This window comes from Triticum urartu, chromosome 2A, assembly GCF_056163025.1.
Source record: "Triticum urartu cultivar PI428250 chromosome 2A, HENAU_Tu73, whole genome shotgun sequence".
In the NCBI taxonomy this organism is placed as follows: Eukaryota; Viridiplantae; Streptophyta; class Magnoliopsida; order Poales; family Poaceae; genus Triticum; species Triticum urartu.
The window spans coordinates 3,300,737-3,372,825 of NC_141874.1; the positions used below are offsets into that span (position 1 = coordinate 3,300,737).

The 72,089-nt window shown below is 44.4% G+C and overlaps 2 protein-coding genes, 1 long non-coding RNA gene and 3 pseudogenes across 6 annotated transcripts; all 6 read left to right on the forward strand.

The window, feature by feature from the left end:
• The first annotated feature begins 5,745 nt into the window (after window positions 1-5,745).
• Window positions 5,746-7,990, forward strand: LOC125541521 (cytochrome P450 CYP94D108 pseudogene; annotated as a pseudogene).
• An 8,820-nt stretch (window positions 7,991-16,810) lies between these two features.
• On the forward strand, window positions 16,811-19,881 carry LOC147982682 (uncharacterized). Of its 4 annotated transcripts, XR_015614890.1 has the most exons (5): window positions 16,811-17,206; window positions 17,286-17,641; window positions 17,897-18,358; window positions 18,443-19,038; window positions 19,502-19,881. It is a non-coding gene; the product is annotated as an uncharacterized LOC147982682 (long non-coding RNA). The 4 variants fall into 4 exon arrangements; XR_015614887.1 differs by having other exon boundaries at window positions 16,811-17,641; XR_015614888.1 differs by having other exon boundaries at window positions 16,811-17,641; window positions 18,443-19,012.
• Window positions 19,882-23,046: 3,165 nt separating this feature from the next.
• Window positions 23,047-24,600, forward strand: LOC125541509 (uncharacterized). Its single transcript, XM_087539937.1, has 4 exons — window positions 23,047-23,307; window positions 23,424-23,513; window positions 24,030-24,113; window positions 24,493-24,600. Exons 1-4 carry the CDS (start codon window positions 23,047-23,049, stop codon window positions 24,598-24,600), a joined length of 543 nt encoding a protein of 180 aa, XP_087396063.1.
• Window positions 24,601-26,377: 1,777 nt separating this feature from the next.
• Window positions 26,378-26,875, forward strand: LOC125541501 (beta-1,2-xylosyltransferease XAX1 pseudogene; annotated as a pseudogene).
• Window positions 26,876-31,801: 4,926 nt separating this feature from the next.
• Window positions 31,802-43,826, forward strand: LOC125541493 (acyl transferase 15-like; annotated as a pseudogene).
• A 2,173-nt stretch (window positions 43,827-45,999) lies between these two features.
• On the forward strand, window positions 46,000-48,419 carry LOC125540547 (cytochrome P450 709B2-like). Its single transcript, XM_048704164.2, has 4 exons — window positions 46,000-46,280; window positions 46,605-46,828; window positions 47,098-47,351; window positions 47,466-48,419. The coding sequence occupies exons 1-4, from the start codon at window positions 46,004-46,006 to the stop codon at window positions 48,064-48,066; spliced, it is 1,356 nt and encodes a 451-aa protein (XP_048560121.2). The 5' UTR covers window positions 46,000-46,003; the 3' UTR covers window positions 48,067-48,419.
• The last annotated feature ends 23,670 nt before the right edge of the window (window positions 48,420-72,089 follow it).

The window sequence follows — 72,089 nt, forward strand, 5'->3', positions numbered from 1 at the left end:
GCAAATTTCAGGCGCTCGAATGTCATTTTTAGCAAAGGTCATGCCGGATTTTTCCGTGAATTCTGGCATGACTTGTGCTAGAATATGTACAAGTTTAATCTTTGAATTATGAACGTAGGAAATGTCGTACTCGGACGACGACAGTCTCCCGAGGGAGTGCAGCTGGTGCCACGATGATCGAGGTATGTGCGACAGGTTCGTTGAGCTGGATGAAGATCGGCGCTTCAGCATTAAGCTCGAGGAGACCTTCGATGTTGAAACGGTACGCAACAATGACAAGTGTTTTTTTTCGTAATTAAGCATGAATTCAACTATTTCAACGTCTAATTTTCATCTTTTACAATTCGACTAGCTTATCCCATGCCATGCAAGACGCTATGTCTTGGAGAGGATGGGTTTTGAAGACCATGAAAATTATGAAACAAAGAAAATACACCTAAGGACCCATCATGATATCGATTTTGAAGTAAATCTGTACAATTCTCAGAGCGTAACCCATTTTGGTTGCCAAAATTGGGAAGCACTTTGCAAAATGTATGGTTTTTATGAGGGTATGATTGTCACCATGGATCTTGGTAATCCTGACATCGAGCAAGACAATATGGACATTTGGGTCCTTGTTGATACGCTTCCGATTCTACCGCAATGTGAGTTTCTCAAACATAGTTATTAACTAATTTATATTGTTTATTTCAAAATAGTTGACAGCTTATTTCCATTGACAGCTTATTTTGAATCTTCAAAGAATGTGCAGAAGATGGTAGACAAAACCCACTACACTGATGGCTCCGAATTAACTTATAAGGAGAAAAGTCATCTGATTGCTTATTGTACTTTTCTTGAGAATTACAATACCTATTATCGAACTCCTCCAAATTATGGTGAATACGTGCCACTAGTGCACGTGTTGAACCGCGGTAACTTCAATGGAGATACCCTGGTAAGATTTTTTACTATTACGACATCCGTGCATCTTTTGCATACTTCTAAAACTAGTACGTCATTGCTAACTATGAAGTTATTACTATGCTTTTCAACAGAAAATCCCGATGGATTGTGTGCCTCATCTGATGTATCAGAATGGTCGCCTTGCAGTTATGAACCTACAGCCAGGTCATTCTAAGGAGCTCACCTGTGCATATCGGATTTCTAAAAGCGGTGAACACATGCTAATCAAAGAATGGAAAAAATGTTTGGACATTCGCAAGGAGGTTCTTGGAAGTAACATTAAGCGAAAGGCAAGAATTGGAGACAGGATAATCTCCATTCTCCATAATGGAGAGTCAGGGGCTATCTTGTTTTTTGCTATTTTACCTTAGAGAATATAGTAGGTCCTAAGAGAATGGAGTAGGTCCTATGAGGTACAATATGTTTATTATGTGATACAGTGTGTTAGAGTTGAAGATGTGAGGAGTACTTGTGATTACGACTAGTGACCAATGATATGATGATGATGATGATAAGTTGTTAATGATATGATGATGATAATATTTATTATATCATTGGGTGAAAGAACCGCAGATTAGTTTCAAGTGGATGGATGTCCATCCACTTGAAACTAGTCCACACGGTTCTTTCACCCCATGATGTAATAACTCATTATGATGTAAAAAACAATTTCTAAATTCCTGTTGTATGAAAACTTGTGTAAAGGTGTACGAATACAATATGAAATAAAAAAGAAATAAAATACGAAATAATAGTAGCAGCGCGGGCAGGGAGAAGCGCTACTACTAATTACTAGTAGCGCTCCTCCTAGAACTCGCTACTACTAAGTCGATTTAGCAGTAGCGTGGGTGGAGGCACGCTACTGCTATTCGTTAGCTGTAGCGCCTTATAAGTAGCGCATAACCCCGCGCTACTGATAGGTCTAAAACCCGCGCTGCTGCTAGGCTTTTCCCTAGTAGTGCATCCACATAGCATGTGCAAGAAAGTTGAGAGGGTTACGGCAAGAACTGGATGCACTTCGTGTACAAAATGGACAATCTCTTTCGAAGTATCAGGATTTTATACGGAAACTCGTCTGTTAAAAAGGGATTTCAGTTTTTAAAACTTATTTGAACTCCTAACTTTTTGTGTGTTTAAAATGCACCATTCAAAGCCACATCATCAATTTTCAACCCTTTCTGACTTCATTTGTTATTTTTCATGCATTTACTGATTATTTTGAGCTATAAGATCCTAAATGAAAACCATTTCAAATGAACTCCGAAAAGGTTGAAAGTTGGCATGGTATCATCATTTCATCCACATAGCATGTGCAAGAAAGTTAAGAGTGCTACGGCAAAAACTGGATGCAATTCGTGTACAAAACGGACAATCTCTTTCGAAGTATCAGGATTTCATACGAAAACTCATATGTTACAAAGGGATTTCATTTTTCAAAACTTATTTGAACTCGTGACTTTTTGTGTGTTCAAAATGCACCATTTAAAGCCACATCATCAATTTTCAACCCTTTCTGACTTCCTTTGTTATTTTTCATACATTTACTGATTATTTTGAGCAATAAGACCCTAAAATTGAAAAGCATTTCAAATGAACTCTAAAAAGGTTGAAAGTTGGCATGGTATCATCATTTCATCCACATAGCATGTGCAAGAAAGTTGAGAGGGTTACGGCAAAAACTGGATGCACTTCGTGTACAAAACAGACAATCTCTTTCAAATTGTCAGTATTTCATACGGAAAGTCGTCTGTTACAAAGGGATTTCACTTTTTAAAACTTATTTGAACTCCTGACTTTTTGTGTGTTAAAAGGCACCATTTAAAGCCACATCATCAATTTTCAACCCTTTCTGACTTCATTTGTTATTTTTCATGCATTTACTAATTATTTTGAGCTATCAGACCCTAAAATTGAAAATCATTTCAAATGAACTCTGGAAAGGTTGAAAGTTGGCATGGTATCATCATTTCATCCACATAGTATGTGCAAGAAAGTTGAGAGGGTTACGGCAGAAACTGGATGCACTTCGTGCACAAAACGGACAAATCTCTTTCGAAGTGTCAGGATTTCATACGGAAACTCGTCTATCACAAAGGGATTTCATTTTTTAAAACTATTTGAACTCCTGACTTTTTGTGTGTTCAAAATGCACCATTCAAAACCACATCATCAATTTTCAACCCTTTCTGACTTCATTTGTTATTTTTCATGCATTTACTGATTATTTTGAGCTATAAGACCCCAAAATTGAAAAGCATTTCAAATGAACTCTAAAAAGGTTGAAAGTTTGCATGGTATAATCATTTCATCCACATAGCATGTGCAAGAAAGTTGAGAGGGTTACAGCAAAAACTGGATGCACTTCGTGTACAAAACGGACAATCTCTTTCGTAGTGTCAGGATTTCATACGAAAACTCGTCTGTTACAAAGGGATTTCATTTTTTTAAACTTATTTGAACTCCTGACTTTTTGTGTGTTCAAAATGCACCATTCAAAGCCACATCATCAATTTTCAACCCTTTCTGACTTCATTTGTTATTTTTCATGCATTCACTGATTATTTTGAGCTATAAGACCCTAAAATTGAAAAGCATTTCAAATGAACTCTGAAAAGGTTGAAAGTTGGCATGGTATCATCATTTCATCCACATAGCATGTGCAAGAAAGTTGAGAGGGTTCGGCAAAAACTGGATGCACTTTGTGTACAAAACGGATAATCTCTTTCGAAGTATCAGGATTTCATACGGAAACTCGTCTGTTACAAAGGGATTTCAAATGAACTACGAAAAGATTGGAAGTTGGCATGGTATCATCATAATAGTTGTGGAGAGAAAGCCTTCAGTTTTTCTTCGCTTGTGTCCTTTCCTTATTGCGCCGTAACCATGGATAATCTTCATCATTTATCAGGATGATTGGGTCAGCCTTGACTTTGAAGAGAGAAATTTCATGAAACTTTTCGTAATCATCAGACATGTCTGACTTGCCCTCCACTCCCATGATGTCCCATTTTCCTGAAAGAACTATGTGGCGCTTTGGCTCATCATATGATGTATTCGCTTCCTTATCTTTTCTTTTTCTCGGTTTGGTAGACATGTCCTTCACATAGATAACCTGTGCCCCATCATTGGCTAGGACGAACGGTTCGTCAGTGTACCCAAGATTGTTCAGATCCACTGTTGTCATTCCGTACTGTGGGTCTACCTGTACCCCGCCTCCTCACAGATTGACCCATTTACACTTAAACAAAGGGACCTTAAAATCATGTTCGTAGTCAAGTTCCCATATGTCGACTATGTAACCATAATATGTGTCCTTTCCCCTCTCGGTTGCTGCATCAAAGCGGACACCGCTGTTTTGGTTGGTGCTCTTTTGATCTTGGGCGATCGTGTAAAATGTATTCCCATTTATTCATATCCTTTGTAAGTCAATACAGTCGAAGATGGTCCCCTAGACAACGAGTACAGCTCATCACAAACAGTGTTGTCACCTCTGAGACGTGTTTCCAACCAACTGCTGAAAGTCCTGATGTGTTCACATGTAATCCAGTCGTCGCACTGCTCCGGGTGTTTGGAGCGCAGACTACTCTTGCATTCATCGACATACGGGGTCACCAAGGTAGGGTTCTGTAGAACTGTGTAGTGTGCTTGAGACCAAGAATATCCGTCCCTGCATATTATTGAGTCCCCTCCAAGCGTGCCTTTTCCAGTCAGTCTCCCCTCATACCGCGATTTAGGGAGACATATCTTCTTAAGGCCAGGAATGAAGTCAACTCTTTGTGGTGGTTTGGATGGAAAACAGTCATGCGCCGTAAGAAGATATGCAGGGGAGGGAGCGTGAGCGAGCAGCTAAATTTGGGCGCGTGCATAGCCAACTTGCCACGGCTCCCTTCCTTATTTTTACCACCACCATCCCCTCGCTTTTACCACAGTGCAGGTGGCCAGCGTGTAGGTGGCAACTGGAGTGATATAAATACCGTCGGCGCTGTGTGCCGAGAGAGAGAGAGAGAGAGAGAGAGAGAGATGAGGCAATGGAGGGTGCTCCCTCTGGCGACGAGGTCGGGCATGGCGTGCTCCCGGAGGCGGAGTGGCAGCATGCACAGCCGCAGCCGCAGGAGGTACCCCTGTTCTCCTCCCTTCCTCCTCATTCAAGTCATGGCGGTGGTGATGATGTCGCCTCTGCTGAGAGCTATGTTACCACGCCTGCGCTAGATGGTTGGATGGATGGTTGGTTGTGCCTACGCCGATGTAGACTCCCTGATTAATCTCTGGATTTGCGGCACGAGATGGTACACCACGCTACCGCTGCCGCCACGGTGGGCGACCACTACCCTCCGGTGGAGGACGAGGAGGGAGGGCAGCTGGACGACGAGGTCGGCGGCGACCAGCATCAAGATGCCGAGGTCGCCATGGAGGGCGAGCAAGGCCTACTCCACGGCATTCTCCCAGACACGGAGGGGCGGCACGAGGGCGCCGGGTGCCCGCAGCCGCAGGTACCGCCACTACTCTTCTCCTCCCTTCCTCCTCGTTCAATTCAGGTGATGGCCCTGGTCGTGGTGATGCTACCACGCGTCCGTACGTGCTAGACGGAGGCTGATTGTGCTCTAGATTTGCAGGTTGACCCACTCGCCCTCGCGCCCCAGCAGAACCAGCCCCTCGGCGAAGGTCAAGGCGACAGCGACGACGAGGTCGACCTGCAGCCACTGCTGCCGCATCAGCCTGCCTTGGTAAGCATCTCGTCTCATCTCCGCTCCTGCTCCTTCCTGGTGCCCATCTCATCTCGTCGCATGGGCAGCTAACATGGCGGCCACATGGTTGATTTGCTCGAACACGAGAAGGTCAGTGGCGGCCGTGCCAAACATGTTGCTCGGAGCCACCGATTGCCACCTTCCTCAACACGGGCATTTGGGTGTGCTACGGGGCGGTGTTGGAAGGCAAGAACATTTCACAATTTTATACAATTTGCTAGACGTCATGAATATTGTTAAAATGTCACAATTTTATACAAAATATTTATACTTATTTATGTTAACATGTATAGCCTTACAAAATTATATGATTCTCTTAGTTTCATTTTCTTAGTTATAACTCTAAAGTTTAAATTATGATATATTTTACAAATACTTGAACACCAATATTTCGTACAAATGATACACTAATCATTTTCCACGTTTGCTCAAACTTTCTTTGTTGTGTGTGTCACGATGCAGATTTTATAGTAGAGATTTCAAACATGCGCTCAAAAAATATCGTGGTAACATGTTCTAGTTCATGATTAGCCAAGAATATTTATGAAAACTTCTCGACTATAAGTGGAACCGTTGACATTGATTTTTTTTACCGGTGTATTTTTGTCAAATATGTCTTGCAAGTTACAGTGTTTCACTAATAACTTGTCAAAATTAGCATGCCAAAATAATATAGATTAATTGCGTATTCTACAACGTCTGCACACATATGAATTTTTCATATGAGCCAGATTAATCAAACATAGAAATACGACATCCACATACATACATACATGTCATAGACATGACCTAGATATTCCCATGTACTTGCCAGAGTTGGCATAAAGAGAAGAAAAAGAGAAGAGCGGCAACCCATACTATCTCATGCGCCTACTGATTTTCTTGTTCGCTCCCTTCGCCAGGCTCTCTCACCCGCTCGCTCACTCTTGATTTTTTTTTTTTGAATAGTGCTACATGTCAGCCACTAGATCTTTTTAGAAGATCCGTCACATCGGCAGCTCTTAGATGTGGCGTAATCAGTGCGGCCCAGTCCCATCCTCACCATTGCAACAAAAATAGTGTTGCAGAACCCTTTGTAACATAGCTCAGGTTGGAGAAACATTTGCAACAAGGCTATGTTGCAGATTTTCTTAAATTTCTTCACCTTTTTCAAACAAATATGATTTTGTGGAATGAGTTTCGCAACAAGGATTTTTCGCAGTGAAAGATGATGTCGCGGCAGCAGCACCAATGTTGCCCTACCCGTTTATGACAAGAGTCTCGTTGCCAACCTTCAATGTCAGCAGCAACTCGTCATTGTCTTGCAGCAAGGACAATAGCCATCGCCTTGCAGCACCGAGACATCTGCAGTAGCGAAAACCAATGAGACCCTGGGAGCAGCATTTATCCACCATGGAGGAGAACGTTCTCTTCTTCACGCTTAGGGTGGGGAACGCGGGCCCGTAGGGCGGAGTTCATGGCGGCGCTCAACACGACGCACAGAACACGGTCGTGTCACGGATCATGTCGTCTACCAAGTGGCTGTGGCGCGTGAAGAGGCTGCTCGACATGGAGCCGAAGAGGTGCATGCGCTCCACGCTCGCAACGATCCACAGCAACGCCGACAAGATCGTCTGTGAGCGCAGGGTGAGAGAGACGGCTGGGTTGGCGCGCAGTGACGACGTTCTGTCGCGCTTGGCCGCCGCCGGCGAGCACAGTGACGAGAGCCTCCGCGACGTGGTCACCAACTTCATCCTCGCCGGCCGTGACACGACCTCGTCCGCGCTGACCTGGTTCTTCTGGTTACTGTCCACGAGACCCGACGTGGAAGACAAGATCATGTGCGAGGTCCACGCGTCTGGCCAAGGTGCGTCGACCTTCACCTTGGAGGAGCTGCGCGAAATGCACTACCTCCGTGCGGCCATCACCGAGTCCATGCAGCTGTACCCACCGGTGGCCGCCGACGTGCACAGCTGCAAGGAGGACGATTTCCTTCCGGACAGCACTTTCGTCGGGAAAGGGTGGCTGGTGACAACTGGGGGAAGAGGACTGCGAGGAGTTCCAGCCGGAGAGGTGGCTGGACGAGGAGGGCGTGTTCCGGCCGGTGGCTGGACGAAGAGGGCGTGTTCCACGCGGGGCCGAGGATGTGCCTCAGCAAGGACATGGCCTAGCCACAAATGAAGTCTGTGGCGGCGTGCGTGCTGCAGAGGTTCAGCCTTCGGTACGTCGGCGGTAACGGGCATCCACCGCTCATAATGTCGATGACGCTTCGGATGGGAGGCGGCTTGCCCATGCAGGTGACGAACAGGGGAGGCTAGCCTCTGCTTGGCTTGGAGAGTAGGCTTGTTCCATCGCAAATCACAATAGCGAGCTCACTAGTCTCCATCCCATTTCTTTCTGCTTGGCTTGGTTCCGGAAATAAATCTTCAGCTAGTGTAGTGTAAAAAAACGTTCTTATATTATGAGACGGAGGGAGTAGCTAGTAGTAGTGGGTACCCACGCCACGTATTGCAAGGTTAAATCGTGACTTGCAATTAATCCATGCATGTGCGTGGGAAGCATCTGTTCTTGTATCCATTTTTAGTTTTTTCAAGGATTCATGTATCCGTATATCCAGGGAAATAAGATTATATATGGTGCATCGATATTTACTGCTTTGTGCTATGTGGTTGAAATGTTATCTACATCTAGCTATTATATACGAATAAAGCACAGTACGGAAGAAAATAGAGATATTTATTCTATCTACCTATCTGTCTGTCTACCTATGTATCTATCTTCTAAGATTATTATATACTGAATGCAAAATACGAAAGAAAATAGAGAGATACTCGTGAGCAAACGTCTAATCCTAAATCCATTTTCTTCCGTATTTTATGAATATAGTGTGCTTCATGCTAGACAATTGTGTCAAGATGGAATACAAAGGTGAAAAAACAATCCCAAAATCCTATCAATATAATTTGTTTCATGCTAGACAATTGTGTCAAGAATGTTCCTATCCTAATTTAGGCGTGTCGGGCTGCGCCGATCCCAAGCTGCCCCATTGGCTACCTATGGCAATGTCTATTGTTCGTAAAATATCATGCTATTTGCTTAGAAATTATCTTGGGTGTGTTCTTCAACATCTTCTTTTTCTCGGGTCAAAGTTATCATGGTACTTAGGTTATCAAGTATGTGGTGGAATGTTACCATGCCATTTACACAAAAATTATTGGAGCTATGTTTAAAAAAAAACTAGTCAAAATTATAGTAATGTTTGTGCATGATGTGCGTATGTTATCATGTTATTTGCACATAAGTTACTGGGTATGGTTTTTAATAACTTTTATCCCGGGGGCCAAAAGTTACAGCGGTGTCTATATCTAAGTTATCAGGTCTGCGATGTATATATTACCATGCTATTTACATAGAACTTACCGGGGGTATATTTTCATCAACTTTTATCCGGAGACAAAAATTTACCGGGGTGTTTGTACGTCAGTTATCAGCTCTGTTGTATGTATATTATCATGCTATCTACACTAGTTATCGGGTGTGTATTTGAACAAGTTTTTCACCTGGTAAATGTTACCTTGGTGTCGATACATAAGTTATCAGGACTACGATGCATATATTATCATGCTGTTTACACAGAAGTTATCAGGATATGTTTTCAACAACTTTTATCTGGAGGAAAAAAGTTACTGCGGTGTTTGTACGTGAATTATCAGCTCCGTTGTATGTATATTATCGTGCTATATAGACAAAAGTTATTGGGGTGTGTAATTCAACAACTTTTTTCACCAGGTAAAAGTAACCATGGTCCCTATAGGAAAGTTATCAGGTCTGCGGTGCGTATATTGCTATACTATTTACAGAGAAGTTATCGGGTGTACGTTTTTCAACAACTTCTCTCTCCTAAGTCAAAAGTCATCATGGTGTTTGTACATAACTTATGAGATTTGTGATGCGTATATTACCATGGTATTTATACATTAATTATCGGAGGTATGTTTCTTCAATAACTTTTATCTCTATGTTAATTGTTAATTGTTGTTAGTTGGGCCAACTTGCTTACTAAGCGACCATGGTTCAAATCCCATGTTACACTTGTATTTTTGTCTCCCAAAAATATATTCATGTACGAGTCCCTCACCATCACAAATTTCTACTTTTCTAAGAAAATCGGTCTTTCCAAGATAACCGGACGTGAAACGTGACAAAAATCTGACAAAGGACCAACCAGTGGTCTTGCAGAGAAAAACGTGGAAACGAACAGAAAAATGCAGATGCCAACATTTGGACAATGCCATGGTGTGACCATGGTTTGATCAATGGAAAGTTTTGGTTGATACAACTACGATTATATATAGTTTAGATTTGTATGGATTCTTGTGCTAGCCTATTAGGCAGTGTAGCTAGAACTCACGATGCTAGTGCTGAGTTTGATTCTCAGCTTTGCATCATTTTTTGGCTGAAAAACAAGCTGTGCGCGACACACCTTTGGGCCCACCATGAAAACAGTGAACCCATGTTGATAGGAAATAATCTACGCCTACCCAGCGCAGTCCGCCACGATTTGCCCGCGCGCCCAGCTCAGTCCACTGCGCAAAACGCGCACGTCGTTCACAGCCGTCGGATCCATATCAGATGGTCCCTGGGCTGTTTGGATCTAAAACGAAATTGAGGTGGTTCTTAAAATAGCTTTCTCATGTACTAAATGCATAATATGAAAGAAAATAGAGAGATATGTTAGAAATTCCCAGAAAAATTAGAAATATCCTGCCATTAATTTGGTTGACCCGTATAATTAAGTAACTTTTGATGGTTCAGATTAAAAAGCTATTCTCGTGAGCCAACGTCTAATCCTAAATCCATTTAAGGCCCACCAAGAAACCTTCCTATGTGCAAGACTTGGTGGTAAAGTGTGGACGTGTAAACTATAAACCATTGATACCAGTTATCGAGTAGGACATCAACCATAAAACTACCAGCAAAGTGATCACGGCTCGTGGAGGCAATTTACTATCAAAAGTAAGTGATTTTATTGACCATGTTATGTGTCGTTGGGATGAAGAGTTGGTTTCGCAAACATTCTGGCAAGTTGATGTGGTGCGGATCCTTGCAATTTTGTTGCCTAGATTTGATATGTCGGAGTTCATAGCATGGAACTTGTGCAAAAATGGGAGATTCTCAGTGAGATCGGCATACATTGTCGAATGGCAGAACCAATATGGACACAAAATATCAGGAGCAAATATAGTCGGACCATCAAGGAATTCACCAATATGGGGGACGATCAGGAGCATAAGGTGTCCTGCCAAGGTTAAAATTTTCCTCTGGCGAACTTTGTTCGGATCGCTACCATGTTGGGTGACTTTGGCTAACAAATATATAAAACTCAGTGGGCCATGTCCTACATGTGGAATCAGAGTGGAGGATACCAAGCACATGATATTCACTTGTGCAAAAGCTAAAGAGGTATGACAGTTACTAGGTTTGGAATTTGCTATTGATAAAGCATGCAGTGTGGATCATGCGGGAGAAACCGTACTAGAATATTTATTGGTACAAGGAACTAAAGAATGTGTGTTCCTCGGTCTAGGAAATTCAATGGAAGAAACTGCCATTGGTTCCTTGTATTAATGGTGGGAGAGGAGAAAGTTAGTGCATATTGAAAAGGTCCAGGAACCTAACTTCGTAGCAATGGCAATCAGAGCTTTGGTTCCTAACTATACTTCGGGTGTAACCGCTTAGAGGTGATCTCCGACAACATCGAGGTGATAGAGACAATCAAGAATGCAGGTCGTTCTTTCGGTCTATTTGTGGCAGTATTTGACGAAATATATCACCTTGCATTTGATTTCCCGCATATTATTTTTGAGCATGCTCCTAGAGAGACTAATTGTGCTGCCAATGATTTAGCCAAACTAGTTAGAAGCAAGGTATGGGCGGGTGAATGGAAGATCCACCAGTAGAGATTGCTGATATTCTTGTAAAAAATAATAAGGTGATCACCTTGCGACAAAGAGTACTTTTATGTCCAAAAAAAAGATCAACCATAAAAGAACATCGAGTGGGACTTCCAAGTCTAGTAGTTTGAGTACCGTTTGTTTTCCTACACCCAGAAAAATGTCATACCTTTCCGACCTTCCCAAATAAAAAAGTTCGCCAACAAGCTAAGAATACGGTCCAGCTATTCCAAGTTCCAAGTTTTTTCTAGATTGACAAGGAATATTATCAAATGAATGCTACTCCTCAAAGAAAAATATTTATGAAATGAAAGCTACTTCGCTAATCCGTAAATCCGCGAGTTACTAAGTTCTTACTGAGTGCGATTTCTTGCTTCTGGGGTATTTTGAAAGAAAAATTCCTTAAATCTGATTTTGAAGCTTCAAAATATTATGAAAACAATACACATGTACATAGAGATGTAGAAATGTTCATGATACAATATTTTCTGGTGCGATTCCTTGCTCCTGGACTTTTTAAAATTATGGACTTCTACAATTAATAGTGCATGTGCCAGAAATACATAAATTTGTGTGTATCTAACACCATAACCTATTAGTTTCAAAAGAAAAACACCATAACCTATTTCATCATGAAAATTTATGTAAACGTAGTCATACATCACTATATATGTCATTATTGTTTTCATATTTATTTTAGAACATGAAAAATCTCAATTTGGCATTTCTCAAAAAATCTGGATCCAAAAGATATTTCTTCTTACTCCATTTTCGTTTTTGGGGATTGAACCAAAAGTAGCTAGCTTGAAAAGCTAAAATATAATCCAGGCTACAAATGACACAAAGCTAATCTGCAACATCAATAATATCCTGATTGTTGGATATATAATTAATAACTAGGATTTAGCAAGAGATGACAACTCATATATACAAACAATCTTGTTTGAAAGCTATCCATTGATGGGGTCCAAACAGAATACAAAGGTGAAAAGTAATCCCAAAATATTATCAATATAGTTTGTTCCATACTAGACAATTTTATCAAGAATGTTCCTATCATAACTTCACAAGGACGTGTTAGGAGAAAGACAACCTAGGCTGAATTGTACTTTGGGGGTAGTTGGAGCAAGTTCAGGGAAAATCGTAGAGGAGTATATAAATGAATTATTTTAATAATTGCTATATATATATATATATATATATATATATATAAATGATGGTTATATAGAAAGATCCTGATCAAACTAGTTTAACTTTGATAATTGCATACAATCAGAGCAATGAAAAATAACATTTGTAATTAATGTTAAAGAATAATTTCTTGTTAGAAATATTTTCTAATTTTGTTGGTGCCAGCTCTAAGAATAGTTAATATTATTTTAAAGGATCATACGCACAGATTTGGGGGGTCCTCATTATTTTAAAAGATCATAGTACGTCTCTTGTGGCTATTGCTTCGATGTAATATAATTATATTATTTCAACCATAGTTGACAGATTTTCATAACTATGTATAAACCCTTTTTGACTATTGCCCTAGCGGGCCTTAATTATTGTTTGAACCACAAAATATAGAGTTTAATAATTGTATAACTAATAAAACATGACCAGTAATTTGAATTTTAACCGCACGTGGTGACCTAACTTGACATGGAAACTACCAGAAAAGTTCACGTTGTAATATCACATGTGTAGGACACGAATTGTGTATGAATAGTTTAGTAGTGATGATATGTCTAGACATTCATAATAATGGTGGTTTGCACCAACATAGATTTGACATAAATATATAGACCACACAAGTGATATATCATTTGGCAAAATATTTGTGGTGCTTTTAGAATATTGGTACCTGACATGGTGTAAGCTTGTGGGAAACACAAAAATATATTTCTCGACCAGTTTCAACACATTAAAGATGAAGCCTTGTATTTGCGAGGGCCACTATGCTAGTTATATAATAGAAACACAATACTGAGTTGTTTTCTAAAAACTACATTAATCCACATCATCAAAAATATTTGACGTTAAATATATTTGTGCCCAAGATTTAGCACTAGAAGTTTATTTATTTTTAGAAAACGTAACTAGGAGTTGACCGACACTTTGCAAAAGAATTGACCAAAAAAGGTTGATGGTAGAAGTCCATGTCATGTAGTAAGGTGGAACAAACTTTTTTTTTCCAAAATACAGTTAGCCGTCTGTTGTGTGGACACAAAATTATTCTCTTATTGCATGACATGCTATGAAAAAATAGTGCAGCCGTTCGAATCTGCTATGGCGATGCTATATCACGCTGTAGAGAACGACTGTAGATTAAATTCATTTAGTAAGACATTACTTAGAATGCTATAGTGTGCTATTAGAGGTGCTATAGCGTGCTATTTCTCTCATTGACAAGTACTGCCAACACAGGACTTCAAAATACTACAGATTAAGGCTTAGTTCCATGGTTCTGTCCATCACTCTTTTCCTAAAATCCAAAATGATATGTTTTCCTACACAACTTCTTGCTGAGGGCCAATGGCAATGCAAAGGCTTGTTCAACTTAGGTACCAGAAAAATGCACATAGCATGCCAAGGGTTTGAAGCAATGTTGCTTTAAAGTTGTAGCCTAATTTTACAACTTCTGTACCTGGTTAGCAAAATGCTAAACAAGATCCACACTGCAGGTTGGTTAATTGCTGCAGAAAAGCACCCTACGCAAGATTTTGTGATAAACGTGTAGTCTCAAACAACTTAGATGGTGCAGAGAGTTGTGCGGATTGTAGTGTGGTAATCTCATTTTATTTATTATCTGTAGCACTACCACTTTGGTCGAAGATCAACTCAAGTTTACTCTCCAAAGACTTAGGCAACTCGTAAACTCTAATGCATTTTTTCAACAAACAAGAGGTGAAGGTTGTAGCAGCTTTTGGTATCAAATCGACAAATTGTTTACTTGAACATAAAATAATCCATTTTTAATCTTGTATGACAAACAGAGGAAAATGGATTTCAACTGCCATAGTAAATACCCATGATTATACTTTCAAGGATTCATCAGTATAACCTCCTACAGATACACAATTCATCTTCAAGCTCCCCCAGTAGGAGCATAGACGGTTGTAGTCAGCTGATTAACTCTAGTGGTCAAGGTCTACATCTATATGATTTCCACAAACAAAATATTGAGAACAATCCCAATAAGCTCAGCTCCACCCATCTTTAGTTTGGCTGATGCACTATTGTCCACCATCATATTTGCTTTGGTTTTATCCCACAACAAAGACCAATTACCGCAAGGTATCGTTTTGAAATGAATGTCTCTTTATGTTTACAATTTTTACAGCACAAACATATTCCTCCAGCACATACTGTTGGCGGGACTACTCGACGGCCGCCTATAGTTCCCGCGCAAACTGCACGTAGGGGCAGGGTTGGGCTTGGGCGCGAGGTTGGCGGCGCTGAGGGCTTCGTTGGTGTGGGTGCCTGGCTACTTAGGTTTTTTATTAGCCATGGCGAGACGAGGTGCGAGCAAGGGACTGAGGGCACCAATGTGACATCGTCGTCGGGTGGACGCAGCAAATGACCATCGTCGATGGGTCTGTAGCAGGTAGGTGAGGAGGCCAGCATGCTGGATGAAACCATGGCGGTGCGTGGAAGAAGACGACACGGAGAGGCATGCACACACGGTTATGATTGTCCACCCATGTGCCACAGTGCGAATATCATACGCCGTCGATTATGGTGAACTAGGTGCGCCACTTTGCACACGATAAACTCAGAGGAAATGTGAGTACTGTTTTCCTTCATCACACACAATTCATTTATTTAAGCTGTTTGCCTGAAGACGCATATGATTCCCTCCGTAAAAAGGAGTACGGTGGCACAAGTCATCACACATGTTTTGGACAATCAAAATATGCCCATGGTATCCCACACGGCTCTTTTTTTCTCTACTCCTAATGGAGCAGTTGGTAGTCTCGCTTCCAGGTTTTTTTTCGTCCCACCTCCCATGGTTTTTTTGATACCTCGTCCCACCTCACATTGAGCCGCCAAGAACCGAAAAAATCGCGTACCGAAGCCCCCACCCGCCCCCACGCACTCCAGGGCCTAACCTCCAATCGCACCCAAGACAATCCAGCGAAAAAGAACCTACGAAAATTAACCAGCGAAAAAAAACCTAATGGAGGAGTTGGTAGTCCGGTACGGTTTATTTTCAACACTTTCCTAATGACAAAAGATCACGGATCTAACTTTCCTACCTTAGCCAAATTAACGAATCTCTCTCATTAATGTAATTTGCTTTAGGAAACAAATAATAGATTCTTTCCTACCTTAGCCAAATCAACGGATCTCTCTCATTAATGCAATTTGCTTTAGCAAACAAATAATAGATTCTTTCCTACCTTAGCCAAATCAACGGATCTCTCTCATTAATGCAATTTGTTTAGGAAACAAATAATAGATTTTCAGGAAACAAATAATCTCTAATCTCTAATCTCTATCTCTAATCTCTAATTCTCTAACAATAATAATAATAATAATAATAATAATAATAATAATAATAATAATAATAATAATATAATCTCTACTCCTAATGGACGACTTGGTGAATAGTCTGCGCGGTTTATTTTCGCTGTTTTTTTTCATCATTCTCCCACCCCATCGAACGATACCTCCACCAGTCGATACCACCCCACCGATTTTTCCTCTCCCCTGCAAAACCGATGGACATAAAACCAAGGAGAAAAACAACACACACAAAAAAACCACGCTTTCCTAATCTACCCCTCACCACGCTTTCCTAATGTATCTATCTAATCTAATCAATCTATCAATTTATATTCAAAACAGATCTTTCCCTTGCACGCTTTCCTTCATTGTTTGGGTGAGGAGAGAAAAAAAAAATCAATCAATCTATATTCAAAACAGATCTTTCCTTGGCGTGTCAATCAATCAATCTAAACTGATCTTATATGATTACTACAAATCAATGTGTACTTGTAAAGAAGGAGTCCCTACGTCGTTTCCTTCGTTCGCTCACAACTCCCCTCGATCTCTCGTACGATCTTCCTCTCCTCACCTCCCACCGATTTTTTAATTCCTGTAAAAACCGGTGAAGAAAACCCCTAAAAAAATCATCTCTTTCATCATATCCCTTCGTTGGTCTTTGTCCACCCGTCCCGCAAGAAAAAAAAAACAAGCGATCAAACTTTCCCAATCTCACGCAAGACGAGATCCGCAACCGCAAGGCGATTAGGGTTCCTACCCGCCGCCGACCAATCCTCCCATCGATCGCCTCCGGCCAAGAGAACCCTCGGACGACATCTCCTGCTCGTGTACGTGCGATTCCCAAGCAATGCCGCCCTGTCCTGATTGTCCCTTCCGGTCTCTGTCTCGACGATCTCCACCACCACCATGACTCCGGATCCAAGCCGGCCCGTCGCCACCGGCATGCCTTACCGCAAGGTCATCGTGCGGATGATAGTATGATACCGAGGGGCAGTCAGAGTGCCAGATGCGGGCGTCCATCAAGGGTGTGGTAGACGAGGACCGAGGTTGCGACCTGACGTTATCTCCTACTCCGGATCCAGGGTGAGAATCTTGTGTCTTTCCTCTTCTTCTCTGGTGACTATGGTTTGAAGATTTGGGATCAGGCAGCTGGCCTTGGCAGGGGTGACATTGCAAGAACCGAAGCAGATGCAGTAGAGAGGCAAAGGCGACCGTTTCACTCCGTTATGAAATCTTGTTTCTGATTCTTGGATCCTGTGTAGTAGAGAAGCAGAACTCAGCGACGGGTATTCCTTTGGATACATTATGAGGTTGTTTCTTCTTTGTTTACTGACAACAAAAATACTGACAACAAGAATTGACAGCCTTTTTCTTTTGCACTTTGTCTGTCTTAATCACCTAGCTTACCTGGATTCAAGAGTATGATGGGTTTTTTTTAGAGAGGAATAGAGGATGACTGTTGGTTGTTGTACGCTGAAGGTCGTATATATTATTTGTTTGCCTCCAACGAAGCTGCAGGTCTGATCCAAGCAAGCAAGTTTGTTCTTATCTGATCCTAAAACAAATATCATGACAGAATAACGTATAAGAAATGCAGTGTACCAAACTACCAATATATACAAGTGCATAAGTTATTCTCCTAGCTTTTACATGCTGGGCCATTGTTAGAAACTATTCCTGTAAGCATACGCTTTTGTACAGTTTTGTTTGCTAATTCCTATGTATTAGCTTTGACTTTCTTCAGCTGACGTTAATTACTTTGATCCTTTTCAGTATGCTGAAGGTTGAAAATGAGGCTGTCACTGCTGAAGATTGGCACCAGCACGGGTGTCGTTCGGCTTCGCTGCTTGATTCGGCAAGGTCCTCGCGCTCTTCTTCAAGGAGGACTTTGCACTCAAGGTAGGGGCCATCTACAAAGCCGCCTGCCCGCTCTACGATGGCGCACTGCAAGAACGCCTCGGTCATCACCTGAATCTCATGGAGCGTGTTGCAGGCTGTGGAACGAGCTCCGCGAGGTTCGTATGTTGATGTTTGTGCTCAAAATTTTGACAATTCCACTCGAATATCACTTCTCCAGTGTATGTATATATGCAATCGACTGCAATCTGTAAGTACAAGCTCCGGGAGAGCACCGTGGCCTCTGCTATCCGTGACACGAGATAGGTCCCTTCCCTGACGTAGGCAATAGCCCCATCCCTTGCTGATACGGATAAAGACACAAGAATCCTTTTATTGGTATGTATTTTTAGATTGCTTACCCCAGTGGTTTCTTTTCTTCATGTGAACAAACGATGTATCTGACCAGATTCCCCTCTCAAGCATGTACCCGATTGGTTGGAACGTGGAAACATCACAAATTCACATGTGAGTACGCCGGAGAGAACAAGGTCAAGGCCATGTCCAGAAGCAAGCGTAGCAAGGCATCCGGCGAGGATGCTGCTTGCGGATGATATCGCACGGAGGGGCTGCTGCCTCCACTGGGTGGTCGGCTGGTGGTCAAGCCATCGCCGGCGCCGGTGTCAAAGCTGTTGTACCACTTCCCCATCGCAGGGTTCGATGCCAAGGCGGCGTACTCATTTCACGTTCCTCGTCGCGCCCCAGGGACAACGAGTTGTTGTTCATCACCTTTACTATGACCGGCGCAACACCTGGAGGTGCTGACGCCCACATCGTACCATAGCCTCACCATCATGTACGATGCTAAAGAGGGGCTCAGGTGCAGCCCGGCTGTGGTTCGACAGTACGCTTGAACACTAAGGCCGTGAGGCTAATTAGCGGGATGCACGGGCCCCATGAGTAGCAGGACATGAGGTGTACACTACTGGAGGCAGATGCTGCTGGAAGGCTGTTGGCCGGCGGCAGCCCGAGCGGTGGCCTTAGGATGCGCAGGTCTGTGGCCAACACTAGCCAAACAAGTACATCTCTGATCTCTCTCTTTTGCTAGCTATCTCTTCTACTAAACATCTATTGTTATTTGGATGACTGGATGACTGGATGCACAACCACATAGGTTGTTCGACGCATGCTCTAACATGTGATGATTGATTTTATGCATCTTCTGTGAGCACTTGCTAAAATAATTAATACATTGGAATGCTTCGAATCCAAATGTATAAGTTTACTTGAACGACGTAGTTGATTGGACTTTGGAGTGCATATTTGGTTGATTCCAACATTAATTTTAGTGAACTAGCTGGGCATCATTTCAACTGCTATAGTTGTGATAAAATTATAGTGAACTTATCAACCAAAACAAACTATAGTTAATTTTAAGGTTAAAAGGTCATCATCTTGTAGATTAGAGATGGAGCTTTTCTATGCTAAGTACTTGCTGAAATGCATTTTACCTTAATTTTTATTTAATTCATCTTATTTCAGAGTGAACATGGTAGAGTTTAGAGTTTTCCTTCGAATTTGAGGCATATTGAAGTAGGACTTGGACGCCATCGAGGAATCGTAAAGGCGATCAGCCAAATATGCTCTACTGATGACAAGGATGCTGGAGTGGCAGTAGAGCCACTCGCCACGGGCTTCCAACATTGGCAGTCGCACCACCACGTCTCTCTCGTCGCCTTCTTGCTGATCTTCAGCCCCATAGCAATTTTTTTTATATTTTAAGGACCACGGGCATTTGGATCGCTAGCTATAACTTTTATTGTATTGTACTAATTGCTATGATAAAATCCATGTCATTGTACTGTACTAATTAGTACTCTACTATAAAGATGATAATCACATCAATCTAAGTTTACCGGGTGGTGCTTCTTTATATATATTCAGAGAAAAGTAATAGATTTCCCTTGTAGATTTATTATTCGTAATAGGAATGATAGCATTTTTCAGAACAGATTTAGAGAAGTAATAGATTTTCTGTTGTAGATTTATATTTCCTTTTGCGGAGTTGCAACAGTAACACACAATCGTATGCTACCAGCTGGAACAATGATGAAAAGGCTAGGAAGGAGTAGGAACTAACTTCATTTATATAAAAAAGGAAGGTTAGATTTTGCAACAGTAGCATGCAAACATATATAAAAGGGATGGTAGCATTTTTCAGAACAGTACTAATTCCAGATCTATTGACTTGCAAATCAAGTGGGTAGGCATCTGAAAAGTCAGTGGACTAAAGATGTGCAAAGGGTTGTATTACACCATGTTTTAGAAAAGATGTCTCTCTTTTGCTATCTTGATAGCTTGAAACAAGTATATTACCTCAAGACCTTGATTTCTATTATGACAACCAAAGTATTGCTACCTTTATTGTCTTATGACAATGGCCTGTTGGTAAAGAAAAGAAAGTGATCTAAGTATTTCCATGGAACAAACTACTACTTTATTCATTTCCATTCATGGAAAATGTCATTAGCAAAGATAAAGTTTAATGTTCGCTTATGAATATTAAAGTTAGTTTTAGTTCCAATTTTTAATTTGGTATCATGCATATTAACGTAAGCCTGGTTGGTTCAATCGATTTGAATTCAGTTTTAATTCCAATTTTGAATTTTGTATCATGAATATTAACAGCCGACTTACATTGAAGACCCCAACGGAGTTGGAGGTAGATCGGGTATAGAGAGATAAAAAGATAAAAAAAAATACCTATGTATCCTAGAGAGGCGAGGGTTAAAAATATACTCCCTCCATTCCGATGAATAAGGCACACACGCTTCTTAAATCCAACTTTGACCATAAATTAAATTTTTGCAACTTAAAAATTATACCACTGAAAAGTTCTTTTCAATATGAATTAAACAGTATAATTGTTATCAAATATAATCCGCATTTGGTTGGTATAATTTATCATCAAAGTTGATTTTTGAAGTGCGTGCGTGCCTTATTCATTGGATGGAGGGACTGCATCTTACGAGAGGGGGGAGCAAGGTGCAAGTTGCCTTTGGGATGAAAGTTTCTATTCATCACTTGCTCACTTGGAACATGAAGTGGACTTTGTGACAAGAGTGAAGGTTGAGAGTGAGCGGGATGAGGGTTGGGGTTAGTCTGTTTAGTTACAACTCACTTAGAACACGAATTAGTAATTTTGTGTCAAAAGTGGCGGTCGAGAGTGAGCATGAGTTAGTGGACTTTGTGACAAGAGTGAAGGTTGAGAGTGAGCGGGATGAGCGTTGGGGTTAGTCTATTTAGTTACAACTCACTTAGAACACGAATTAGTAGATTTTGTGTCAAAAGTGGCGGTCGAGAGTGAGCATGATGAGGGTTGGGGTTGGTTAAGTTAATGCTAACTAAGCGGAATAATTTTTCTACTTTAGAAAATGTGGCAAATTGCATTTCATTAGAGATGGCTTTGCAGCAAATTGCATGAGCAAGCGGTTCATATTTTTTTTCCATCAAGTTGTATAAGTTTTTGGTTTAGATAGAAGGGTAAATGTTAGCAGGCATTTTTTTGTTACGATAGAAGGGTAAATGTATTGGTCGGTTGCTTCAAGAGTTAATAATGAACACAGTAGCGTATCAGTTGCATCTTGCATGCCCAATAATGGATATCATATTTTTATTTCGTGGTAATGCACGACATTCAACATTATGTTACAACGTGACAATGACTCAGGAGATACCAGACTTGCCTTCCTGGCTCGAGGGGTGTCACAGCGATGCATCCCTCCTCCCCCTTGATGACAATGGTGGATCAACACAAACGCCGAGGGGGTGGGGGTGCTGGAGGATAGTGGTGGAGAGTGGGGCGGTTGGTGGGGGACTCCTCCTTGACGCTTCATGGGGAGGTACGGTGTGAAGGAGAGAGGGCTCCATAGCGATGGTGAGATGGGCACCATCCGGTTTTAAAGGATAGGGCTCCAATGAGAAAAGTTTGATGGGAAACCGAGAAGGAAGAGGGGGGTCCAGCAAGAAAAGGGAACGATGGGTCGTTGGGTGGTTTTTTTGTGTTGGGACCGTGTGTTGGAGATAACATGACAGATAGTCCAAACAACCACATTTTTCACCCACACACCAACTAAATTTGGGGGAGACCGGACTGTCTAGACGGATGAATTTTGGGAAGCCCATTGGGCATTTGTTTGATGCCCAAACATATGAGAAAGAAATGTAGCCCGTAGCAACGCACGGGCAAATTTATTTGTTGGCCCGTGGCAACGCACGGGCAGTCTACTAGTCAATCATAGGTTATGTGTTTATCAGCATACATAGCGAAAGGATTTGCAAGCAAGAAGTCTTGCTTTCCCAAGCTCATCTTTCCCTATTAATAATATATAATATAATATATATATATATATAATAATAATCTATCTCTAATAATAATAAAGCACGGGTTGACTCCGTGGGTTCACCGTCACAATACGCTTTCTTTCATAAATTTACGTTTTCAGTTTTTTTTCTTTAATACATCTATATTTATTTACCATATCCAAGGTGGTACTAATCTATCTATATATATCCCGGTTGCTTTGTTGTTTTCCCCCGCCGATCCGGGAGCCCCTCGCCGCCCCGCCGCCTTCGCGCTCGGCCTCGCCACAGGCTGCCGCGCCGCCGGACCTCCATGCCTCGCACCCCTCTCCCTGCTCTCCCTCTTCTTCGTTTCCTTCCCCTCTGTTTCTCTCTCTCACACACAAGGACTGCCTCTCCCCTTCTTCTACAGGAGCAGCCATGGCCAACGACTAACGCCACCTCGCCCGGATCAGGCCGGAATCAACCTCCTGCAGCTGGATCCGCGCCATCCCGACCTCGCCGGCCTTCCTTCCCGTCTTCATCGCGATCCATCACCGGGCTCGAAGACAATCCCATTATCTAGCAGCAACCGCTGCCGCCGCCAGCAGCAGCAGCAATAGGCGCGGCCGAGATCGGCGGAGACGAGGGAGCACGCGCTCCCCGACTTCTGCCTCCACCCCATCTGCGCGCACGTTCGCCATCGCAGGCGCCGGCGGCTACCGCGCCCAGGAGGTGCTGGACACATGGCAGCCCACGCTGAAGGCGGACGTCTACTCCTTGGGAGTGCTCCTACTGGAGCTCCTCACCTACAAGTCCCCGACACACGCATCCATGCAGGACGGCGTCGGCGGCGCGCTCGACCTGTCGTGCAGTCGGTGGTGCGCGAGGAGTGGACGGCTGAGGTGTTTGACGTGGAGCTCGTGCAGCTGGGCACCCGCAGAGCTATGGGCATAGAGGCAGCAACTCAAAACTCCATGGTTTGCACACAGCAGCACAACGCCACGGTCTGCATGCGGCATGACCAGCTCCACTCAGGAACCCGGTTACCTCACCAACCAGATCAAGTGTCTCTCTGATTTGATTTTGGGTCAGTTTAGTTCAGATTTTCTTTATTTTTCAGCTGGGTTCAGTTTCACATTCACCATACTGTTTGAGATCGTTGGTGAGGGACTACTACGGCGAGCTCGGCCAGAGCAAAGATGCCGGCAGGGTGAGATCAAGAACAGGAATTGAATGGTATGGCTCAGTACTATTGGGCTTGGCATTATTTTTCCAGCGAATTGTGTGTTTCTCTGAGATGAATTAAGTGCACCAAATATATGCATCTAAATTGTTGTAATCTTTATCGTTATCCATTAGTCTAAAAATTGATGTTCAAAACTGTCTTCCGAGAGTAGTTTTAGTTGGTAAAAGTTTCAGGCACCAAATACACAAGAATTATACTCCCTCTGTATCATAATAGATGTCGTTCTAGCAGCTCAACTCATTATGGTATAGAGGGAGTTTTTGCTAAATGAGAGGCATAAGCATGATCAGTTAAGCTGATTCATTTTATGCTTAGAAATTAAATCACCTTCCACTCATTATTAGTGGTAATGGTTGTCTCCGTGTTTTTGTCTTATCAAATATGTGCCTAGGCCTCTATGTTAACCAATTCCAAAAGCATGCCTGAAAAAAAATCTTGCTTGGATTTTTGAAGTTGTTCTCAGTGGAATGCTGGTTATAGATGCGACACGCCGAGCTCCCGCAGCCGCAGCAGAGGAGCCGGAACTTGCAGCAACATCTACGACACCCTCCCAACGACCTGCAGGTAGGCCATGTCGTAGACGATGGCCCGACGACAACCACCAGGTATGCCCCTCTGCTCCTTGCCCTTCACGCTGGAATCAACAAGGCCACATAATCTTCAGTGTTTCACAATTATGGTCTGCTTCATGTTCTCTGATCAGATTGTAATATGATAATTATTTATATGTAGAAATATTGAGTCTTTTTAGGGAATGTTGATGATTTCTGCCGGAGATTATGTTCTTAATCATCAAACAAGGTGTTCCCTGGACGCAAGTATAACCTATCAAGTAAGGTGTTCGTGCAGTAGGTTACATCTTACACATTTTTTTCTGGTGAACTATTATCTACTCGACGATAAATTATGGCTAACATGCATTTAATTATACTGTTGTCCGAAGGTGTATTCAAATGGCAATACAAGTTATGGCTACAATGCTGCCAACGGCTACTACGGCGTCTTTATGGCTTCTGGAATATTGAACAACAGGTTAGTGAAACAACAGTGAAAGGTTTTCTAAGATAATCCTATATCTCTAGAACTAAAAGCCAATTAATAATGTTGAATGGCATTACTAACTCTATATTTTGTTTGTCCTGCACAAATTTAGCACCTTCTGAGGTGTTGCCAAGAGCATGTTGTTGAACATGGAGGGTTAGAGCTAAGAAATACTTGCAGGCTGCCAATGTATTAATGGTTAGGCATTTTTGGATTTGTCATGTTTACATGTTTACCAGGATAACCATAGCGGCTTCATTGCATCATACCCGAAACTGAGATCTTTGGGACGGTGCCAGGTGCTACTAGACCAGTAGATGCAATTAATGATTATCTGTCCAGGTGGCTCTCACATCATCCTATGCTAGCTCCTCGACTTGGACAACAACAATTGTTTATCAAGTCTACTCAGCCATCGCCATGTGATTGTTAGTAAATCAAGCATTCTTTTCAAGAATATTGTTCCAAGTACGTGAGAATAATGTCCCGGGTTCAAGAAAATAGTAATTATCCATGTCAATTTTTAAAATATAAGATGCGTCTTTGGATATAATTGCTCAAGGTAGCTGAATAAAACTTGCAATCACCATAACTCAGTCTCGATGTGCAACTTTTAGATGGAGTTAATAGTTTGTTACTTATTGGAGTAGCCATTTTCACTTACACAGTAGAAAGTAAGTGGAATGTGAAATCAACTGTTAAATCTGCTTTGTGTGCTTCTACTAAAGATGGAAAGTGAGAGATATTGCTACCTTGGTTCCATACAAGGCTTATTAGTCGGCTTGAACTCCTTCTTTTTCTTGCTAATTTGGACAGAACTCCAAGCTCTTCAGACGCCCATAAATCCTCCTCTCTCATCCGAGAACTGCAAGGAATCCTCGGTTGTTATACCCTAACCTCCCTATGTAATTCTTGGGTTCTCTATGCTAGGTGTGCGTCCTGTTGGTGCTGCTGCATGGGTCGCGAGGGAGGATGATCCAGAGTTCCTGTGGTGGAGGGTGGAATTGCTCTAGCGGGAGAAGGGCAGATGTGTCTTGCATTACTGCTGGGACGTCGCGGGCATGTCTCACATCGCAGCCATGGTGGGGTTGTTTACACACAATTGGCAGTCCTGCCCATGGTTTTCACTTTCAGTGAGATTTCGGTGAAATTGACTGAATTTCAGTAATTTCAGCAGACACTGAAATATTACGTTTCGGCCAAAATATTTTAGCAATTTCAGTATAGCACAACAATTCCAATATTTTTCAAATTTTTTTTAAAATTTTTCAAATTTTTAATTGAATTCAAGTGAATATTTCGTTCATTTGGCTGAAATGGAAACTGAAATCACTGAAATTCACTGAATTTCAGTGATTTCGGTTGGTGCTGAAATTTTTCTGAAACTGAAATTGAAAACCATGGTCCTACCTAAGACTTGGGGGCTACATATGGGCGAGTGAGATTTTTTTTCCTCCCGTTGCAACGCACGTGCATCTGTGCTAGTAATAATAATAATAATAATAAAGCACGGATTGACTTTGTCGGGTTCACCGTCACAATACGCTTCTACCCGTAAGTTTACGCTTTCACTTTGAATTTAAAACATGTATGCGAGGTGGTACTAAAAAACTGTTCATTGGTCGCGTACGTCAATTCGTATAAGTCGCCGTTTCGTCCCTCCGGCTCGCTCGACTGGGCCGTGTTGATCGTTCCTGCCAACCGCGTGATGGGGCCTGGTCAAAAGGAAAAAGAAGATGCAAAAAATACTTCACGTGAGTTTCAAACCCACGACCAAGGCCCCGGGGATGCAGCCGCAGATGCTGATCATCTCCTGCAGGGGCACGCGGAAGCTGCTGAACCAGGAGGAGGTGGCGGCGGCGGCGACAGAGCTCGGGTTCAACGTGACGGTGGCGGAGGCGGGGGCGTTCGTGGCGCTGGTGAACGCGGCGGACGTGCTGCTGGCGGTGCACAGGGCCGGACTGACGAACCAGATCTTCCAGCCGACGCAGGCGGTGGTGCTGCAGATCGTGCCGTGGGGGAACATGGACTGGATGGCCACCAACTTCTACGGGCAGCCGGCGCGGGACATGCAGCTCCGGTACGTGGAGTACTATGTCGACGAGGAGGAGACGAGCCTCAAGGACAAGTACCCGAGGGAGCACCTGGTGTTCAGCGACCCCAAGGCGCTGCACAAGCAGGGGTGGCAGGTGCTCGCCGAGACCATCATGAAGCAGGACGTGAAGGTGAACCTCGCCAGGTTCCGCCCCTTCCTGCTCCAGGCCATCGACAAGCTGCAGGAGTAGCGGCGGCGGCGCCGTCGTCTCTGTTGTCATCCCCGGCTCATACGTACACATGAAAAACTGATGCGTACAAACCTAGCCGACCGTCGTGGACACCGGTTAATCCTATTTGGTGATTGTAGGAAAGTGACGATCTTTCAAGCCAACAACCAGGGGCATGAGTTCACGTCTTCAGGTATGTATATGCACATGATCGTGTAAAGTAGATGTTTATACATCTCCTGCCCAGTTTGATATTTGGTCTCTCATACTAGGAGTCGTTAATAAGCTTCAACTAATGAGATGGAACGATATTGCTTTCTGGGCAGCGCTAGGCATCTGACTACTGATGCCCAGCCTCCCATCAAACCATTCATGAGCCCTACGATTAATCTAATCTGATGCGTTCGCTGCCCCCTTTAAAACGAGCTTGGTAGTTATTTCTCGTACGTACAGAATCCAGCCTACACAAATTGCTTCGACAAATCATGCACTTTAGTGGGCCGGCCGTTAAGTGGGCCTCTAATTACATGTAATTATTTGGCGATATGCAACCTTCGATTTAGTACGATGCCACTTACAGATTTTAGGTAGGTTGCTCTAGGAAGCGAAACTTTTAACCAACACCAAATCTGCATCAGATGCACGTGCTTCTACCTCTGTTTGTAATTCATTTATGTTTGCGTTGATTGGTGAATTTGCTTATGCGGTGAATATCTTCTTCGATTTATTTGAATCTTTTTCCTATCTAAGATTATATTATGTTTCAGAAACATCACAATCTTGCTCTCATCGACCATAGTAATGGAGAATTGCTTCAAATATGCTTCCGTCAGAAATGAAAAATTATTTCACATGTATCAGTAGCATCACGATCTTGCTTCCACCGACTAGAGAATTGCTTCGAACCTTCTTCCATTAAAAATGAAAAATAATCCATATGTTTCGGAAGCATCACGATATTGCTTCCATCGACAAGACGACTGTTTCAAATCTTCTTCTGTCAAAAAAGAAAAATATTCCACATGTTTTGGAAGCATGACGATCTTGCTTCTATCGACTAGAGAATTGCTTCGAACCTTCTTCTCTTAAAAAGGAAAAACAATCCACATGTTTTGGAAGCATCACGATCTTGCTTCCATCGACAAGACGATTGTTTCAAACCTTCTTCTATCAGAAAAGAAAAATACACATGTTTTGGAAGCATCACGATCTTGTCTCCATGGACTAGAGAATTGCTCCCAATAAAATGTTATTTTGCTTCCATTATAGAGAAACATATTTCATCATAATTACACATGGTTCATACGAATTCTTGGTTAGTTTACAAAGAGAGAAAAAGGTCTACTGCCAAGTAAAGTCAAATTGCTTCCATACATCGAATTTCGCTAATTCAAATGTGACCTAGGCATCGTGGTTGAAGGCGTGATCCACGACGCGGGCAGGTAGAAGCTGGGGTGCCCCTGCCGAAGCCCCTTGATCTTGTTTGCCATGCCGTCCTTGATATTGTATTGCCTGACAGCCCCGAAGCAACTGAGTCATGGAGGAAGTAAGACGGTGACAAATCTGCATCCAAGTAAGAGTATCAATTGTTTGCATCGTGCAGTTTTGAACTGTGAAATTAACAAGAAATAATACAAATCAATAGATAGTGCAGCAGGATTGTTGGCCTTTCTGAGACATGCATTATGGCCATGAGATATGGGAACGGGAGACGAGGAAGGTCGCTGATGTGCAGCCTGGTTGAACCGGTGGTGGAGGCAACAGTGGTGGCGGGCATCTAGCAATTTATCAGATTGGATCTGCCGCTTGCCGGAGTGGTCACGGCGGCTGCCTTTGCGGAGGATGCGAACTGCTACAACCACCTCGTGCTGATCTGAACGACGAACCACTGCTCCAATCCCTGAGCAGTGCATGTCGCGGAAGTATGGAGATGGACATGGGCGTGGCCAGAATGACAGGGAAGCGACCAATTATGGATCTGTTTTGGTTTCCCCACTAATCGTGGGTGCATGATTAACGGGCTAGTTGGCACCTTCCTTCCGTAATTAATGGGTGTGTGGGAGTGGGGAGCGAGGGAGAGCTTCTCAGCCATGCGATGGAAGCCGAATCGAGGGTATAGGATTGGTCTGATGATGGGAAACAATCAGACGTATGAGGGGAAGTGTTTCCCTTGCTTTTTTAAGCAGTTAATCACAGGAAGAAACTGTTTTGTGACTATCGGCATCGAATAGAAACGAATAACGTATCGATACTGGGAAAATGGATAATCAGGTGTCTCTAACAGGTGCTAGCATATATTGTTTGCATCTCAAGATGATCCGGTACACAGATTTCATTCTTGACGGTACGATGATCTTAATAGATCAGTAACCTGTATGAGAAACAATATGTTTGTTATTTTGATTATCATGATGATCGTCACTTTGTCAGGTACCAATGTATCTATTGGACGTTGTATGTTTGTTATTTTGTCAGTATTATATATATCTTGAACTTTATTATTCCTGACTACGATACATATAAATTCACTCGGTACAAAAATAGTAGTCTTGAAAATTTTGAGCACGCTATTGCCTGGGTTGATGATAGCTGAACAACTTTGTTGCCACTGCTTGCAACCATGCCATTGACCTCCCTCGGGGTCGCCCTTCTCAACTGTAATCTCTGCTTGCGCAAGTTAAGCTCCTCCTTAGCAACGGCCCATCTCGATGGTGGCCTTCTATAAAAGCACTAAACCCTACCACAAAGCCGGCTCTGTATCCCATTATTTTTTGGTTTTCTTCTGTTGCAACGCACGGGAGCATTACAGGTCCATGAATTATAAGTTGTGGGGAAGGGAGACCCGCGAAGCAGTGGGGCCGAAATTTGACAAATATATATATTTTTCAATCGAAATGTACTTTTCGCCCCAGGCCAAAATGGCCAAAATTTAGCCGAAATAATAATAGTTAAAAGGAAGAAGGATTGTGTGATCAAGAAATAAGGAAGGATTCAAACGGGTAAGATCCTTAAAAAGGAAGGATTGTATAAGGCTACTTAAATAAGAAGGAAGTTTGATTGTCGTTTGAATATTTATAGAACGTTGCTTTGGAGGGAAAGAAAATAGAAATGCGGCTCAAATATTTGACATTTTTATGTTGTATTTGTATATTAATTAATGAGTTATTTCTTTAAGAGCTTAGATTTATGATTGTGCTTGCCTGTTTGAAATATCAATTAATACTAGGAGCATTACAGGCCCATGAACTATAAGTTGTGGGGAAGGGTGACTCGCAAAGTGATGTGGCCGAAATTTCACCAAAATATATATTTTTCGGCCGAAAGGTTTCGGTACTTTCCGTCCCACGCGAAAATGGCCAAAATTTAGCTGAAATCCGTTTTTTAACCAAAAATCAAAACACAGCTCCCGTTGCAAAGCACGAGCATTTGTGCTAGTATTATTAAATGACCTCGGATCGTACGGGTGGTCTGAAAGGAAAATATACTATTTCAGACCCGTACTCTTATCATCTGATAGTTAAGTCGTCGTGCGATCGCCATTATTACCTAGTACACGTACCTGTATGTACGAGCAGTGCTGGCCAGCAATGCTATTCACTAACAATGGACTTCTCGTACTTCGTTAAATATTCTTATATGAAAATCCATTTGTTGCAGCATGATTATGTTTAGCGATGAACATTAGGGGGACACATATGGTCAATATATATGCTGTTTTTTTGGAAATGTCACAAGAATCAAATAAAATATAATTGAAGATGTTTACCGCACAAGAGCTAATATTATGTCAAATAAATATCGCTTGTGCGGTAAAATATATATATTTAGATTCTATAGCCACCGGTGAGGCCAGCAGGGGCAACCCGTGTGGTTGTCGTTTGGGGGAAACCTGTGCGGCAAGCGTCACTGGTGAGGCCGGCGGGGCGGCGCACTAGGATGCTGCAACCATAGAGGGTCGACGGCAGGAGTTGCAACTGGTCGACGGGGGTATTGCAACCGGTTGATGGTGGAACTGCAACCGAAATTTATGACAGGTGGAGGTTCTTCGGCAAGCACCATGTGGGTAGCTCTGCGATGTGGCTGGGTGCGAGTGGCCGGCAATTGTTGCCCTCGCTAGAGCTGCCCACATGGACGGACGATTCGCGCGGTGGAGAGGCAAGGGGATTTTTCCTTTTTTTTGCGTGCAAAGTTATGTACGGAAGAGACGAAGCTGTGCAAGATCAGATGTCCCTGGGTATCGGGCGCCTGCTAGGCGATGGGACCAAATTTGGGCCAGCCAGCCGGTGCATAAGGTCGCCTATTATTTAATGATGATAAACTTTCTAAAAGAAATTTAATGATGATAAATCGTGCGAAAGCTAGACTTCTCTAACTTTTTTTTGCATGGTAGACTTCTCTAACTTGATAGTTATATCTAACGCATGCTATCAGTAGCTCAATACACGATCCCCACAAAAAAAAAATGAAGTAGCTCAATGTACGAGAAGTACTGTTGCTAGTCTGTTGCATTTAGGCCAGCACCGCTCGTATACTAGCTAGGTCTTAATAGTGAAGACTAGAGGACAACCATCACGTGATCCCACCAAACGTACGGCTCCGAGAAGATTATATTTTCCTTTTTTCTTTCTGAATGGTCGTAAGGATGTGAGGTTAATTAATGATGATAAATGCGGAAATTCTCTAACTTTAGTTAATCTAACATATGCAATCGGTAGCTCAATCTACGCCCCCCCCCCTAAAAAGTAGCTCAATGTACGATGACATGCCAGTACCGCTCATCCTACCAAACGTATGTGTACGGAGGGATGTAAACCAGTCCCGTTTAGTCCCGTTTAAACGGACTAAGGATCTAACAGTATAATATTTTATTTGTTTTTCGGGGAGAAATGAACAACGAAACACGGCGCATGAACGCATGTATGCCACGAGACGTGCCATCGTGAGTCAATGGCGGCAGGTTTCCAGCATTCGTGCCTCCGATCTCCAAGCAGTCCAATCTCCAAGCACTGGACGCTGGACGCGCGCACGTTGCCGACCGGCCTTGATCGCCGTGCACCTCCCTCCACCGTTAGATGTCAGTCCACATCGCGTTTCGTCGAGCGCGTGATACCAATACAGATCCGACAAATCCGGGGTACACTAGTAGAAAAGGGGGCAATTGTCCAGGCCGGGTCAGCCCATTAGTTCCGATTCAGTCTAGAATAAAGGGTGAGGGCATGTCACGTGGAGGCCCATCTGTCCCGGTTCTGGTTTGAACCGGGACTAAAGGGTGAGGGCATTAGTAATGACCCTTTAGTCCCGGTTCAAGAACCGGGACTAAAGGCCCTTATGAACCGGGACAAAAGGCCGGTTTTCTACTAGTGGTAATGCGATATTACCCTTCCTATTCATACTACCTCCGTCATGTTTTATTAGTCTCCATCATATTTAGTGCCGTGTTATGACCAAGATTATAATAACTAATAGAATATAAGTTATACATAGCAAAAGTAATAACATACAAAACTATGTTCAAATACGAAACCAAAGATATAATTTGTCCTGACATGCATTACCATTTTATTAATTAAATCTACGGTCAAAGTTTAACATAAAATACAAAGAGGACCAATAAATCAGGACATAGGTATTAGCTTGCATTGTAAACCTTTGATGCAATTTTATTTATTTTCAGTACAACCTGTTATGACGTACTTGAGAAAGTATGCATATCCTGTTGTTTTGATGTTTATAATATGGGAGTAACCTAAGAAACAATCGCCTAGAAATGAAGTTTGACTTGATTTCTTCATCCCTCAGCGGAGCACGGCATGTTCTTACACCAGTCGAGTCTTTTTCTATAGAATTATGGAAAGCCCAAGTGGTTGCAGTTGTACCTGTACCGCAAGAATAAGAAAACTTGCTATTCACTCAGTTTATCTTCCCGCCCACCCCCGTGCATCTCCATTAATTGGGCTTCCATGGCTCTCATGGGTTGTAGTGGGGTTGGGCGGCCGCCGCCAGCACAGATCGACGCGAGGCCACTGGTGGTCGTATGCCATTCGACGGGAAAGACCACATCAACCATGGCCTACTGTCAAGAGAGCTCACCGGAAGGTCACCCCGCGCCGCCCACAGTCGTCCAGGAGCCAAAGCCGGAAGGTCCAGATCGGATCTCAGCCACACACCATGACATCCAGATCTCATGAAGCCGCCATGCCGCCACCGTGCCGCCAACACAGGTCACCACCGCTGGCACAAATGCATGACGCCGCGCCACCGACCCACGCAAGCACGGCGCTGCCGCTTGCAGACGTCGTCCCGCGCTGCCTGGGAGGTACAAGCGAAGGGTGTAGGGTTGGGCGGTGGCGAGGAGATCCCCCTGTCGCTTGTGGGAGTGACACGGCACGTATGAAGTATCAAGCCATAAACTAACCAATGTTCCAAGAAATAAACTAATATATTCTTACATATCTTCTCCCATGCACAAGAAGCTAGCATTCTTTTCCCTGCTTGGGTCAAATATTTGTACACCGACTGTTCTATTTCTTAAAAACACAGGAGAGGCATTCTTACTTTTGCTTGCCCAGCTTCAACAAGTTCCTCCCGATGTCCCACTTCCTCCTTAGACTAGCCACAATGGGTAGTAACATAGAGTAGTAACATTCCAATGTTACTAGTCTATGTTACTACCTCTATAGTGGGGAATAACATATATGTGGTAACATGCAACATTTCATTTATTATGTCATAGACTCATCTTACCTTGATATGTGTGATGTTACTCATACTACTAGTAACTAGCTATGTTACCACATGCCTCTTTTTCTTCATTTATTGCTTGCCACATCATCTATTTTATCTAGATATGTGTGATGTTACTATCTATGTTACTTCCACTGTGGGTAGTCTTACTATTCATCATCATTTCACCTCGTCTAACACTTCAGATGTATGAGCTAACCAAGTGAATTTTCTTAAAATCATGAACTATAAATAATTCTGCCCAAATTTTAATGGCAATAACATTGTTTTAATGAAATTAATAGCAAATGACAATCCAATCATCTCGCATACTATGACCCAAGTATACTATATTATTGAATTTTGCATCATATCGAAGTCAACCTTCGTTAATAACTTTGTCCTGAATACTAAGTATAACTCAATTATGCCAGTCTAGAACATCCAGTTGTCCAACAGAATAAAAAGCTACACACATCCTTCAGTCGTATACCAAGAAAACGCTGCCATCCATACATACACCTAAAATCAAAAGAAAGTGTTAGAACATAGTAGAACCGCTCATTCACCCCCTCACTCCCTCCATCTCTCCCTTGATAACCAGTACCAATAATTTCTCACAAACAAACCCAGTACCAATAACAAAAGCAATCAAGAAAGTACACCTCAAGCTACATACAACAAGCGAAAGGAGTGCTTGCTTAGATTATTGGCAAGGCGGTGCAGAGAAAAACGGCGATTGTGCCGCATCATTGTTGGCCTCCATGCCGAAAATGATATCTTCGAGTACACAAAGCCATTTGAGGATGTCAATATTGGCTACCTGGTTGTACGGAAACCAATGAGGCACGTTGTAGCCGACCGTACACGCGGAGGCACGAGGAAGCTAAAGACCTGCGCCGTCGGCTTCTTTGAGAAGATGGATGTGGCCGGGCAGCGGGATCAACAAGGTGAGGGAGGCGATCAACTAGGGGTGCAGAGCGGCGCCCGATCCGCCCCACTTCATAGGCAAAATTGGTTTAGGTTAGTTATAATTACCCAACTCAGATTTAGTTCAATTTGAACTAATCCTCGATTTATGCGGGACTATGCGGGACGCCCGCTTGCATCCCTATGATCAACGATGATGACCATGGTGAGAGCATCTGGGCGTGGGTGGTTTACCGGGTCCAGCTGAGTCAGGAGTTGAGGCGACATGGTTTGGGGAATAGGGATGTAGCTCGCAGCCAGCGTCGGGGATAGGGCGGCATTCGAGCGAGGGATGTAGCCGGCATTGAAGATGCCCTTAGTAGTAGTAGTTTGTGCGCGTGTGTGTGTCCCTAATGCTAGTTGGGTCTCAACCCATATCAAATAAGCCAGTTTGCTCTCTCTCTCTCTCTCTCTCAGACTTTGAGAGATGCATATCTCTCACCTTCGTCGTAAGTATTGAAGGAAGATCGTTGTAATAACCGCCTCCATACTGCCACCCTATCCTCATCAGGCAGTTATGCTTGGTTTGGTCTGTTGGATTGTGGACCAAGAAAGTATTTAAATTTACATTTTTTGGTGGTAATTCTACATTGTATTCATTGCCTCGTTTAGCTCCCTTTTATTGAGCGATCTTTTTATATTGAACAGTTCTCTCAAGCGAGCGAACCTATAGTTGGATGGTTAGGTGGATAGTCCACGGCTCACCAAGTTTTAAGTCCTGGTGCTTGCATTTATCCTGGATTATTTCAGTATTTCCGGCGATACATTTTCAATGGGAGGGGACGTTCCCGTCAATTACGAGCCGCCTATGATGACTTCGTAAAATCTCAAGATGATATGCCGGCTCAGTATTTCGAAGGTGCTCATAGGGATATGGTGTGCGTGCGTGCGTTCATAGGGGTGAGTGTATGCATGTATATATAAGCGCTTGTGTTTGCACTTATGTTTAAAAAAAGAATATTTCTCTCGTACCTTTCTACACATGGACGGAGCCGCATGGTCGAGAGGCGAGGAGATCTTTTTTTGTGTGTACGAAGTTATGTAGGCAAGAGACGAAGCCGCGCAAAATCAGATGGCCCTGCATAGCACGGATCCAACGGCCGCTAGGTGACGGGCACAAATTTGGGCGGGCCGGTTGGCGCCTAGGGTCGCTCATTATTTAATGATAATAAATGTGGGAAAGCTAGACTTCTCTAATTTGATAGTTATATCTAACGCATGCTATCACTAGCTCAATGCACGATCCCGCAAAAGAATAAGTAGCTCAATGTACTAGAAGTACTATTCTCTTACGTGTACTAGGTATTAATGATGAAGACCGGAAGACAACGATCACATAATCCCACCAAACGTATGGATCTGAGAAGATTATACCTTTCCAATTTCTTGTGCACGTATATACGTTAATTAATGATGATAAATGTGGAAAAGTTCGGACTTTAGTTAATCTAATACTACTCCATTCGTTTCATAATATAAGAGCGCTTTTGACAATAAAGGGAGTAGCTCAATGCACAATGGGCATCGTTGCTACTCGGTAGCATGACATGCCAGCACCGCTCATCCTACCAAAAGTATGTCCCCTTTAATCCGTTTTAAACCGACTAATGATCTACTAATTTAATAATTTATATATTTTCGAAGAAAATGAACAAATGGAACTAGTTAAAGCTAACTAAACAGGATTTACGGGAACGCGAATTACATCCCTATGTGTACGGTTGTTAGTCAGTGCTCGGCAGCGGGGCCCTTCTTTCTCCCCGGTTGGTGACTCGTAGCACGGTATGCGGAGCTTGTGGGGACACGGGTTCTCACTTGGGTGTGGCGGTGGCTAGGCACATGGCTTGGCCGGTGGCACGCGTGGGCGGTGGAGTTGTAGAGATTTCACGGTTGTCTGGGTCTGTAGTAGCAGCGACCCCGATCGGATCTGCCCACGGCGGTAGGGAGCTCTTGGGCTTCCTAGGAACCCACGGGTTGTACTAGTGGCTTCGAGGGAATGGGTAGTCTTCCTCCATGGTGGCGGTGGTTCAGACGGCCATTGGCACGGCGCCGAGCTTCTTCAGGGGCATGATGACTTGGTGATGGCGGCAAGGCTGCGGCCTGAGGATGGTGGGCGCAGGGACGCCATGGGTGGTGATGGAGATGATGGTGACCGGTGCGACAAAGGCGACCAGAGTGGCTTGAGGTGCCGGCTACTTGGGTGGCCCCCGTCACGATGGAGATTGGCCAGATCTGACAAAGCGCTAGTCGCTACTCCCTCTTGGTGCTGCTTGTTAGCTGTCAGTCAGTGGCTCAAGTTAGTTCTCGTTTTGCACGGCACGGTGATTTGTTGCGGTGCAGCCGTGATGGCAATTTTGGCTTCCCTTCATCCTTCAATTGTGGTAGGATCTCGTGGGTTGGGTGCGAGACACCCTATGGCGTCGATAAGTTCAACTGGGATGCTGGGGCGACGTCATTGCATGGCAGGCTACCAATTTGGCTCTCTTTGGGCTTCGTAGTGGTGGTGGTGTTAGCCCTTTTGGTCATGTGGCCGGCAGGTGGCCCTCACTTCTTTTTCTGCCCAATGCCAGGGCTCCAGGTGAAAATCAATGTTTCTTTGGTCTCGATAGCAGCATCTTTTTCTGCCATTACCCTCATGGGGCATTGTCACTCGGACCGCAATGGTGTGTTGTGTCGTCCTTTGCTCTTGCTCGGCAGTGTCTTCATGTCGTTCTTTTGCCATGCGCATCTTTCTTTGGTGTGAATTCTATTGGCAGGCTATTCTTGTATCTACTATTCACGAGGGCTTTCCTGACTACCTTGTGTCATTCGGCCATGTATTCCGAATGTTGCTTTATATATCAAGAGGGGCAAAAGCCCGGTTCAGGAATTTACTATGGAATGTAGTTCAAAGCCAATTTGTAGGAAACATTCCTGAATCTTACAAATCAAATAAGCCCTCAAAATTCCAATCTTCCAAAATTCATATGAAAATATGTGGAATTAGGTAGACCATCAAACTAAGATAGATACACCTACATATATATCTTCAACCGTGGGAAATTGAAACACACAGTTATTTTGTAAAATATGTTGTTTGGTTGAAAAAATGAGATCTTTTTTCTAAAAAACAAGTTAGGATCATGACATTGATTTCATTCAAACATAGAAAACAACATGTGGTTGCATTCGATGGATTTTTTTTGGTTTAATTACATGTTAGAATAGAACATGTGACGTATTCTTGTAGATTTCAATCCTACAAATAAAACGTCTTGCAAAGGCACTATACAATGTCCATCACAAATGCAAGGACGTCATCTTTAGTGTGGGTAGATCTTACGAGGAATGATGATTGTGGCTTCATATATTCCATTAGATAAATATCACTTGTGGCGTAAAAATATTCAATTCAATTTCACATGGGGTCAAATGATTATTATGACATGTTGAAAAACAAAAACAACACACACACACACACACACACACACACACACACACACACACACACTTATATTAGTCATATACAACATAAGAATAATTAACTGTATCATTGTCCATTCGATGGGTACACGAATTGGAAGAGTACATGAGGAGCGTTGGTTGCTAAAATTTAAGGTTTCAGTAAAACAGCTAGTTGGTACAATTGGGTACAATGATAAACATCTATTAACTGTGACATGTTTTGGTACGAGATAGCTGATTTATCTAAAGAAAATAAACAATTTGTGCTAATGTTTTTCTTGATTGTCGTTGTAATTTGAAAATATTCTTTTTATTTTAGTAGTATGAGAAATTCAAGCATTGTACTCCCATCGTTCCTTTATATAAGGTGTCTTTGTTTTTCCCAAAAATTCCACAATGTAGGTGTATTTCTCTTTTCATCCCAGTTTTCCGTGTGTGCCCTTCCACCATCCAATACATTCCGTTCATAAAAACTAGTATGTAGTCCCCAATAGAAAGGTAGTAAGAAAAGAATCTCTCCGTAATTCACGGCGGAGCTGCGACCTGGGACGGTGGCGATGACATTTTCCTGCAACCGCCATCGGATTTTGCTACAACCGACGACCCGCGACGGTGATGACCCGCGACCCGCATCCATTCATGGCAGAGCTGCGACCCGCGACCCGCGACGGTGGTGACAACATTTTGCTTCAACCTTCGTCAGTTTTTGCTACTACTGGGCGAGAAATTTATTACATCCATTTAATGGCGGAGAGCGGTGGCTGTCCTTCAGGGGAAACCTGTGAGGCAAGCGTCACGCGAGCAGCGCAATGGGATGCTACAACCATGGAGCATCGAGGCGGCGGGAATTGCAACCGGTTGATGGCGGAGCTTGAACCAAAATTGATGGCTGGAGAGGATCATCGGCGAGCACCGGGAGGGTAGCTCTGCGAGTCAGCAAGCGGCCAGTTGTCGTTGCCCTCGCCAGAGCTGCGCATATGAACGGAGTCACGTGGTGGAGAGGCGAGGGGATTGTTTTTTTTTTTTCGCATATGAAGTTAACTGAAATCTAAAAAGTGGCCGCGCACTTTTTGGTCGAACCGAGCGGCCGGCTCTCACAGCGCATGCATGTGGTAATTTATTTGTCTGCTAGTGCATGTAGGCGTGGCATTAAATACGTTCACACTGCTCCTTTAGTTTAAGAAAGACAGATCCATCTGCATTTATTTCGGGTTTTTAAAAATTCAAAAAGCTATATCTTTCAAACCGCGCGTCGGAATTCAAATCCGTTTTCACCATTGAAATCCTCGCGACGAGATCTTTGAAACTAGATCCCGCATGGGTATATTTTGACGAATTTTTTTCGATGCCAACTTTGGAGCTATATAGTGCAACTCTATTACTGCATTGTGCAACTTTATTACTACATCGTGCAACTTTTTTCCAAAACTAATGTTTGGAGCTGCGCCTACGTATGAGGTTACAACCTAGCAACCACGACAACTTTGATGTGCGACTAGTCTATTGCCTCGACGAAAGTTGATGTGCAACCTCCTCTTGTAATATAGTCTAGTCGCACACACATTGATATTTAGTTGGCTTGTAATGTAGTCTAGTTGCACATACATTGATATTTAGTTGGCTTGTAATGTAGTCTAGTTACACACACATTGATGTTTAGTTGGCAGAAAGACTAATTGCACACGCATATGCTTAGTTGGCTTGTAATTTAGTCTAGTTGCACACACACTGATGTTTAGTTGGCAGGACACTAGTTGCACACACATATGCTCAGTTGGCGTGGCAATCTAGTCCAGTTGCACACACATTGATGTTTAGTTGGCAGGACTTTTTTGGCACACACATATGCTCAGTTGGCGCGGCAATCTAGTCTAATTGCACACATTGATGTTTAGTTGACAGGAAGACTAGTTCGTCGAAACATCCCCATGCGGGATATAGTTTTGAAGAGCACGTTGCGAGGATTCCAGCGGTGAAAACGGATCTTAATTCCGAAGCGCGGTTTGGAAGATATAGCTTTTGAAAATTTGAAAACCGAAACAAATGCATATGTGATCTGTTTTTTCCAACTGATTGTGACCGGTGTGAATGTATTAAATGCTAAAAGATACATGCGCTAGCGGACAAAAATTACACACATGCTAGCGGATAAAAAAATTTCTATTTTAGGCCGGCCGCTCGCGCATGCCAGCGAGCAGCCGGCCGCTACGTAGACTCGTCCATGAAGTTATGTAGGGATGAGAGCGAAGCCGCGTAAGATCAGACGGCGCCGTGTAGTACGGATTGGGAGGCCGCCGCGGCGCTTCTGGGCCAAACTTGCGCCGTTCGGCCGGCGCCTAGGGTCGCCCATTATTTAATGATGATAAACGTGGAAAGCTAGACTTCTCTAATTTAATAGTTATTATATCGCATGCTATCAGTAGCTCAATGTACGAGAAGTACTGTTGCTAGTCTCTGGCACGATAGGCAGCACTGCTCGTACGTGTACTAGGTATTAATGGTGAAGACTGGAAGACAACGATCACATGATCCCACCAAACGTACGGCTCGAAAGAAGGTACGTGAGGAGCGTTGGTTGCTAAATTTCAAGGTTTGATTAAAATAGCTAGTTGGTACAATTAGGTACAATGATAAACATCTATTGACTGCGACATGTTCTGGTACGATATACGATGATTTATCTAAAGAAAATAAACAATTTGTGCTAATGTTTTTTCTTGATTATGGCTCTGAATATTCTGTTTACTGTAGTAGTATGAGGAATTCGTATTCCCGTCGTTCCTTCATATAAGGTGTCTTTGTTTTTCCCAAAAAATTCAGTGTAAGCACAAAAGAGTTAGGCACTGTCCATCACAAATGCAAGGACTTCGTCTTTAGTGTGGGTAGATCATTCGAGGAATGCTGATTGTGGCTTCATATATTCCATTAAATAAATATCACTTGTGGCATAAAAATCTTCAATTCAATTTCATGTAGGGTCAAATGACTATTATGACATGTCGAAAAAGAAACACACACACACACACACACACACACACAGAGAGAGAGAGAGAGAGAGAGAGAGGTTATGATATGTGTCTTTTGCATGCTAGAAAAATGTTTTAACTATATTAGTCATATACAACATAAGAATAATTAACTGTATCATTGTCCACTCGAGGGGTACATGAATTGGAAGAGTACGTGAGGAGCGTTGGTTGCTAACATTTAAGGTTTGAGTGAAGCAGCTAGTTGGTACAATTGGGTACAATGATAAACATCTATTAACTGTGACGTGTTTAGGTTCGATGTACGATGATTTATCTAAAGAAAATACAAAATTGGTGCTCGTGTTTCTTCTTGATTATCATTATAATTTCAAAATATTCTATTTATTGTAGTAGTATAACAAATTTAAGCATTGTAGGAGTATCTCATAAAAATAAGATGTGTAGACTCGGGTTTGGTGCGAGTGGTAGTCTTGTAAGTAATAAGTTGCAAAATATTAATTTGTAATCTAGTTATAATATATCGTTGTCTTTTTACACCTATTATTGTACACATATAAAGCTGATTATATATTATAACGTACCACGTGTTTTTCATTTGATTTCCTAGGGTGATTACCATAAGGTAATTGTTGATACATGTGTCTAAAATAAAAAATAAAATCATACTCCCTCCGTTTATTTTTACTTCGCATATAAGATTTAGTCAAAGTCAAACTACACAAAGTTTGACCAAATTTATATAAAAAATATGAACATCTACAATACTAAAACTATATAGTATGAAAATTCGTTTCATGGTGCATCTGATAATATTCATTCCATATTGTGAATGTTTATATTTTTTAATATAAAGTTAGTCAAACTCTACAAAGCTTGACTTTGACCAAACCTTATATGCGGATTAAAAAGAAACGGAGGGAGTAATTACTAGCTTATAGGAGTTTGGGTCACATGATAAACTATAGTCATAAAAATAACCTATGAGAGAAATTATTTCAATATTATGGACGTACATTTAAGTTTTGACACAAATGAATAAAGATCAGATCATCAAGCAATCGAATTTTGGATACAGCACGAAGGAACACAAAAGAAAATAATTTTTTTAGCTCAGATTATAGAAAATAAGTACTCTATAAATGTATTATATGTGTACATTGAAATATACAAGGGTGCGGTAAGTAGTTTTTATTTTTTTATAGACTTCGCTTTGCCATCCGCCTCGTCTTTTAGTATATAATATATGTCATTAATAAAAATTCCTATACAATTCTTGGTTGGCCTAGAAATTATAATATTTAGCCGTTTTACAAATAACAAATAGACTATATTAGAAGTAGCAAATATAGTCGCTGAGAGAGGCGACACGTGGTCGATGCCGTCAGCATTGTATGTGGGACTTACATGTTTTTTTTGACACAGCACAGACGCAAGCGCTCATACATACACTCATACGCTCACCCCTATGAACACGTGCGCACACACACACCCTATCCCTATGAGCACTTTCGAAAGACCGAGTTGTCATATCATCTTGAGATTTACGAAGTCACCGTAGGCGTCTCGTCGTCGAGGGGAACGTCTCCTCCCACTGAATGCGCATTGACAGAAATCCTAAAATAAATCCAGGAATAATGCGAGCATCAGGACTTGAACCCTGGTGGGCTGGAGATACCACACTGGCATTATCAACCTCTCCTCTTTCGACAAGTGTTTCGCTCCTGTTCCTGTCACGCTGCTCCTCGTCTTCGACCACCCAATCGATGAACCTGCTGAGACAGTCAAGAAGGCCCTGTCGGAGGCACCCTATCCTATGGCTGGCCGCCTCGTCGTCGGACCCGATGGGGAGCCGATCCACATCTTGTACACGGGAGAGGGCGTCTCGTTCGTGAGCGCGTCGGCTAGCTGTGCGCTGGACCAACTCATGATGTCGCCGCTGCTCCTCGGGGACCTTGCCGTGCGCTACCCTGCCGATTATTGCCGCCCCAGCGACACCACGCTAGTGGAACCACGTCCTGGCCGACGCGGCTGGGATGGCGCAGTTCCTCCAGGCCGTCGCCGAGCTCGCCCGTGGGATGCCAACGCCGTCCGTCGTTCCGGTCCGGTCCGAAGCCGATGGCACAATCCCGCGCCTCCCGTCGCCTGTCGTCACCGCAATGAGGTCTAGGATGAGGGTTGGAATGGAGGAAATGGCATGCCTCCACGTCACCATCTCATGGAGCTTGATCAGCTGCATCAAAGCCGAGTGTGGCGGCGACTGCACGGTGTTCGACGCCGTCGCAGCGGTGCTGTGGCAGTGCCGCACCCGCGTGGTGATCTCCAACCCCGACACGCCAGCGGCCCTCGTCATCTCGAGCGACATGCGCGGGCTAGTGCGTGCCAAGCGCGGCTACTACGGCAACTGCGTCGGGAGTCAGCCGGTGGAGGCGAAGAGCAGCACGGTGGCGAGCGGCGACATCAAGGACCTGGTGAAGCTCATAAGGCTTGCCAAGGAGATAATACAGGGTATGATCACGGACGGCGGCGACGAGACCACCAGCGCCTGTGCCGGGGTGGATCAGCAGCAGGAGAACCCCCCTCCGAGGCACAACACGATGGTTGTGACGAGCTTGCGGAACCTTGGGTTCGACGCGGTAGACTTTGGGCGTGGGGGACCGGCGCGGGTGATGCCACCACTGTCACCGGCAGAGCGGGTGCCCATGAACGTCTGCGTCATGTGCCCGCCATGCAAGGGAACGGACGGCGTCGACGTCGTGTCCCTCTGCGTCAAGCCGGAGCACGCCGATGCCTTCCTACGGGAGTTGGCCGCCTTACACATGCACATGCACATGCTCGCACGTTTATAGTGCATGCACGCAAGCATGCACATCCACACATGCGATGAAGAATAAATGCCGTGAACAAGAATTTTCACACATAGTCAGTACAAATCCCGTATGGCAAATAAAAAAACACTTCAAATTTTCTTACTTGTATCATTATCTTATAATAAGTTATGTATGTTTTAAATAAGGGGATTTAATAAACATTTGAATATTTCTTTCTTCCCTGGCTCATCTTACCACTCATAGGAAACATAGATCAAGCTTTGCAGGCATTGCTCGGTGCAAGTCCCCGTATGCGGTACCATTCTAAATATGGACCTTAGAGGTCCATTTCTAGAATAAAAGCACATACAAAGAGACCGCAAGTAAGCTTATGACTTCATCTCGGACACACACAGTGTCATATGCCAAGGACTTTGCAAACCGAATATCACAACAATTTCACTACCAAAGAGGCAACATATATATGAATTGGGCATACAAGTGCCAAGATCCAAATTATAATACAACTAGAGACCAACATGGTCCAACATAACATAAACACAACAAAAGTCATCAATAGTATGGGTACAGACAATATCCAAAGTACCAAAGAGGCGAAAACATATGTATAATTCTTTACGGTTTAAGACTAGTTTTGGAAATATGTTTAATCTCAAGTTGCACTTTTTGTCTGACCCATGTGAACTGCACCAGAGAACAACCGACTACAGGGGATAGACAAGTAAACTCCAACGACGGAGTGCAGTTACCGAACTGGGAAGTGAAGCATGGCATGAATCAAAGTGAATCGCATGACTTTTTTTGGTCTTTCTATAATATTTTTTATATATCCATCGGGGGGACTGCAAGGACCAAATTAGTGAACTGCAGATTTTGTTTTATGAGTGTCAAATGTTATATGCGAGTCAAATGTGTGCTGGAGCAAACCAAAGAAATAAATCTATATTACAGTTTTTCGGAGTGTTTCTTAAGATGGCAGTCCAACAAGTAGACATGTGGCAAGCGTTGGAACCTTGCTGAGGGTCAAAGGGATGGAACTTGGCACAGATGACATATGGCAGTGGCACCTGGTACATTCCAGAACATTTTGTCCCTGTGCGCAATGGCGAAGCTACCTTAGGCCTTGGCCCGCCTAGCCCAGAAGGAATGCTGGACACTATGCAGCCAGACCAACAGTTTCCATCAGGTTAACCCATCCGGCCCGCCTTACTATTTGTTTCACCCTATGCCACTGTTGTGCGTGACGCTCGGCAAACTGCTGCCGAGTGTGAGTAGCAAGGCACTGGGCCAAGAAGACACGTCACGGCAACTGTGAGCTCACGAAAGCAGCCTTGTCCACGGTTTGTAGCCTTTCCTTCGTTGTCCCTTGAAGGCTAGGACAAACTATTTCCTCCAAACTTCGTCGGTGAACCCGTGGATTTGCCATCCCTCAGCCTGCCGCTTCATCAGCCGGTGGCTTGGAGGAGAATCCCGGTGCCTCTGCTCCGATTGGTAGTTCTAGATTAGGGTCTTTTAGTCCATGCGGGTGTGGCGCTCGGACAGATGGTGGCGCTTCTTTTTTGACTTTGTATTTTGAGCTTCGATCCTCTTCGAGTTTGTCGATACGCACGTAGTCAACGGAGCTCGGCGTAGGTTCCTGCCGTCTCCTTGTGGCAGCGAGGTTAGAGTTTCTTATCATGTGATGAGATTTGGATAGGTTCTTTATATTTATTCAAGGGTTCAACTGCGATGAGCGTGGCTTTAAGGCAATGGTCCATAGGGGCACGTGCATGAAGACTACCCCTGCATTCATCGGCAAGATCAAGCTGACTAATCTAGTGGAGCGGCGACAATGGCACGCCGGCGGTTCGTTCTGGCGACGGTAGTGATCGTTTGGTGGTCTCAGAATCTCGATGTAGTTTTTATTATGTTTGAGGTGCTTTGTACTACCGATGAAGCTCATTTGATAATAGATCTGAATTCTTTTTGAGGAAAAAAAAGAACCTTGTCCACGGTTTGCCGAGCCACCTTCGATTTTAATCAAACACAGTGACTCACGTCACAGAAATCCGTACACAAGGACCCAAATCGTGCGTGGGTGTGGCTACCCCCATAACCATTCCACGAGAGAAGACCTTCACCGTCGCTGGCCAAAATTGGTGTATAAATACCACCTCTTTGGCTACATCGAGTCTCCCACCAGGAACAAAGACACCATGGGCGTGGCCATGATCTGGGTGGCGGTGGCGGCGTCTTTGGCCACGTCGTGGGCCATCATCAGCGCGTTGTCACGGTTCTTGTGGTCACCCCTCGCCATAACAAGGGCGTTCCGGGCGCAGGGCGTGCGCGGGCCGGACTACCGGTTCCTGGTCGGCAACATCGTCGAGATGAAGCGGCTCCTCGTGGAGAGCGCAGGCCTCGTGCTCGACGTCGGCTGCCATGACTACGGCGCCCTGGTGCAGCCCCACTTTCGCAAATGGATGGCCCTCTACGGTACGTCCACGCCTTAATTTCTTGGACCATTTGCACGGGCGCTTTCTTCTCATCGTACTACCTCCGTCCTGTGATCCTCTTTGTATTTTATGCCAAAATTTAATTAATCAGAATTATAACTGATCAAAAATTAGTGGACATCACAAAAAATTATATCGTTGGATTCGTATTTGAACATTATTTTCGAGGATACTTTTTTCTGACATGTATTCACATTTTATTAATTAAACATGGTGAAATTTTGGCACAAAGTATTAAGGAGACTAATAAACTAGGACGGAGGTAGTTCATACGTACGTGATGATGGAGTGTGCGCGCATGCAGGACGTACGTTCGTCTCGTGGCTCGGGAAGAGGCCGGAATTGTTCATGGGGGACGTGGACATGGTGAAGCAGGTGCTCTCTGACCGCTCGGGGCTGTTCCCAAAGAATCCCATCAACCACCACTTTGCCTGCTTGCTCGGCAAAGGGCTCATCCTCATTGACGGCGACGAGTGGAAGCGCCACCGCAAGGTCGTCCACCCAGTCTTCAGTGTCGACAAGCTAAAGGTGTATAATACTTTTTTTAGCAAACTAGCAATTCCATTAATAAAAAAACTATTAGAATTTGTGAGATACAAATTCTATTATACTGGTATAGATGCAAATCCGTTAATAATTCTTTTCTAACATGTTAATCTAAAATATTAGCGCGTGACCGAATCAAGTCACCTAATGGAGACCATATAAAAAAATAAAAAATAAACATCACCTATTTAGGAACGGAGGAAGTATTACTTCCGTACGGGACTTTTCTGACTCATTGCTTGGCTCCATAGATGTTGGCAGTAACGGTGTCTGATTGTGTTGGGTTGATGCTGTCGGACTGGGAAGCAAAGTTGGAGAAGAGTAGTGGCCATGTGGAAGTCGATATTAGTTGCCAGTTCGAGGAGGTTGCGGCCAACGTGATCTCACGCGTGGCATTTGGGAGAAACCACAAAGAGGCCAAGCAAGTCTATCTGGCGCAGAAAGAGCTCCAATTTCTTGCCTTCTCTAGTTTATTCAATGTTTGGAACCTCGTCCCAGGATTCAGGTACATACTTCGCATGTGACACATGCAACATGTGCAAAATCAACAGGCAATTAATATACAATTTCACAAAGAACAGTTTGATGAATGCATATTCATGTTTCTGAAATTAACCAGGTACCTTCCTACGAAAAATAACGTAAAGATGCATACGCTCAACAAAGAGGTGAGGAGCATACTCGTCAACATCATCAAAAATCGCCTTAACTGCAAGGACACCATGGGATACGGGAACGACATGCTTGGGATAATCCTGAATACTTGCGGGCCAGAGCACGTGCAAAACCCACTCATGAGCATGGACGAGATCATAGAAGAGTGCAAGACCTTCTACTTAGCTGGCCATGAGACCACTGCACAGCTGCTCACCTGGACCACGTTCTTGTTAAGCACCCACTCAGAGTGGCAAGAGAAGCTTAGGGAGGAGGTGACGAGAGAGAGTGGCACAGAAATCCCTGCTGGCGACATGCTCAACAATATGAAGCTGGTCGAGATGTTCATTCTAGAAACTCTCAGGCTATATGGCCCCGTCACCAACATCCAGAGGAAAACAGGCAGCAATCTTGAGCTCAGGGGCATTAGGGTGCCGGAAGGCACAATTCTATCGACCCCGATCAAGATGATACACCGCGACAAGGAGCTCTGGGGTGAGGACGCTGAAGAGTTCAAGCCTCAGAGGTTCAAGAACGGGGTGAGCAGGGCCGCAAAGCACCCGTAGGCATTTCTGCCTTTCTCTATGGGGCCTAGGGCTTGCATTGGGCAGAACTTTACCATGATCGAGGCCAAGGTTGTGCTCGCGATGATCCTGCAGAGGTTCTCAGTCTCACTATCCCCAAAGTATGTCCATGCACCCATGGATGTATTCACGATACGACCGAGATATGGGCTTCAAGTGGTCCTCAAAAGCTTGCATGTGTAGATTTGTGCTTAGTATATCGGTAATAATAAGATGCCACATAATGTGGGTTGTACCACGGAACATGCTACTCAATCTGTGCTTGGCGACTAATAATTCACGTTTTCATTATTTTCATTATACCACACCCTCCCTCTACACTTTAATAAAGTTGATATTTACTGGTCTATACTGGCTCGAAGATCACCATGTTACCTGATGGGGTCACCTACTAAGGGTAGGGCCATGAACCTGACATATAGGGCCCACCTAGGGCCCACACCATCATTGTAAGGTTCTTGAACTATACGTGCATTCGGATGCCCACGTCTGTATATCAACTCGGATATGACTCATGCACTGGAATGCTCAGACGTTTTACCGCCAACTGTCACAATTCCAGTAAAAGTATAGATGGTGGTTCTGCTAAAAAACGTGGGGAAAAGGTAAAACAATAGAAACTGAATTCCTGTAACGACAGAAATATATAAATGTGCAAGACGGTAGAAGAAGGAAAACTCCCTATAAACTGAAAGTTGCTTGTAGCATTGCATATATATGAGAGAGAAGGAGAACCCAAACATCAAAAACTATGAAGCTGGCTACCATTACACATTGCTGCTAGCTACTCAACACCGGGTGATGTGATGTGTCCGTCCTCCACACCAGATGCCACCGGCCGGCCGGCAGCTTCAGACATGATGACCTGCATGCTCTAGTACTTAATTAGCATGCCATGGCACATCCTTCTTTGCCTGCATCTCCTTAATTTTCTTTTGAAAAACTGCAGACCCACTTATCTTCCTGTATGATAAAACCTTCATTCATATTTAACTAGTGACCTCCACCTAAAGGACCTGCGGCTATTCATGATACTGGTAATAGGAGGAGGGCGTGCATGTGGTTTCTTCACCGATGCATCGAGGTCTGGAGCTAGAAGAGTCCGCCATAGTTCTTTTGACAACCGTGGCGTCATCAGTTTTCCGTACTTGCTCCAGTCTTCAACCGTGGCCAACAATGGCAGCTGTCCGATCCGATTCAAAGAGCCATGGATGCGCCTCCTCCTCCACTATATCACGCATCGTGGATTGCGGTTTGACTGGGCATGATCGATGAAGAGATTAGAAGAATCTCCTACTCAGCCCCCATCAACCCCGATGGTTTGCAGCGAACACATCATGGTTGGGGCTGGATTGCAGATTCAAGTGAAGTGGATCGGGGAGAAGTTGGCTTGATATTGCCAACACATCATGGCTGGGGCTGGATTGCAGATCGGGGGGAAGCGGATCAGGGAGAGGTTGGCTCGATGGCTAGGGGTGGATCGCAGATTGGGGGGAAGGGGATCGGGGAGAGGTTGGCTCTAGATATTGTTTTACTATTGTTGCATGATCGATGGAGGAAAGGGTATGGGAGGAAAACGTTTTTGTAATAAAGAGGCATGCACGTGGGACATCAGGGTAGGACTCCTTGAGGGACATCATCGTATGGCTGTAGTTAATTAATCATGAGATCGGACGGACAATTAGATTAGGTGTTAAGATTAACATGGAGGCCCGTATGGTGCCTTCGATTAGTAAATATAAGATTGTTAAAGAAGAGTCCCGTTTTACAGGTGGTGATTCCTATTTGATGCTTGTGAGCGTCAAAAGGCGTGGTTTCGCTGATTCGCGGCCTGCCGAGGCCCCAGTTTGGGCCGGCTAACGGTCGGTTCACTGTTTCTTCTTTTTCTGTTTATTTTTTATTTTTTCTGTTTATGTTTTTATTTATTTTTATTTCTTTTCCTTCTTTATTTTTATATTTTTATCCTTGTAGCATACAAAGTTTATTTTGTCTTACAATAATGTTCATCGCGTATTAAGAAAATGTGCATGGTATACTACAAAAAGTTCGTTCTGCATTATATAAATACTCAATCTGAAGGAATGTCAATGTTTAATAAATTTCGATGTTTTGAAAATACTTCACAATTTTCTTCATCAATTTCAAAACCGACAGAAGAAAGCACGAAAAAAAAAAGGATCGATGGAAGGTTCTACAACCAGTGGAATGCGCAAAATTTGTCCAGTACCATGTAGGGGTGCACGTTTGGTCCCTACCCCTCAACCTATATGCGGACTAGAATTCACCATCAACGGGATAGTGAACCGTTTATTTGACACCTTCCTAACGTGGGTTTTCCTATTTAACCCTATAAAGTTTTATATTTTTTAACACAGTACAGATGCAAGCGCTCATATACACGCGCATACACTCATCCCTATGAACGCACACACGCACACCCTATCCATATGAGCACCTGCCGACTAAGCCGACATATCATCTTGAAATTTATGAAGTCACCGTAGGCACTTTGTCATCGACGGAAACGTCTTCTCCCACTGAATGCGCATCGTCAGAAATACTGAAATAAATTCAGGAATAAATGCGAGCAGCAGGACTTGAATCTTGATGGGCTAAGAATACCACAATCCATCTAACCATCCAACCATAAGTTGGTTCACATAAAATTTTTTACTTGACTATTTGACATTCGATGTAAATTCTTTTGATTCCTACGTGACACTTATCTAGATTTGGCTACGAACGGTTTTTTGATGCGACATGATTACGTGAAAGTACCGGTGCAGTATGTGACCAAAACGACATGCAACATCTCTCTTGAAAAAAAAACAAATCAGGTATTTTTTTAACATAGTACAGATGCAGACTGCTCATACGTACGCACTTACCTCACCTCTATGAATGCACACACGCACACTCTACCCTTATAAGCACTTTCGACAGACTGAACCGACACATCATTTTAAGATTGACGAAGTCGTCATAGATGTATTTGTAGTCGACGGGAATGTCCCCTCCCACTGAACGCACATCCCTGAAAGACCTGAAATAAATCCAAGAAAGTGCAAGTACCAATGTCAAGTCTGAAACTTGAACTCTAATGGACGGAGAACACCAGTGTCCTCTTAACCATTCAACCACATAATGGTTATTATTAGCTAATCAAAAGATTGTAATCACGTTACATCAATCGTGTGGCAATTATTAATCAAGCTTTTGTGTATGTCGGGATGGGGTGCGTCTTGGATTGTCGTACGTGCTCCTCCAGATGCATGGATGCAGACAGAGCGGCTGCGCCTTCGGAACCGGTTTCTAGAGGATGGGGTTCATGTTCCCCTCGCCATCTAATCTGGGGAGTTCAGGAGGATCATGGCCACTACCCGCTATGGCAATGCAGAAGAGATAGCAGGAAGGCTCCGTGGACACACGCACCAAACGAGCGTGCCCAACGGAGCTGCGTCAGGCTTTATCGAGCTGAACGTAGATGCGTCCTTCAATATTGATTCAGGAGAAGAGCGAAAAGCGCAATTAAGTGGATACTTCGTGGCGGGTTGCTGTGAATACGAACGCTTTGCTCATGAACCGGGAATTGTGGATTTGAACCCTGTCTTCAAGCATATGCATGTCGACAGTTGAATTCTTTTCATCCAACACAGGTATAAAGAGATAAATAACTAGTTGTAAAGAGTACATGACGTAAGCAGCAAGGTCAGCCTTGTTAGGTTTGTATCTGCATATTTTGTTTTTCTATGTGCATATAGTTTAGATGGTAGTGAGGTGGCGCAGGCCGGTGAACCTTCTGTTATGCACGGAAAAGAGGTGAGATATTGAGCGTGATGAGATGCCGATGGTGCCGTGTGATACGACAATGCCATATCGAAACGGCAAGACATGATGAAGCTGGAGTGTGACGGCTGCACGATTAGGAGCTGGGTGATCCGGAAGTCACTGCTAGCCGCATACATTCAGTTGCGGCTGGGTCGTATGGCCGAGGAGACTACGCAAGTCCTGCATGACCGATAATACTACATGCACGGACGAAAGCAACGGACTTTCACGGACTGGACTGCATGCCCTACTCCAATTGCCCCTCCTAATTTTAACTGGTGGGCTCGCCTCACTTAACCACATCCCAGCCAATCAAATTTTAACCGCCGCGTAATCCCTTGTAAACGTCGGTGTGTCTAGCATTACTCCTGCATGACCCTAGTGAGTTGTTAGATGCATGTGGTTTGTTAGCTAGCTTCACGTATGGTGTTAGTGTGTTAGACTGTTAGTGGACGTAGAAGTGGTCATGGGTTAGTTAGTTAGTGGCTGAACATGTAGGCCGGTTAGTGGCGTGAATTCATAGCATTTGTGGCCGAGTTTTTCTACATACTAGATGATACCCTGCACGTCATTGCGAAAATATTTTGCAACATATTTCAATGTGATTTGCTGTCTGAAACATAAATATTTGAAGGAATAAGTATAAAAGGCTAAAACTAAACGACAAAAATAACGAGCAAACGTTCTCACCTTGTGAATAGATCGGAACGAGTCCGATCGGCTCGAGCGCTCCACCTTCCAGTCGCCCGCTCATTTTTCGCGAAAAAAAGATGGAGCTATGGGATTCGATCCTTGAACCTGCTGCGTGCAGGCTCCTCCCGATAACCAACCCAACTAACTCTATTCGGTGATTAAAGATAAGTTACATTTTCCTTTATCATACTACCGCTCCTTTGCATTACAGGCAAAAAACTAGAAATAAATTTAATGTTTGTGTGTGGGGTGTCTTTGGACTCATACCGGAGTCTCTTATAACTAAGTTGAGGCCCATCAACCAGCTCACCTAAATTACTTTTGTTGTTTTACCCTCCAATTTTATACCTAAGTTCTCGTGGAAAATTAAGAGGATTGAGATGGGAGCACGCAATCCTTGCTCCCATTATGGTAGCATGTTTATCTTCATTTCAAGACCAGGAGCACGCAACCAATGCATGTCATCGGGCTCCTAAACTTGATAACTTAGGTACAAAGACCACGATAACTTTGATCCGTGGATCAAAGTTATTGAAAACATACCACTGATAATTTTTTTGTAAATAGCATGATAATATACACTCCCAAACTTGATAACTTAGGTATCAACACCGCGATAATTTTGACCCGTGGGAAAAAGTTGTTGAAAACATAATCCGGTAACATCTGTGTAAATAACATGGTGATATAAGCTCTTGAATCTGATAACTTAAGTACAAACACCACGATAACTTTAACCCGTGAAAAAAAAGTTATTGAAAACATACACTGATAACTTTTTTTGTGTGTAAATGGCATAATAATGTAGGCTTTCGGTCCTGATAACTTGGGTACAGACACCACGATAACTTTGACCCATGAAAAAAAATTTGAACATACCACTGATAACTTCTCGTGTAAATAACATGTTAATATATACTTCCGGACATGATAACTTAAGTACAAACATCACAATACTTTGACTCATGTAAAAAATTTGTTGAAAAAACATACCATTGATAACTTCTCGTGTGAATAACATGTTAATATACACTTTCAGACATGATAACTTAAGTACAAACATCACGATAACTTTCACCCGTGGAAAAAACTTGTTGAAAACATACTCCGGTAACATCTGTGTAAATACATGGTAATATAGGCTCCCGGATCTGATAGCTTAGGTACAAATACCACGATAATTTTGACCCGCGAAAAAAAGTTGTTGAAAAAATACTGATAACTTTTTTGTGTGTAAATAGCATGATAATATCGGCTACCGGTCCTGATAACTTGGGTACAAACACCACGATAACTTTGATCCCATGAGAAAAATTGTTGAAAACATACAACCGATAACTTCTTTGTAAATAACATGATAATATACACTCTCAGAATTAATAACTAAGGTATAAACTCCACGGTAACTTTGACCCGTAGAAAAAAGTTATTGAAAACATACTCCAGTAACATCTGTGTAAATAACATGGTAATATAGGCTTTCCGGACCTGATAACTTAGGTACAAACACCATGATAACTTTGACCCATGAGAAAACTTCTTGAAAACATACTCTGATAACTTTTTGTGTAAATAGCATGATAATATAGGCTCCGGTCCTGATAACTTAGGTACAAACACCACGTTAATTTTGACGTTATTTTTTTTGTTGAAAACATACCACTGATAATTTCTCGTATAAATAACATGAGCTGATAACATGGAAAAACGTTGTTAAAAATACTTCCCAATAACTAATGTGTAAACAACCTGATAATACACACACATACGAGCTGATAACTCATATACAAATATCATGGTAATTTTTTGACCGATGGAATGAAAATTGTTGAAAAAGATACCCTCGATAATCTTTGTGCAAGATGGTAATATACACAACAAAGATGATAACTCGTTCCAAATATAATAATCACTTTTTGACCCCTGGGATAAAAGTTTGTTGAAGACATACCCCCCCGAAACTTTTGTGTAAATGACACGGTAACTTATGTATGACAGACGTGATAACTCACGTAGCCCGGATGTGGTAACTTTTGGTTCGAAAAAAAAGTCATCAGAACATATTAACATGGGATCTAGTTTCGAAGATCTCGTCGAGACGCTTTTTTTTTTGTGAAGACGGTTTTTTAATCGGGGTGACGGTTTGAGCTACAAAACATTTTGAAGTTTGAAAAAAAGAAAGAATCTAGAATGACATCAGCTTTCGTCCTTTAGTGAATATATGCATGTAATTAGAAGGAGGAGTGCACGTGAAAGGAAAACTAGTCATTCTAATGCATGCATGTATATAATTAGAGTAAAGTAAGGATTGTTCTTGCCTATTGCTAAAATCCGAACGTTTGGTAGTTATAAAAGTCCAAAACTAAAAATACACATATTTATTATGTTTTAGTACTATATAGTTGTAAAATATTTATTAAATATAAATATCATAATAGAATGAAAATTCTCATGTATGTCTGCCTGTTGAGATGAGTCTTTTTTTCCTGCATGCTTCATGATGAAGTGGCATGTTTGTATGTTAAGAGACATATGGTAGTGGAGGTGGGCTTTTTCTCATACATGTTGTCCGATGATGTGGCATGCTTGCATGTGGAGAGAAATAGTTAATGGGGGCTAACTATGTAGATATAGAAGATGTGCGTTACATTGATCAACGAAAACAGGCCGTAAGGGCTATGTACAAAATGTAGCCTTTGTGGTTGCCAGCGAAGAGTGCCTCGACAAAGTCTATGTGTGCTTCCTTGGGTACATGCGTTGTGTGTGCCCATGAGAGAACAAGAGAATAGATAGAAGAAAATGAGGCAACACGTCTCCAAACACTTGTCTTTCTCGCCCTTGTGAGAGATTTGTGTGAGCTGTGAGAGGCAACACAAGGAAGAAGAACGGGCTGCACGAGGCAGAGCCAACAAGCCTCCATAGTCGGTCCGTACTACTACAAGAAGCTGAACTCCTTTGTTATAATTCAAGCCATCAAGCTTCAGAGCAAAGTACTACTACGTGAGCTTCTCTAGTGCAAGTGTGTGTGCGTGTGAACTGTGCTGCACGCAGCTGCAGTTTTCCTTTTGCGTTGCCATCATCTGTTCGTGTATACACATATCTGCTGCTCTCTCATCCTCTTGGTTTGATCCTTGGAGAGCTAGCTACTCTGTAATTTGGCTAACAATTGACATCAGAGGTTTGTTCTGGCAGCTCCAAGACGCATGAGCAGAAGCATCAACAACGCACTCCGAGCCGCGGGCACGGTAGGCAGGACAAGGCGCAGCGGTGAAATCATAGTAAGGGAGGTTGTGTGCGAGACCGGCGGCGGTAGCGGAACCAACCTCTCCTTCCCGATGCCCACACACACCAACTATGGAGGTGAACTTGCAGGTAGCGTGCCTGTGTGATGGAGGAGAACCTGCAGGTAGCGTGCCTATGGGATGCGATTGAGGACGACACTATCTCGCGTAGAGACGACAGCCAGCCGCACGCGGCGCGGACCCCTCCCCCCTGGAGATGCACAATGCTAGCGGGGAAGGCGAGCTCCAAGGAGGCTTGGGCTTTGATCAAAATCCAGCACCTCGGCAGTGGTCAACGAGGAGAATGCTCAGCTGCGGGCGGAGTTCGAGACCATCGTCTTCATCAGCGACGGTGAGCGGGTAGTCATCTCCATTGAGGCTTTGATATACCTAGACACGATCCACATGGAGGAGCTTACGAGGCGGCTCTGCAGGGCGGAGGATCATCTAGACGATGTCCGGCCGGGAGAGCACCAGTGGGGGGCGCCTGCTTCTCACTCAGGAGTGGGATGCGAGGAAGAGGCAGCCACGTGGCAGTGTTGCTTAGAGATGCGGTGGTATCTTGGATAGTGGGCCATGGCCATGGTGCCGGCGGCAACCATGGCGAAAGCATGGCCAGCCCCCGCAAGAGGGCAGGCCTACACGTGGTCCCGACTCCCGAGAACGATGACGACTGGGATAGGTGCCGGTATTACGGCAAGAAGGGCCGCTGGGCCTGCAAATGCCGAAAGAAGCAGCGTGTCGACGTGGCCGCGGTGATGGCATATCTCGTCCAGGCCGAGGAGGGTGATGGACCCATCCTGATGATAGCCTACGCCGAGTCCGTCTAGGAGGGCTCAGCGTCTCTCGGTACTGGCACCCTGGTCATAACCCCGAGCTCAGTCACAACACCGAGCATGGCCGGACCAGCAGCGCATATCAGTGGCCACGTCTTCCTCAATGAGGAGAAGACAATGGTCATGCATGCGCCCGACGGCGACAACCGTAGCAATGTCTGGTTCATCGACACAGCGCGATGAACTACATTACCGGATTGGCCAACGCATTCAGCGAGCTGGACTGATGAATCACGGCTCGGTCGTCGAGATCCACGACCGCGGGACCTTCGTCTTTGCCATCGACAGGGGAGGCCGCCGCACTTTGATGGATGACTTCTTCATCCCGGTGCTAGACGAGAATATGTACAACATCGCTATTCGTTGTGGGGTGTGCACCATGCGCGATCAGCGCAACCACCTCCTCATCGAGGTAACGTGTGCACCGAATCGCCTATACAAGCTTTTGTTTCGTCCTATTCGTCGTGTGTGCCTTTTCGTGTGCCATGTATCCGACACCTGGGGTTGGCATGCACGGCTTGGGTACCAGAACTTTGACGGGCTACGAAGAATGGCGTGCGACGATTTGGTTTGCGGCGTACCCCCACATCGAGCACCCTGGCGAGCTTTGCGAGGCGTGCCTCGTTGGGAAGCAGCGCTGCCTACCATTACAACAAAAGTTACGGTACAGGGCAGAAAATCCCCTCGAGCTAGGCCATGGCGATCTCGATGGCCCAGTCACGCCAGCAACACCGGGCGGATGATGGTACATGCCACTGCTCGTCGCTAGTTCATGTGGGCGACGCTCCTTGCCTCAAAGGACGAGAGTGACAGAGTCAAGTTCCAAGCTGCAGCGGAGGATGAATGCAGCCACAAGCTGTGCATGTTGCGTACCAATTGGGTTGACGAGTTCACCCACATGAACTGGCTAAGTTGGGGTAACTTTCATACAGAAACTGATAATAGTTTTATTGTTTGGAATGTTCGACTGTATTATATGTAGCCTCTGTACATGTCTTGTAATCCGTATTATACACCTCTGTGTACCCATATATATATATATATATGAGATAGCCACATCCGTTTTAGGGTGTCGAGCAGTTTCCCGACAACTATGCTTTACATGGTATCAGATTAGGTCGGTCCGGTGTCTTCCGCCGCCGCCTCTGGTCCGATCGCCCCCGCCGCCCGCCATCGCCATGCCGCCTTCTGCCCTATAGTCGCCATTCCTGGCATCTCAACCGTTGGCCTGGGCCCACGCCCGATCGACTGCCAAGGCAGCACCCGCGGTGTAGCCGCCGCCGTCTTTGATCGCTTTCGTGCCCCCGTCTGCGGCACCCTCGACTGCCGCCCCTGCAGCGTCCGCTCCGATCGGAGCTGACCCGATGGTGCCCTACGGGGCACCTCCCCCTACGCACGGAGTGCCGCCCCACTACGGTGGGCCCGCACCCACGTATCTGCCCTACGGGGTGTATCCACCGCAACCCTACGTTGCCCTGACCCCGGCTTCGTCCGCCTACGGCGTGTCCCCTCGATTTATGGCTCTTATCTGCCGCCGTACCCCCACTACTATGCACTGGCCTCCCTGTCATCCTAAGGCAGGCATGCTGGCGCCTCGACGTCGGAGACGAGGGTCTCCTTGCTCGTCCCTGCTGGTGCTCCGTCTCTGGGATTTTATGCGCCCAACTACGCCACGCCTGCTCCCGTGGACGTTGTGGGGTGTGCACTGCGGCCTCATCGCAGTTCTACTTCGCGCATCTCATCCCGGTGAAGCTCACGCCGAATAAATATTTGGCACGGTGTGTGCAGGTGCTACCCCTTCTCCACAGTCCCTACCTCGAGGGGTACGTCGACGGTACCCTGCCATGCCTACTGCCGTATGACCCTCCATACCACGTGTGGGTGGCTCAGGATCAGGCCATCCTCTTGGCCATCCAGCCCTCGCTTACGGTAGGCGTCTCGTCGCTCGTTCTCTTTGACACCATGTCTCGTGATGCGTGGTCCACCCTACACACGAGTTTCGTGTCTTAGCCACAGGCGTGTGCTCATGCCATCTACAAGAAGGTTGCGTAGTAGACGTCACACAACGTAATGAAGAGATTAAGAATAAATATACCATGTCATATTAAAGATGCAGGTTCTGAATTCCTTGCACATGCATGCAAGGAGCTGGACCCCCAAATTTGTGTCCTCAGCATAGACATGCACGCAATGCCTAAACATTCTTCTTAGATTAAGAATTTGTAGCATATGCACCCAACTTTAGATTTGATAAAATTCTAGCACTAATAACTCATCTACTTGTATAAGGAAACCACACACACCAAAGGAGAGGAAAGGTAGATGAAGGGAACCTGTTGCCGGGGCCGAAGTTGTGGAAGACCGAGGGGAGTCGATTAGGATGGAGAGCTGCAGGGCAGCGAGCTATCCAGCGCCAACTACAGGAGTGGCACCTTGGACCATAGGAAGGCCACCACCATGTATCCTCCTTGGAGGCCAGGGATAGAGTCGGAGCCGAGGAAGATCCATGAGGAGACGATGGCACACGGCTCTCCTGATTCATGGTGTAGCCTGCACGCACCTCCCGGCCGACCAGATGGAGCGGCGGCCAGGCGCACCATGGGATCTTGGGTGGAGGCTGGAGGACAGCATCAGGAGGAGAGATGGGCCTATAGGTGAGGAGTGGTTTGACACCTGAGAGAAGAACACAGCAAAGAGCTACTTATAGGCAAGCAAAAAAATGCAAAGAAGGACCCAGAATACAAACATGTGTAAACGTGGAACTCGAAACATGCAAACGTGGACACATGCATGCATGCATGAGCCATGCAGCAGCACACGTATACCAACCCATACAACAGACCATGCAACTAATATATTTTTCTCACTTTAGACAAAATCAGCCCACGGAGTCAAACCATCCTTCCACATGAGACAAGATAAGCCCATGCACCTCTAAAAGAAACATGCACTGTCCAAGAGAGCAACCAGGAGAGCGATCAACCACTTCACGAAAGCCACCGTGCAAACGTGTCGTTCAATCGGCAGGGGTAAAAAATCCAAAAAAACCAGAAAAATCGAACCCTTACGGGCCAAGTCTTCTTAGTATAAAGTGGCTGCATGCATCGCCCAGATACAGAGGCCGGGGGTACATCGTCCTTTTCAAAAAGAAAAAAAAAGTAATTAATCCATTAGCTGGAATGCCATGTTGGATGCTCCAAATGCTCTGCTTCCTTGAAATAGCTTGATTGTCCGCAACCGACTCTGTTTTTGGTGCACTGCCGTCAACATGAGAGTAGTACACAGTTTGCGTTCCTTATACATGTTGTGTTTTGGGTTGGATGGAGTTGATCATCCGACATGGATATGGATGGATTCAGAGTAAACCATTTCGATTCCATCTGATGTTGATCATCAAGTACGGGTGTAGCTATTGTGGCGTTTGCGCTCATTGTCGCTCGTGTGGAAGGTTGATTCAAGTGTAGCAAGCAAAACAAAAGTGTAGAGTAAGCACAAGCATTAGAGATGTATGTATACATAGTAGTGCAAACTCGAATGGCAAGTAGATGCATATTCTCTATTTATTTTTAATGTTTTGACCATGTTTTTTGTGCATGGATGCTCATCATCTAGTTAATTCAGATGCTGCTCCATTTTGCAAATGTGTTGCACCTATGGATGTGTGCAATACACTGTTTCTATTACTGCAACATGTATGTTGCTCCGCTCCTTTGGATGCATGCTTGATCCATGGATGGTTGGTTGCATATGATCTGTTTTTTCAAGTTTTTTAATAGTTATGGTCCATGGATAGTTGATGCAAGGTGTGCTTCGTTCTGCAACTATTGGACTGACACACTCTCATTTTTCCTTCGAATAGCTGGATAATGACTGGTGGTAGAACTTGGCACCGACATTACCACCTGGGTTACCACACTCAAGGGGATGATGACTAATAACTGCATGGTCGCCGTGTTCCTCGCCGTCCGTGACATCACCTCACTCTGCCTCAGCTACGCACCGGCGTAAGTATTTCTTAAGCTGTTTTGTTGCATAGAACAACCACGTCCTATTCACTTACGCAACAATTCAACCAAATTTCCTATTCCAGCTGGAAGTTCAAGAAGCTATGGAGGAGGGAGGGAGCAGGAGTTGCCGCCGTGCTCGCTACTGTCGTACCACCGGTTGCCGGACCCTTTGAGAATGCAGTTTGGGTGTGCTATGCCCTAGCTGTTGACGGCAAGAATGTGACGTGGCCATGAGTGTCCTTTCAGCTGACCTACATATTCGTATTTTGTGCTTGGTCAGATGGGGTTAATGCCCACAAACTTACTCTTATGCTGCTCGGTGTCGACATTGGTGTCTCAACCTCCATCGTCAACCTCTTGATCCTCCACACACATTTGGCCTGAAGATGGACAATGCCATCGGCTGGTCTGGTGCATGCACTGGCGCGACCATGTAATTCTTTGTTGTTGTGATAAACATGGCGAGTATTGTACATTAGAAGCATCTATCGGTGAGTTGCACAACTTGGACTAGTGAGTAAGAATGTGGAGCACCGATGTCGTGTGATCGTTCTCGGGTGGCGACACACGGCAATTGGGGAGCCGATGGTCTACCAGCCCAGGGGATGGCCTCCTCCGCGAATGCCACGGTGTAGATAGCCTATGAACCACATGCATTCTAGAATAATTTATACAAAACTTTTATACCTACTTATGTTTAACATATAAAATTTTAGAATCTTATAATTTTCTCTTAGTTATTCCATTATCTTAGTTCTAATTATATTGTATAAATTACACTATATTTTATAATTACATTAAACAGAAAAATTTTGTAACAAAATCCTAAACAATTTACTTTTCCCGTTTAAATAAACTCTCTATCTCTCCGTGTGTGTGTCCCAATACAAATTTTAATTATCTTAAATATCACCGTAGACATTTGAAGCATGCACTAAAAATATCTTATTATTAGGTTCTAGGTAGCGCATGATTAGGTAAGCATATTCATTACAACTTCTCGACTATAAATGCGGATGTGTAATATAGATGGTAGAAATAGCTTTTTGTAATCTGAATAAATACGGGCAGAAAGATAACAAGTAATAAAGTGATTAAAAATTATGTTTCTGTGCATGGAAACAAGGCATGGGGTTCATCCTTTCACGAGTGCCAACTTTCAACATCATTAACAAAGTTGAACATCATGATAAACCCTCAATAAATGCGGTAAAGAATCACTCAAAAGTTTCTATTTTCATCACGGAAAGTAGGATGAGATCACGTAGGTGCGCTTAATAGGAAACTACCTAAAAGTCGTCTTTCCTATCTTAATCTATTGAACCACCCCTATTATTACCATATGTAGCCTCATAAATTGTAGTGCGACAACACGATATGGTAATATCGCTCAACCTTTTATTGATACAGTACCCCAATGTCACCACAGTTATCTGCAAGTTATACTAGCCATGCATCATGCAATCTCGAATCCAAAATATTCAATCCAATATAAAGAAACTTCAAAGAGCAAGACTTAGTTCACCACAAAAAGAATAGAGGGGGAAACATCATAACATCCAACTTAATTTACATGGCCTAAGATAAAATAAAGATCGGAAACTACTCACACGGCCTTGAGGACGAATGTCGGTGTCAAAACCGATGGATCTCGGGTAGGGGGTCCCGAACTGTGCGTCTAAGGAGGATGGTAACAGGAGGCAGGGGACACGATGTTTACCCAGGTTCGGGCCCTCTCGATGGAGGTAATACCCTACTTCCTGCTTGATTGATCTTGATGATATGAGTAGTACAAGAGTTGATCTACCACGAGATCGTAGAGGCTAAACCATAGAAGCTAGCCTATGGTATGATTGTTGTCGTCCTACGAACTAAACCCTCTGGTTTATATAGACATCGGAGGGGGCTAGGGTTTACACAGAGTCGGTTACAAGGGAGGAGATCTTCATATCCGTATCGCCAAGCTTGCCTTCCACGCCAAGGAGAGTCCCATCCGGACACGAGACGAAGTCTTCAATCTTTTATCTTCATAGTCCAACAGTCCGGCCAAATGATATAGTCCGGCAGTCTGGATACCCCCTAATCCAGGACTGCCTCAGTAGCCCCTGAACCAGGCTTCAATGACGATGAGTCTGGCGCGCAGATTGCCTTCGGCATTGCAAGGCGGGTTCCTCCTCCGAATACTCCATAGAAGATCTTGAACACAAGGATAGTGTCCGGATCTGCAAAACAAGTTCCACATACCACCGTAGAGAGAATAATATTTCCACAAATCTAATCTGCTGACACACTTGATATCATGACAACATACCACGGCCCGGTCTTTATTCGACCTGTCATTCTCAACCAGCCTTGGCGCATATCGCGAGGCGGTTTCCTTGGCACGTCTTGTCGAAGCAGAGATCGTGTCCCCTTATTACAGGATTCTCATCAATACGGACGTGGGTAACCCAATCGTGCATGTTGGTATGACTCCTCGATTGTAGGCAAGTCCCAAACGGTCACGAGGAGGACACTTGGTATTCACCCTCTTTATAAAGATACCAAGGCCTATCCTTTTTCCTCCTCGAACTCAATCGAATCCTTCCCCCGCCTCGAGTTCCAACACCTGAAGCTCAGGTCAGGCGCTTCGGACCTTCAACCATGTCCGGATCCAACCTTCAAGGTCGGTGGATGCCTTCCTCCGTCATGGAGGAAGACGTCAAAAAGTTAAGAGAGGCCAGGTTTCTGACCGGCGAGATCCCGCACCGGCTGCCTGCTCAAGGGCAGGTCATTCCCACTGCCAAACCCGGTGAGAGCTCGTGTTCATATCTCACTTCCTCTGAGGGCTAGGCCTTGCTCTAGATCCCTTCGTGAGGGGGCTCATGTTTTACTATGGGCTGGATTTCCATGATCTGGCTCCGGATTCTGTCCTCCACATCTCGTCTTTCATCGTCGTGTGTGATGCTTTCCTCCGTACTACCCCTCACTTCGGCCTGTGGCTCAAGACCTTCAAGGTGGAGCCGAAGATGATCGAGGGGCGGCACGCAGAGTGCGGAGGTGCCGTAATAAGCAAAAGTGCTGATGCCCCATGGCCAGAGGGTTCTTTCCAGGAGGTGTCCAGCTTATGGCAACGAGAATGGTTTTATATCACAGCTCCCAGGGGTACCAAGTGGGTGGCTCCCCCTGCTTTTCGCTCGGGTCCCCCCGCCACAACTAGCGTCATGGGTCAACAAGGGGCTGGACTGGGGGCCAGTAAAGGATGTACCAATACTGCAGAGCCGCATCCAAGATCTCCTAGAGAGAGACATCAGTCTAGTCACGGTAATGCAAGTCATGTTAATTCGTTGAGTCCTGCCCTGCAAACGTCGTCCCCTCCGCATGTGGGAGTTCAAGCCGGGGGGACCGCGAGCTATCCATCATTTCCTCGGCATGACGCTCGAGGAGATGTACAAATTGTTCTTCGGACCACAAATAATGTGTCGGACACCACCGAGGATGCGGGTTTGAACTGCAATCGTCCAGATACCCAAGTAAGTAGTCCTGTAACCGAGCACGCTGTATCTTTACTTATCACAACATCATTCTGAAAAGTCGCTCTTTGACCAGGACTGGGTAACAAAGGCGAAGATGATCAGGTGTCCGACCCCCCTCCCCAAGGTCTCACCGGATCCTATACTAGCCAGGATGCTGGAGCTCGCGCCTTATCAAGCGCCCTTAGGGGAAGAAAAAGGGAGGAAGAAAGAGGCTAGCGCCTCTCCGAAGGAGGATAACCGGGGGGGGGGGGGGGGAGAAACTGAAATTCCCCCTTCCCAAGGAAGGAAGAGGGCCGCCTCTGAAGACCCGGAGACAATGGTCTCCAAATGGGGGAAGAAATCTTCGCCAGAGGGTCCCGCCCCAGGGGATACCCCGGCCGCGCCATGCCCGCAAGGGGGACAGCCCTCAACCGAGCTGTAAGTAGAAAGGGGACTTTAATAATAAAAACATCCTGCTTTGCTTCTGAGGAAAATAACCGAAATATTTATCTTGTAGTCTGCATCATAGCCCTTCTCGGCAGAGTTCGTCTTCGGGGGATCTTCTTCCGGAGAAGATGGAGAGCGAAACGCCTCCCCATGCCCTCCCGCCTTACGAAGTGGGCGACCCCGAGGTGTCTTCGCGGAGGGCTTCTCCTGATCCGGCAAGGTCAGAGGTTAATCCTTTGGCCACCCGAAGTCCTCAGTATCTGGCTCTTGAAGAGAGCAACCGAAAGAGTCCGTCACCGTCTGTTATGCGGTCGGACGCACTGAAAGATCTGCTAGAGCAAGCGGCTATCTCAGAAGCGCATCCTACGCTAATGGGTACGACGGTTGAGAGGATTTCATCCGCCGAAAGCGGGTTGCATGAAGCCTTTATGAGTCTGCTGAAAGGTTTTGAGGTACGTGAAATAGTGTGTATTTTTGACAGTACCGCACACGTTAAGGTGTGTCCTATGCAGATAGTAGCCCCTGAGACTCTGGTTGCTGTCGCAAACGGCGGCAAACAGAGGATCATAGTCCCAGGTAACAATCCGGCCGCCCTCATATGTAGGTGGCGGAAGGTCCAGTGGCTAGCCGGAATGGTGAGTTTGCCGAGCCGAAGCGGCAAGTTGATGCGGCGGATGCCGCCATCGTGCTTGTCAACAAGCAGCTTGACGAGGCACAGGGTATGTGATTTCTCCAGTGATCGATACGTAGTAAGAGGAGCATGATTCCAGTATCTTTAATATGTTGCACCTGCAGATGGAGCTGCGGCCGTGGAGACCCTTCGAGCGGAACTTGCCCGGGCCAAAGAACAAGCCAGGAAAAGTGTCCTGGCCGCCCTGAAGGCGGTCGAGGAGCCGAGAGCTGAAAAGGCTGCTCATTGCCGAAGCAAGGAGGAAATAGCCAAGATGGCTGTGGAGTTGAAGGATGTCGCCGGCCATTACGAGCTTCTCAAAAAGGAAGATCGATCAAAGATGACAGACCTGGAGAAGGCCACGGTGGCGGCCAAGGACGCCCGCTCTACAATTAGAGCGATGAAGGAGGAGCTGCGTCACGCCGGGGATATCGTGGCTGGGAAGCCCTTTATGCTGCGGATGAAGTTCGTAGATCCTAAGTACGCTCCTTTGGATCGGCTGTGGAGTTCTGCAGACGCTTATCTGGATTTGGCAGCAAGTGCCGCTGATGCGGCCGAATACTTCAAAGATCAAAAAGATCGCAAAGTGGAGAAGCTGTTCTGGTCACAATTTAACGTGCCAGCGCGTCCGCTTCCTTTGAATGAGCAGATGGCCGAATGGGCCGAGCTCCATAGGTTGTCCGGGCTCGCCATGAGGTTTGTTGTGGATCATCTATGGCCGGAAGGGCCAAGGCCGAATAGTTATTTTAGTTTGGTGCAGCAATTCCTCGGTGTTGTGCCGCGCATCGACGCTATGAAGAGGTCGGCGTGCATCAAGGGTCGCAGATGGCGCTTGCCCGTGTCAAGACATACTGGGCGGAGATGGAAGCCACCGCAATTGCAACCCCGAGTTCAGCCGTTAGCTGAGTAGCTGCCGAGCACTACTTTGACGAAGTCCTTTTAGGCGCTCGTTCAATAGAAGCTCAGTGCTCGAAGAATATTATGTTTTAGTGACATGTATTCCCATTGAAAAATAATGTTTTACTGAATTGTAAAGGCTATTTTTATACTTTTGCCTGAAAGTATTATGATGCCTCCTGTGCGGCCGTTTATGTATATATGTATATAACCTGAAAGTTTGCAGTCGTCGGCTTCAGCCCCCACGCATATAATGCGGGGGTGTTCGCAGAAGACGCGTGCACACACTTGATCCAACGTCTTGGTCCATTAAGGAGGTGATAGCGTAGCGAACTAGGCAATCGGACTATATTGCTTTAACACTTTCACTTAGCCATAGGAGTTTGACAGTGGGGCTACTATATAGCCCCTGGTGGCTCCGTGCTCATCCGAATACGAGGCGCGTACATGCCTGGCCGGGAAACGGCCCTTCGTTAATGCAGAGGAATCCCGAAGATTCCGCTAGGTCATCGAGTGGTTGACCAGTCTCGCGCTTTATCATGACAGTCAGTTTTCGGCTTTCTCTACTGAGGTGCTCGTCCGGCCGAACCAGGGCACAATCACAGTAGTTCTCCTGGTGCCGCCTTAGCCAATAGAGTGGAATGTAAGGTAGCAAAACACAGGAGCCGGGCAAACCCAACATTTGACCAAAGACATGATTCAGAGCTGATGCATATAAGGCCAAACTCGCGACGCCGAACACTCCCTAAGGTATTCGTGAAGGAAATATGCCCTAGAGGCAATAATAAAGTTATTATTTATATCCTTATAATCATGATAAAAGGTTTATTATTCATGCTAGAATTGTATTAACCGGAAACATAATACATGTGTGAATACATAGACAAACAAAGTGTCACTAGTATGCCTCTACTTGACTAGCTCGTTAATCAAAGATGGTTATGTTTCCTAACCATGAACAATGAGTTGTTATTTGATTAACGGGATCACATCATTAAGAGAATGATCTGATTGACATGACCCATTCCATTAGCTTAGCACCCGATCGTTTAGTATGTTGCTATTGCTTTCTTTATGACTTATACATGTTCCTATAACTATGAGATTATGCAACTCCCGTTTATCGGAGGAACACTTTGGGTACTACCAAACGTCACAACGTAACTGGGTGATTATAAAGGAGTACTACAGGTGTCTCCAAAGGTACATGTTGGGTTGGCGTATTTCAAGAATAGGTTTTGTCACTCCGATTGTCGGAGAGGTATCTCTGGGCCCTCTCCGTAATGCACATCACTTAAGCCTTGCAAACATTGCAACTAAATGAGTTAGTTGCGGGATGATGTATTACAGAACGAGTAAAGAGACTTGCCGGTAACGAGATTGAACTAGGTATTGGAATACCGACGATCGAATCTCGGGCAAGTAACATACCGATGACAAAGGGAACAACGTATGTTGTTATGCGGTCTGACCGATAAAGATCTTCGTAGAATATGTAGGAGCCAATATGGGCATCAAGGTCCCGCTATTGGTTATTGACCAAAGACGTGTCTCGGTCATGTCTACATTGTTCTCGAACCCGTAGGGTCCGCACGCTTAAGGTTACGATGACAGTTATATTATGAGTTTATGCATTTTGATGTACCGAAGGTTGTTTGGAGTCCCGGATGTGATCACAGACATGACGAGGAGTCTCGAAATGGCTGAGATGTAAAGATTGATATATTGGAAGCCTATGTTTGGATATCGGAAGTGTTCCGGGTGAAATCGGGATTTTACCAGAGTACCGGGAGGTTACCGGAACCCCCGGGAGCTATATGGGCCTTAGTGGGCTTTAGTGGAAAGGAGAAAGGGGCAGCCCAAGGTGGCTGTGCGCCTCCCCCCTTCCCCTAGTCCTATTAGGACTAGGAGAGGTGGCCAGCCCCCTCTCTCTCTTTCCCCCCTCAAGGAATCCTATTCCAACTAGGATTGGGGGGGGGAATCCTACTCCCAGAGGGAGTAGGACTCCCCTGGCGCGCCACACCTTGGCCGGCCAGCCTCCCCCCCTCTAGTCCTTTATATACCGAGGCAGAGGCACCCTAGAACACACAAGTTGATCCACGTGATCTATTCCTTAGCCGTGTGCGGTACCCCCTGCCACCATAGTCCTCAATAATACTGTAGCAGAGTTTAGGCGAAGCCCTGCTGCTGTAGTACATCAAGATCGTCACCACGCCGTCATGCTGACGGAACTCTTCCCCGACACTTTGCTGGATCGGAGTCCGGGGATCGTCATCGAGCTGAACGTGTGCTCGAACTCGGAGGTGCCGTAGTTTCGGTGCTTGATCGGTTGGATCGTGAAGACGTACGACTACTTCCTCTACGTTGTGTCAGCGCTTCCGCAGTCGGTCTGCGTTGGGTACGTAGACAATACTCTCCCCTCTCATTGCTATGCATCACATGATCTTGCCTGTGCGTAGGAAATTTTTTGAAATTACTACGAAACCCAACAGTGGCATCCGAGCCTAGGTTATTTATGTTGATGTTATATGCACGAGTAGAACACAAGTGAGTTGTGGGCGATATAAGTCATACTGCCTACCAGCATGTCATACTTTGGTTCGGCGGCATTGTTGGACGAGACGACCCGGACCAACATTACGCGTACGCTTACGCGAGACCGGTTCCCCCGACGTGCTTTGCACATAGGTGGCTTGCGGGCGACTGTCTCCCCAACTTTAGTTGAACCAAGTATGGCTACGCCCGGTCCTTGCGAAGGTTAAAACGGAGTCTATTTGACAAACTATCGTTGTGGTTTTGATGCGTAGGTGAGATTGGTTCTTACTTAAGCCCGTAGCAGCCACGTAAAACTTGCAACAACAAAGTAGAGGACGTCTAACTTGGTTTTGCAGGGCATGTTGTGATGTGATATGGTCAAAGACATGATGCTGAATTTTATTGTATGAGATGATCATGTTTTGTAACCGAGTTATCGGCAACTGGCGGGAGCCTTATGGTTGTCGTTTTATTGTATGCAATGCAATCGCGATGTAATGCTTTACTTTTATCACTAAGCGGTAGCGATAGTCGTAGAAGCACAAGCTTGGCGAGACGACAACGATGCTACGATGGAGATCAAGGTGTCACGCCGGTGACGATGGTGATCACGATGGTGCTTCGGAGATGGAGATCACAAGCACAAGATGATGATGGCCATATCATATCACTTATATTGATTGCATGTGATGTTTATCCTTTTATGCATCTTATCTTGCTTTGATCGACGGTAGCATTATAAGATGATCTCTCACTAAATTATCAAGAAGTGTTCTCCCTGAGTATGCACCGTTGCGAAAGTTCTTCGTGCTGAGACACCACGTGATGATCGGGTGTGATAGGTTCTACGTTCAAATACAACGGGTGCAAAACAGTTGCACACGCGGAATACTCAGGTTATACTTGACGAGCCAAGCATATACAGATATGGCCTCGGAACACGGAGACCGAAAGGTCGAGCATGAATCATATAGTAGATATGATCAACATAACGATGTTCACCATTGAAAACTACTCCATCTCACGTGATGATCGGTTATGGTTTAGTTGATTTGGATCACGTAATCACTTAGAGGATTAGAGGGATGTCTATCTAAGTGGGAGTTCTTTAATTAATTTGATTAACTGAACTTAAATTTATCATGAAACTTAGTACCTGATTAGTATCTTGCTTGTTTATGTTTGATTGTAGATAGATGGCTCGTGCTGTTGTTCCGTTAAATTTTAATGCGTTCCTTGAGAAAGCAAAGTTGAAAGATGATGGTAGCAATTACACGGACGGGTCCGTAACTTGAGGATTATCCTCATTGCTGCACAGAAGAATTACGTCCTGGAAGCACCGCTGGGTGCCGGGCCTGCTGCAGGAGCAATGCCGGATGTTATGAACGTCTGGCAGAGCAAAGCTGATGACTACTTGATAGTTCAGTGTGCCATGCTTTACGGCTTAGAATCGGGACTTCAACGACGTTTTGAACGTCATGGAGCATATGAGATGTTCCAGGAGTTGAAGTTAATATTTCAAGCAAATGCCCGGATTGAGAGATATGAAGTCTCCAATAAGTTCTATAGCTGCAAGATGGAGGAGAACAGTTCTATCAGTGAGCATATACTCAAAATGTCTGGGTATAATAATCACTTGATTCAATTGGGAGTTAATCTTCCAGATGATTGCGTCATTGATAGAATTCTTCAATCACTGCCACCAAGCTATAAGAGCTTCGTGATGAACTATAATATGCAAGGGATGAACAAGACTATTCCCGAGCTCTTCGCGATGCTGAAAGCTGCGGAGGTAGAAATCAAGAAGGAGCATCAAGTGTTGATGGTCAACAAGACCACTAGTTTCAAGAAAAAGGGCAAAGGGAAGAAGAAGGGGAACTTCAAAAAGACCGGCAAGCAAGTTGCTACTCAAGAGAAGAAACCCAAACCTGGACCTAAGCCTGAAACTGAGTGCTTCTATTGCAAGCAGACTGGTCATCGGAAGCGGAACTGCCCCAAGTATTTGGCGGATAAGAAGGATGGCAAGGTGAACAAAGGTATATGTGATAGACATGTTATTGATGTGTACCTTACTAATGCTTGCAGTAGCACCTGGGTATTTGATACTGGTTCTGTTGCTAATATTTGCAACTCGAAACAGGGACTACGGATCAAGCGAAGATTGGTTAAGGACGAGGTGACGATGCGCGTGGGAAACGGTTCCAAAGTCGATGTGATCGCAGTCGGCACGCTACCTCTACATCTACCTTCGGGATTAGTATTAGACCTAAATAATTGTTATTTGGTGCCAGCGTTAAGCATGAACATTATATCTGGATCTTGTTTGATGCGAGACGGTTATTCATTTAAATCAGAGAATAATGGTTGTTCTATTTATATGAGTAATATCTTTTATGGTCATGCACCCTTGAAGAGTGGTCTATTCTTATTGAATCTCGATAGTAGTAACACCCATATTCATAATGTTGAAGCCAAAAGATGCAGAGTTGATAATGAGAGTGCAACTTATTTGTGGCACTGCCGTTTAGGTCATATCGGTGTAAAGCGCATGAAGAAACTCCATTCTGATGGACTTTTGGAACCACTTGATTATGAATCACTTGGTACTTGCGAACCGTGCCTCATGGGCAAGATGACAAAAACACCGTTCTACGGTACTATGGAGAGAGCAACAGATTTGTTGGAAATCATACATACAGATGTATGTGGTCCGATGAGTATTGAGGCTCGTGGCGGATATCGTTATTTTCTCACCTTCACAGATGATTTAAGCAGATATGGGTATATCTACTTAATGAAACATAAGTCTGAAACATTTGAAAAGTTAAGGGAATTTCAGAGTGAAGTTGAAAATCATCGTAACAAGAAAATAAAGTTTCTATGATCTGATCGTGGAGGAGAATATTTGAGTTACGAGTTTGGTGTACATTTTAAAAATTGTGGAATAGTTTCGCAACTCATGCCACCCGGAACACCACAGCGTAATGGTGTGTCCGAACGTCGTAATCGTACTTTACTAGATATGGTGCGATCTATGATGTCTCTTACTAATTTACGACTATCGTTTTGGGGATACGCTCTAGAGACGGCCGCATTCACGTTAAATAGGGCACCATCAAAATCCGTTGAGACGACGCCTTATGAGCTGTGGTTTGGCAAGAAACCAAAGTTGTCGTTTCTGAAAGTTTGGGGCTGCGATGCTTATGTGAAAAAGCTTCAACCTGATAAGCTCGAACCCAAATCGGAGAAATGTGTCTTCATAGGATATCCAAAGGAAACTATTGGATACACCTTCTATCACAGATCCGAAGGCAAGA

Bases quoted from the DNA above. Each gene is read 5' to 3' on its own strand.
- LOC125541509 (XM_087539937.1), top strand. From the start codon at position 23,047: ATGGCAGCCCACGCTGAAGGCGGACGTCTACTCCTTGGGAGTGCTCCT. The intron at 23,514-24,029 runs GTGAGATCAAGA...TGCTGGTTATAG, and splicing joins AGAGCAAAGATGCCGGCAGG to ATGCGACACGCCGAGCTCCC. The intron at 24,114-24,492 runs GTAGGCCATGTC...TGTTGTCCGAAG, and splicing joins ACCCTCCCAACGACCTGCAG to GTGTATTCAAATGGCAATAC.
- LOC125540547 (XM_048704164.2), top strand. From the start codon at position 46,004: ATGGGCGTGGCCATGATCTGGGTGGCGGTGGCGGCGTCTTTGGCCACG. The intron at 46,829-47,097 runs GTGTATAATACT...TTGGCTCCATAG, and splicing joins TCAGTGTCGACAAGCTAAAG to ATGTTGGCAGTAACGGTGTC. The intron at 47,352-47,465 runs GTACATACTTCG...GAAATTAACCAG, and splicing joins AACCTCGTCCCAGGATTCAG to GTACCTTCCTACGAAAAATA.